General features: G+C 41.8%; 1 protein-coding gene, 1 long non-coding RNA gene and 1 pseudogene across 2 annotated transcripts in view; 2 read left to right on the plus strand and 1 right to left on the minus strand.

Moving 5' to 3' along the window:
* Positions 1–5,900: 5,900 nt before the first annotated feature.
* Positions 5,901–29,296, minus strand: LOC133021297 (interferon alpha/beta receptor 2-like; annotated as a pseudogene).
* LOC133022253 (uncharacterized) lies at positions 11,750–14,208 on the plus strand. The gene is made up of 4 exons (XR_009683010.1): positions 11,750–12,006; positions 12,428–12,610; positions 13,672–13,830; positions 14,029–14,208. It is a non-coding gene; the product is annotated as an uncharacterized LOC133022253 (long non-coding RNA).
* Positions 29,297–57,069: 27,773 nt separating the features above from the next.
* The window catches only part of pgap1 (post-GPI attachment to proteins inositol deacylase 1), a 17,969-nt gene continuing 2,949 nt past the window's right edge, over positions 57,070–72,089 (plus strand). Inside the window, exons 1-26 of the mRNA XM_061089135.1 lie at positions 57,070–57,341; positions 59,394–59,547; positions 60,925–61,100; positions 61,411–61,582; positions 61,964–62,124; positions 62,377–62,429; positions 62,536–62,602; positions 62,750–62,855; positions 64,020–64,078; positions 64,239–64,322; positions 65,120–65,166; positions 65,477–65,528; positions 65,608–65,685; positions 66,798–66,873; positions 67,055–67,128; positions 67,209–67,260; positions 67,331–67,397; positions 67,487–67,592; positions 67,708–67,746; positions 67,918–68,102; positions 68,292–68,522; positions 68,674–68,809; positions 69,027–69,077; positions 69,298–69,509; positions 70,022–70,126; positions 70,217–72,089. The exon at positions 70,217–72,089 is cut by the window's right edge and continues 2,949 nt beyond it. Of these exons, the coding sequence (XP_060945118.1) occupies positions 57,210–57,341; positions 59,394–59,547; positions 60,925–61,100; positions 61,411–61,582; positions 61,964–62,124; positions 62,377–62,429; positions 62,536–62,602; positions 62,750–62,855; positions 64,020–64,078; positions 64,239–64,322; positions 65,120–65,166; positions 65,477–65,528; positions 65,608–65,685; positions 66,798–66,873; positions 67,055–67,128; positions 67,209–67,260; positions 67,331–67,397; positions 67,487–67,592; positions 67,708–67,746; positions 67,918–68,102; positions 68,292–68,522; positions 68,674–68,809; positions 69,027–69,077; positions 69,298–69,509; positions 70,022–70,126; positions 70,217–70,355 (2,814 nt within the window). The 5' untranslated portion in view covers positions 57,070–57,209 and the 3' untranslated portion in view covers positions 70,356–72,089. The remainder of the gene's footprint in view (positions 57,342–59,393; positions 59,548–60,924; positions 61,101–61,410; positions 61,583–61,963; positions 62,125–62,376; positions 62,430–62,535; positions 62,603–62,749; positions 62,856–64,019; positions 64,079–64,238; positions 64,323–65,119; positions 65,167–65,476; positions 65,529–65,607; positions 65,686–66,797; positions 66,874–67,054; positions 67,129–67,208; positions 67,261–67,330; positions 67,398–67,486; positions 67,593–67,707; positions 67,747–67,917; positions 68,103–68,291; positions 68,523–68,673; positions 68,810–69,026; positions 69,078–69,297; positions 69,510–70,021; positions 70,127–70,216) is intronic.

Raw genomic sequence — 72,089 nt, forward strand, 5'->3', positions numbered from 1 at the left:
GATCAACAATAATGGTGGAGCTACTCATTTCTGAGTCAATTTTTGACACTTTAATTTCTGTTTTAGGAGGTTTTTGTTTTTTTTGAGCTGTGGTCAACAGTGCAAAATGCAAATTCATGCAATTTTTTAACTGGTCTTAAGATTTTGATCAGGAGTGTACTTGTCTTTTTGCTGAGTTGTGCACACCCCCCCCCCCCACCCACTTCTCCTTCTACTCTGGTTAAAGCCTGTTGTGCTGTTCTCTGAAGGGAAGGGAGTAGTTCACACCGTTGTAGGACATTTTCAGTTTCTTTGCAATTTCTCGCATGAAATAGCCATCATTTCTAAGAAGAAGAATAGACTGGCGAGTTTCACATGAAAGTTCTCTTTTTCTGGACATTTTGAGAGTATAATCAAACCCACAAATGTGAAGCTCCAGATACTCAACTAGCTCAAAGGAAGTTCAGTTTTATAGCTTCTCTCAACAGCTAAACAGTTTTCAGCTGTGCTAACATAATTGCACAAGGGTTTTCAAGGATTTTCTAATCATCCATTAATTTTCTAAGGTGATAAGCAAACACAATGTACCATTAGAACACTGGAGTGATAGTTGATGGAAATGGTCCTCTATACATCTATGTAGATATATCATTAAAAATCAGACGTTTCCACGGAGAATAATCATTTACCACATTAACAATGTATAGAGTGTATTTCTGATTAATTTTAATGTTATCTTCATTGAAACATTGCATCACATATAAGGCCTATGTATACTATAAAAGCAAAATATAGAATTAAAACCAGTTTTACACAGGTAAAGAGCCTAAATAAATGACTGTACATCAAGTTCTGCACAGAAAAATGAAAACAAATAAAAGGTAAAAAGCAAATCAATACAAAAGTGAACAGGTAGCCTACTTACTTCTCTTTTACTGTACCTTGGCCGGTGGCATGGTAGGCCACATAGTTCCTTATTAAAATGTTAAGTGTCTCATACAGGTTCACACTGACATCCTAATGACATAATAATCCTTCCATTTTGGTTCTTGAGACCCAACCACTGAGTAGCCAGTTTAGTTGCCTTTAAGAACAACTCCCTTTTTAAATATTTCTGTTGGTAACCGCCTCCTGTGCGGATGGAATATTATTCCTGCAAACGAGAACAGTCTCTCAACCGGAGCTGAAGAGGGGAGGGTTGTGTTAAATCAAACAAAAAGGAGCTTGATAAGTGGTTACTGCTGAAGAGAAAGCAGGTCTTTTCTGGTGTCCTCCAGAAAACAAAGGGTCTCTAACTCAGCTCTGCTGTGGCTTGTGATCTCCTGTCTTTCCTGGACTTGAGTTTCTTCAGCTGAGAAAACAAAGGAGTCATCTTCCTCATCATCTTGGAGGCTGGAGGAAGCCGTTTCACTCTCTGCCACCAGGCCAAGATCTTCAGCTGAATGGAGCATAAACTGGTGGATTTGCCTCCTTTCTCCTGACAATCGTGGTGGTAGCCAGCGCATTTTGAAGAATGGGTGAACTCGTGAATTGTTTTTGGATTCGTGGAGAAAGTATCTTGAGTATTTCAAATACAAAATTACTTCACTCTAAAGTATTTTGTTACAAATTACGTTAGATTTTTTATCGGCCCTATCAATTACAAATGACAAAATACTCAAAGTAATTGAAATACGTATTTCAAATACAAGTAATAGAAATACTGCCCATCTCTGCGCGTGGACCATCTTTATTTACATAATGTTTCACATCAGCACTTCCTGTTTTCAGCCCTAAACTTAAAGAGGCCTCATGGAAACTTCCTGATGATCTGGTGACAACTGCTGGTTGAAGGAAACAGAGTTTGAGACGCAGCAGAACAAATGATTTTAGTTTGAATGAAGAAGCTGTCATTTGGTTTTATGTTGTGGGGGGTGGGGGTCATCACACATAGATATTGAACACTGTCATCACTGGGTTCGGTGAAAGTAACAGACCAGTACATGTTGTGATGTATAATATTATCATAATAATTAAAATAATAATTTTAATCTCTGCAGAATCACTGACGCCAACATTAACCCGGGGACCAGAGCCGCCTCAGCCGCTGCACTCGCCGCAGCCACTGCCGTCGACGCTGCCGCAACCGCCGCTGCCACCGCCGCCAAGGCCGCCGCACTCGCTGCAGCCACCGCCGCCGACGTCTCCGCCGCAGCCATAGCAGCCATCGAAGCCGCCGCCGCAGCCTCCGCTGCCGCCGCAGCCAAAGCAGCCGAGGACGAAGCCACCGCCGCTGCTGTCGCCGCCGCCGCCGCCGCCGTCACCGCCGCCATGGCAAAACAGGCAAGCATCAACGACAAAGCCGAAGCTGCTGCAGCCACAGCCGCCACCACCGCCTCCGCCGTCGCCGCCGCCACCACCGCCAAAGCCCAAACCGCAGCCAAAGCAACCATCAAAGACACCGCCGCTGCCGTCGCAGCCACAGCCGCCACCGCCATCGCAAAAGCAGCAGTCATCAATGAAAATTCAGCTCCTCGAGCAAGCTGGCAGCGTCTCCCTCACCGGTGACCACTGCACGTCAGTCAGCACTTTCACCGGAGCTGGCTGAACTGGAGAAGTTGGAGAAGCTACTTGAACCATGCAGGCAACTCCACTCTTTCCGCCCTCTCATGTGCACTTTTTTTTATCTTCCTCGAACTGTGTGTGCGTGTGTCAGACAGTGACTCTAATCTGAACACTTTTTTCAGTAACGAGTAATCTAACGCGTTACTATTTCCAAACCAGTAATCAGATTAAAGTTACTTGTCCAAGTCACTGTGCGTTACTATTTTGTCATTAATTGTAAAATATATATTTGATTGAGAGATCTCCTCTCGTCTCCTCTTGGACCGAGGGGTTGTGTCCGTCGCCGGTGCGATAGGCGGGGACCGGGTACGGCGGTCGGCGGTGACGACTCTGGCCGCGTGCCGGGCGGCTCGGGCCCTTCTCGCGGATCACCTCAGCTACGGCGCCCGCTGGGGGAACCCTCCCTTCGCGCGGGCCCCCCCCCCCCCCGGCGGTGCGCCTCGGCTGGCGCCTAGCAGCTGACTGAGAACTGGTGCGGACCACTCGCCCCACTCCACTGTTTCACTCATTACATGCGATAACAACATAAGATTAGGCCAAAGTTACACATGTAGACATGATATCAGCCTACATGTGGTGTTATACTCTTGTTTTGTTTTGTAAAACCACTCCTTGCTTCTCTAATGCTGTGAACAACAGGTACAATGTTCATAAAACATGTTGAAAAGAATTTAATAGTTACATTTGTAAACAATGTAGATCATAAATAGTAAGTTTTGCCATTACAGTGTTAACAGTTAAATATGTCAGGTCAAGAAAGACTGTCTTTATTTTATTTTAGAAAAACAAGTATTTATGTTAAGTGAAGTCAAGAAAGACTGTATTTATTTTATTTTTATAAAAAAATGTATTTTTTCAGGAAATAGTTTTTAAGTTCAACTTAAAATGTCAGGAGATACATTGTACATTGTTGTTGTGTAAATTACTGTTAAAAATGCACTTCTAATTTTGGGTATCTATACTTAACTGGAGTATTTATTTTTCAGACGACTTTTTACTTCTACTCATTACATTTTCACGCAAATATCTGTACTTTCAACTCCTTACATTTTAAAAATAGCCTCGTTACTCCGATTTAGTTTTGTCACAACCGCACCGGAGGGTTCCGAAAAAGGAGGAGAGCAAAGCCAGAGCTGCGTGCGCGGCCCCCCCCCCCCATGCCTCCGCTGACGCGCCTCGCTGTCGGGTCCGTCGGCCAACGGGGCAGGCCGGCAAAGGCGCACGGAGGTGGGGTTCAGAAGAGAAGGAGGCACCGCACGGTCATGGACAGGGCTCAGAAGAGATGGAGGAGACAGACATGCTCGACCAGAGTCGAATCAGGCTGTACCGGTAATGATCCTTCCGCAGGTTCACCTACGGAAACCTTGTTACGACCTTTACTTCCTCTCGATCAGGGGTGTCCAAACCACGGCCCGCGGGCCAACTGCGGCCCTCATCAATTTTGAATTGGCCCGCATCAAAAAAATAAATAAATGAAAAAAAATATGACCCGCGCTTACTGGGAATTCCTCGTTCATGGGAAATAATTGCAATCCCCAATCCCTATCACGAGTGGGGTTCAGCGGGTTACCCACGCCTCTCGGCGAAGGGTAGACACACGCTGATCCAGTCAGTGTGGCGCGCGTGCAGCCCCGGACATCTAAGGGCATCACAGACCTGTTATTGCTCAATCTCGTGTGGCTAAAAATTGGCTGAGAATCACGTCATTGAGGACTCCCAATCATCTGAGGAAGAGGAGTTCCTTTCCTCCTTGAAACGACCCAGCAGTTGGATGCGTACCTGGGGTGCCCAGGAGACACAGTAGATGTACTGAAGTCCTTCCAAGCTGTGTGCCAGCTATCACTTAAGTTTAATACTGCACTCCCTGCCTCAGCAGCCTGTGAAAGACTGTTTAGTGTTGCAGGACTCATCTTCAGGCCAGGGAGAGCATGCATAGGCTCAAATAACTTTGAGAACCTGCTGCTTTTGCAGCTGAACAAAGCCTATTCGTAGTGTTATTGTAAATACAGGATTGAGTCCAAAGGTCTCAAGGTCTCTTCCAATAAAGGTTATTGATAACATTCCACTGAAGTTTGACTTTTTGAACTATTACAATACTTATTGGCAACTAGTTATCATAACGGGTAGCCCAGTGCATCCCACATTTTTCAACATAACATTTTAATATAACATTATAGTGTCCTTAATGGAAAAAAAATTCCCCTTACATTACTTTTACTTGTATACTTTAAGTAGTTTTGATACTTCAACTTCTACAAAAGTATTTTTAAACCCTATTATCTATACTTCTACTTGAGCAAGCTAGCCCCCGGAGCTAACAGGCTGCCAACCGGAGCTATGGGCAGTGGGCAGTGGGCCTGCGCTGGGGCTCTAGCAGCCAGGCTTCGGCCCACCTGACTCTGGTTCAAAACGATATGGTTGCAATATTGTATCTTCGTCTCCAGCACTCAAAACAGGTCAATCTGAGGAGGGCTGTTTTAGACAGGGTAACAAGGTGCTGTTTTAAATTATCCTTGTGGTATTTTGACCAAAATATGTCTCAGACATTTCATTAAGACCCCAAGGAACCATATCAACTGTGGTAAAATGGGCATAAGGTGGGATCTTTGAAGTAGCAGAGATCTTCCTGTTTTCATTTTCATGTTTGTTTGCACATTAAGTTTTTGCACTTTAACATGACAGATTTGAATGTCAGTTCAGTTTACCAAGGCCACTTGTTATGCTGTTGTGTGTGTTGTTCAATGTTAAAGATGACAGTACCAGTGGTCTCTCAAATACACTTTTTTTTACCTTTTACTAATCTGGATGTTTCAATGAAGAAAGAAGCAGTGTTATTGTTTCCAAGGACATTGGGAATATTTTCAGCTGGTTTTAAAAAAAAAAATGTGTACACAATTGATCATACATGATATTTAACGACCTGGCTGCCACTTTATAGGTAGGTGTTATAGGCCTGAGCCTCCTTGAAAAATACAGGCTGTCTGAAGTGATTACTCGTTAATTTATAAGATTTAGTCTTTAGAAGAAAAACAAACTTTTAATCGCGATTAATCTAGATTTATGAATTTCAAAATGTGAGATTAATTAGTTAATTTTTTGTAATCTATTGACAGCCCTACTTTTATTACATTTAGAGTCAGAACAAAATTGAAATACTGACATAAAGACAGTATTATAACAATTTGCCAAAACTTTTCACTTTGATACTTAACCAGAGATTTTTCTCTCAGAGCTTCGGCCAGCTCTAAAACTAGCTGCCCCAATCTAGCTCCTCTGATCTTTAGGGATAGTGCCAGTTCATAGGCTTCCTCTCCCTCTCACAGCTGCTCCTCAGGTCCCTTCATGATGTACTTGTGTATGACTGGAGATAAAAGAGACAATGACAGAGACAGTCACACTTAAATCAACTAATTTACAGAAATCCTTACTGGAGCATTCTGTTCCCGTCCCTGTCCTAGTTTTAACATTGTGAATAGACTTTGGTAGGTTGCTTTTTCGTATATTCTGAAAATATAATAAAAGAATGGCTACATCTTTTATATAATGATGGTGATCTGGATGGAGATCCTGAGAAATTGCATGACTTTTGATTGACCTTTACTCATTCACCTGCTACATTTAATAGTTCAAGCTTCACCTTGTTTCAAATAAGTATCTGTGTTCCAGCACAGTTGCATTACTTACCAGACATTTGGATAGGTGTTGCCTTAGTATTGTGAAGCTCCGCTGACCACCATTAACAACCAATCAAGTTATGAGGAAGCCCAGTATACAAAAAAAAGACAGCAGGCCGATAACCAACTACACTGTTAGAAAAGAGGAGAATATGTCAGATGATGCAACTCTGCTTTTTGGAACATACATTTTTAGTTAAATCAGAAGTGGTATTACATGTGGAAACACTGAAAATTCAGTTAGATTTCAGTTTTCACTGGTAATTGGTTAAATGCACTTACTGTGGTCATGCTTCAATGATAAACTAATAACTTGGTATATTCAAACTTATATAGTGACATAAAGATGTTAAACATTTAGATACTCAAAAAATCCTACTTTACCGATCTCTGCCTGTTTAACGACCTACGTCTCTGCCTTCTCCCTGTCGGATACCTTGCTTCGTGATCGACTGCCTGCCCGTGTACCGACCTTGGACTGTTATCTTTACCAACTCTGCCGCTGCCTGCTCCCTGTTGGATTTACCCGTGTACCGACCTTGGACTGTTATCTTTACCAACTCTGCCGCTGCCTGCTCCCTGTTGGATTCACAGTAAAGATTGTTAACAGCACTTACCTGTGTCTCCGAGTCGTGCGTTTGAATCCACACACCATCCTGGATCCCTTACACCAGTGTATGAAAGATGTGTGATTAAGTGCTTTGTATAGATGCACTGTAACGTACTTTGATTGGTGGATGTGACGGAGCGCACGGCGCCCGTCACGGCAGTGATGGCACTGCCCCGTTTACGTGTGTGTCGGTGTGCAGCGACTGTCACCGCAACAATAAACTGTCCTGTGGACACGTGTTATCTGTATAAATGTTGTCTGTGTGTGTTAGGTGTCTGTGGTCTTGGTCTGTATACAATCTGTTGTATTATTAGTAGGCTATGCCTTCATGGAACAGTTGTGTGTAAATATGTTGCCGGTTATGTTACCAGCCATATGGAGTTTGTGTTTAAGCTGTTAAAGCTATGGAGCTGGCCTTACCTGGGACACCCAAGTGTATAATGGTATATTGGAATGTTCCAATTGTAAGGGGCGTGGTTAGTCCCATTTAAGCCGGGCTGTTCATTGAGTCTAGGAGGCCGGACATGGGAAGACGTGAGTCTGGGAGAGCTGCTGTTATAGGGACGTAAGTCTGAGAGCTCTCCATTTTAAGTGTTTGCTTAAACAGTATATTGTTATTGTAATTATTAATTTTGGCCACTGGGCCTTTTTATTTTCTTATTTCGAAGTGTTTGTTTTTCGCTCTTTTGTTTTATTTTATATTTACTTTCATAATTCTGCCTTGTCGGCCTTACTTTGTGGGAATAATAAAATCCCCTCTTCTACCTGAATCTCCAAGTACTCCTGCGAGTTATTTACACCGAGCTCAGCCGCTCTTATACATACCTACCTTTAACAGTGGATAAGACTGGAAAAGGGCTTTATAAGTACTGTCCATTTACCATGTAAAACTGTCATCATATTTGTTATCACAAGATTCATGTTCTTATCTAAATGTCCTTATTGAACAAAGCAGGAGAGAAAAGGTGAAGAGATATATATGTCTTGATGGTTTATTGCACCAGTCAACGTTTAAAAGTTGATGGCACAAAAGAAGAAAAAGGATCACACATTTTTGCATTAGTTTTGGCTATTTCATTTGGGTAAACAAGAGTGACATACATGAGCTTCTGGATGGAGGATGGCTGGTGAATGCACAGTGAGGTTTACTGGCGACATGGTTGGATTTGAGGAGTGCTGTCACAGAGATGCTCACACAGTACTCTACACCTGGCTGCAGGTACATGATCACTGTCTCTTCACTGTACAGCAGATCCAGTCTGAACTGAAACATACAAACCAGGAGATTAGGGGGAAAAAATTAAAAGCAAATCGTGAGGAATAAATTATTTGTTATTTACCAAGTCTGAATATTTGGTATTGCTCCATCCTTAATATAAACACTGATGTCATGACAGTCAAAAGCCGTATTACGAGATTTTAATGTATGCATGTTAAGTATGTTGGGTTTTGCCTTTTTCACTTACACTACAGTTCCTTCTTGTATATTGAAACATACTGTTAGGAAGGATCCACTTGATCATTATCGCCTGCTTAGTAGAGCAGAAGTCCTCTGTGTGTTGGCACCTTTTCATTGGGGTCGCACATTTTTTACACCCCCTTACAAAACAGTTAAAACTGATCTCATACAAAAACTGTTGGTATTAACTATGTCAAACACAAAGGAACACATTCTCAGCTGGTCGAAATGACTTGTATAAGAATAAATGTCTACTGCAACTGTGTGAATTTTGATTGCACAGATCTTGAATCAGAAATCAGTCTCTATTCACCTGTACAGGGTGCCACCTGTGTTGCTGTTTAAAAAACATAGACGAGCTACTGTAATTCAACAGAGCATCTTAAAAGCCCTGTACACACCAGGTACTAACATCCTTCGTGAAAGATCCGATCACAAGTGGCCAGCACTGAGTACGTGTGTTCATGTCTGGCATTAAAGCGTATCCTGAATGTGTCTCCCGTGACCACTTAGATCAGATCTCACTTCCCCGCTCTAGATGCAAATGAACATGTATGTCATTGGTGTAAGTTAAAACCAAATAATGTTGTTTTTACCCAGTCTGAGTTTACAGATGTGTCCGATGTCATTGTTTGTGTGTGTCTGTCTGTCAGGATGAGAAAGAGAGGAGTGGGGGTGTCGGTCAACTATCAGGAAGTGCTGAATTAACCTTGTGCAATGCAGTGAAGGATGCATTCACGTTCACACTGCACATGTGGTCCAGACCACCTCTGAATGTGGTCTGGCATGATTTGATCGCTATCCAGTCTAAATGCATTCACCTGTACTTAGAGCTGTCCCCTTGTGATGGGATCACAAAAAACCCATATGAATACCTGGTGTGTATGGGGCTAAAAGTGTGAAAAGTGAGGCAGAGTTTAATCGCTAGTAAAATCATCTTGGGAGAAAAGAATACATGTCATGCTGTGATATGCTTTCTGGCCTTTTTGGCAAATGAAAGAAAGACTAAAATAGCTAATTAAAAAAACACCAGCCATAATTTTTCAATACGTAAAATTTGAATCCTTTGCAATCACATTGTTGTGTAAAATTAACAATACATTTGTGACAGTTTTAAGATGAAACATGAGCTTGAGCTTTTCCACTTGAAACAGCATTTAAAACATAAGCTTTGGACTTGGAAGACATTTCTGGAGTTTGGTTACTAATGTATTAATAAGCACGTTAATGCTTGAGTATGTTATGGTGCAACAAATTGTCTGACTGTGTATGTGAAATCTGTACGGAAACTATCACCTATAGCTGGTAAATAAATGTAGTGGAGTAAAGTAATATTAGGGAAAGTAATTTTTTCCTAAAAGTTTAATATCCTCCTTTGAATTGTGGTGGAGTAGGAGAATAAAGTAGTGCAGAATGGGAATCATTAAAGAACTTCAGAAGTGTACTTCTTACCAGCAAACGTGTACAGTTTCATTATTTCTGTTATTATTATTGAAGTGGTGCACCTTTCTTTCTTCGTTCACCTTTCACCCATTTCTAAAGTGTTAACAGAAACTGTTGTCGTGATGAAAATCATTTCCTGCGTCAAAGTACTGCATTTTTTCTCAAGAAAGAGTTGAACGCATACTGATGTTCAGAACAAGAAAAAGAAACAACAACATATCCACTAAAGTGCAAAATGCATCAGTTAGTCTGTTAATAATAATAATAATACATTTTATTTATAAGGCGCCTTTCAGGACACTCAAGGTCGCCGCACAACAGTCAACAACACAGTCAAAACAAATCTCTAAAACCTCTTAAATGCACAAAGCAGAGCAGCAGCAGAACAACAATTTTGGCAGACAGGAACATTAAGATTTATACGCCTGCCTAAACAGGTGGGTTTTGATGTGGGATTTAAAGAGAGCGATTGAATTTGGCTCAATGTTCCTGATGTCAGGGGGGAGGGAGTTCCAGAGGTGAGGGGCAGAGCGGCTGAAGGCTCTAGATCCCATGGTGGACAGATGGGCTCGGGGGACGGTCAGGCTGATGGAGGAGGCAGACCTGAGAGACCGGGTAGGGACATTGATATGGAGGAGGTCGGAGAGGTATGGAGGAGCGAGGTTATGGATGGTCTTAAATGTATGGAGGATGATTTTATAATCAATGCGGTGTTTAATAGGAAGCCACTGGATAATCTAATCTTTTATTTTTTTTTTACCATCGAGGTTGGTAAAGATAAGAAAATAGAACCCACATCCCCTGGATGTTTAACCTATATCTGCTTAAAGAATCAAAGAACCATTTGTTTTCTGCTTTTTAACCCTAATTTGGGGCAGGAAGTGTGATCTGACCATCACTCACAAAATGGTTTAGCCCTCCACTTACATCTTATCAAATTCGTACATTCTAGCTGGCACGAATGCAGGCCAAAAGATTGAATATACAGATATGAAAATGAAGTCCTTTTTGTTCTCCTCGGGCTGAACAAAAGTCTTTGATTAGTCTGTATTGTCCCTGCTCTGGTGCCATGTATGGAACTTCCAAAGACAGTGATTCTTCTGATGATTTTTCTAGTTTTCTAGGGATTTTCTAGTGATTAACTAATAAATAATGAAATAATTGTTCATAGTTACACATTAGCTCGTTAGTGCTGCAAACACTGTTTGTGAAACTGAAGGTTAGGAAAAACAAAAACAACAATCCTACAGTAGAGTCAAAATAGGAATATAAAAAATACTGAGAAGTGCAACTGTGTAACAAATACCTGTGCCCCATCCCTGGTCCTTTGCACATGCAGGATCACTCCTCTGTATAGGTTCTCCAGCTGCAGGCTGCACTGGAGGCCCTTTGTTGCAGGAGGTTTGAGCTGCAGGATCAAACAGTTCCCACAGCCAGAGACAGACACATCAGGAGGTCCCAGCACAGCTATGGGGAGAAACATTTAATTAATTTCATCAACTAAGACGAGAGTAACGGTAATGGTATCTCACTGTCTGACATGTCTGATTCAACCCAGTCTCATCAGGAAACGTTCAGTGGGAACGTTGGTCCACTTGGACCAACGTTTCCATCTCACAATCTGGCCTATCAGATTGTGAGATGGAAACGTTTGGTCCGCCCATTGTTTTGCATTGACGTGTTTTCACGTCACGTGACTCCCGAGTTCCCGTCTCCGGAAAGGAAAACATGGCGGACAGTCCTTGTTTTTTCAGATAAAAACATGATTTTGTAACTTAGTCTGGGCATAAAAATACATTCTGACACCATTTCTAGCGAGAAATGTGGTCTTTGCTTCCACAGTCTTCAGCCAGTTTGTGCTTATGATATATATTTTAATAGTTATCACGAATGTTTTTATCGTTGCTATGGTGGTTGCTATGACGCTGCCATGCACACAACTTCGTAGCGTGCTGTTTAAATCACCGTCCCTGCGTGGTGTCGTTCAGTGATTGTGTATGTTATTCATGTTAAATAATATTAATATTTGAGGCTAGATTACACCTCTAATGCGAAGGATCTTGCGAGTCTGTTCAGAGGCGGACATGAGTGTGACACCGGACCGAGATCGCGAACGGACCGGAACTGACGTGTGGCTGGCGTAAAAAAAGGTTTTGTAAACATTCTGTCCATTTAACTTAGCGCTGTCATAAACACGGACCATTTGGAAGACAACGATGTCATCTTCCTTCTGTCAGGTAAGTAGTTTATTGTTTTTAAAGATCTATTACGATCTAGGTTCACAGTCCGAGTGCTGAGACAGCGGATGCGGAGTCCGTCGATAAACACAATGGATGCATTTCTTCAGCTAATATGCCATTGTTAGCCACATGCTTCAGCCCACGGTAGCATGTGATTACCTGGGAGGTGAAAACATGGTTTTTGAAACCAGTTCAAGACGCTTAGCTCATCATTAAGGGACGCTACAATATAAATATAAACATGAATTTTATTTATGAATGCTTTAGATTAATAAGGAGTGTATTTCTCGACCATTACTCCTCAATAACAGATCAATTTGGTTTAATGTATAGTATGCAATATGACAATAATGTTTTCATGTTATGGAGTTGCGATTCATTTTATAAAACAATTGCTATGTTCTGTTTTTTAATCAAGGAGGATCCAAGTGAAGCTACAGGAGTTTCATTAACGTCAATAACTTGGACCGAACAGTTTGTTTTGCTTGATGAAGAGGAGGAAGGGCAGCCTGGAGAGAAAGAGAAGCCGGGTTGAGCCCACTTCCATCATCCACGTACCACAAGGAAGATGAGGGGGAGAAATTATCCTACCATTAAAGAGGTACTTTTAAGTTACATACCAGAAACACCATTTTATATAATGTGCCAAATATAAATTTGTATTAAATCCCCAAAGTACGCTGGCTGAAATACAAGTTAATATCACACTGAAAGAGTTTTGATCAATCATGCTTCCCTGCTGTGGTTGTTCAACTGGGAAAACAACTTTTTCCAAAGGAAGGCAAGTAAATTTAAGGAATGCATCTGCAAAGTTTTCCTCTGTTATGTATAATGATGACCCCCATCAAACATTATGTTATTAATAATATTTACACCTTTTCATTTATACTGTTTATTTCTGTCTACATGTTTGAATTTGCCTTCATTAGTTTCAGAAAAGAGCGATGATGTATCGGTCAGTGGGGCGGCAGCACGAGACTCCGCAAACTAGTCTCTAAGCAAAGTAGACGAAGGCATTGAGGTTGCGGCCTGCCATCATTATTATTTTGCTTAAGGGACTGAATACGTTTCATGCAGAAATATTAGCATTTCCCTTATATCTACCAAAACAGCTTGTTTCACAGACTGCAGTTTTGTTTTGATCCGATGTGGTGTGCAAATACTAACCGTATATCTGCAATGGGTTGTTGTGCATTAACATTTGTAACTCTAATTTTGTTTCGACAGACTGTGCAAAGAATGTTGAGAACATCACTAACCAGTGCAGTGTCCGTCTACATATTTCTACATATTTTCTCTCATATAAATGTCACTGTAACCTCTTGACAACTGAAACCATAACATGAGGTCAGTGTGGCCTTGACCTTTTGACTTTAAGACAAATACACAGTTAGACAACCCGAAAACATGCAGTAATGCCTCCGGCGACTCGCTATTGCAGAGGCATTAAAATGTTAGTGTAGTAGACTGGATTTTATTGGTGTTACATTGGACATCTTGTATTGGTATACAAAAAATATATTTGGTTTCACATTTTAGATGGCATAAGCAGAGACATCAACTCAGGAAATGGATTTCTGCAGAAAAGAAAGCCTTGTATGTGTGTATATATACATACAAACGCACTTTTAAAACGTTTTGTTTTTTATCATATATTCTCAGGTAGTACTGACGCATTTATGGAGATGGGACATGAGGGCCTTGTCTGCGTGCTCAAGAGAAGATTCCACAGAGTTCAAGCTGAGCAGGCTGCAGCAGGTTTGGAGGAATCCTCCTCTGAAGAGGAAACATGGCGAAGTACTTCTCCACTGATGAAGAAATGTGAGCGCTGTGATTAAATAAAATCTGCTGCCATGCTACTGTTGCTACTGGTGGGCCCTGCTATTAGCTTGGTGTTTGGTAGCTGTTAGCTTTAGCATATTTATTTTTTAGGGACCTGTCTGACGTTTATGTTTTTTAAAAAAAATCAGAGGGAACCATCTTCATAATTTAACACTATGTTTTGTTTGTGTTCTTCAGTTATTCTCAAGAGAAGCTGCCTCAGCTCCACGGTCCCTCCTGCAGCTTCCACTCCTGATGCTAACCCCCTGTTTACATCACACCATCCGGGCAGACCTGGAGTCACAGAACTTTGTCCAGAGCTGCCGTCTGAGAATTGTTGATCATATCATTTCCAGCAGATGCCTTAATGTAATGTTTGTGCACAATAAATGACATTGATCATAACATATTGGTATTTCCTTGCACTTTTACACCATGATATTGGCAGATAAGATGTTGAATACATTAAAGCAGTGAATGCTCTGCTTTAAGCAACATAAACACACAATGATCCAATGGATTTGAAGTAGAATGGGCACGTTACATTCTGTAGAGAGTACCTCAGTAACGGAAGTCAGAAAATTACTTTCTTTATCTGAGGTTCACACAGGTCTTGTTGTCTAAGTGGCAACCATATCATATTGTTTAAGATGTGTAACATCAAGCTTGTGTATCAGTGCTAAATACATCCAGTCATAAGTAAGTTCACCCTCTTGTTAACACTAAAAGTAGGTGACCCAGATGTTTCACAATGCAATCTGATAAGGTCGTATGAGAAACATTCTTAACATTAAAGAAATGAACACAGAGGATAGCAATAGATGTTTCACTTTAAATCAGTAGCTGGTAATCGGCAGACTGACTTATTCAAACACATTAATACTACAATGAATGAGGCAGGGGTTTGCTATCAGAAATCATTTCTGGGACATTAATTTAAAAGATCTCCAGTATAAGCAAATGTGTTCTAAAATTGGTTTACATCCAAGTGAGAGGCTGTCCCATCTCAGGGATTTAAGATATATATATTGCTTGTATTAGCTGTCCCTCAGTGAAGTACTTGCACTTCTTGAAAAGCTCTATATAAATAAGATGTATTATTGTTTATACATTGCCCTCTAGTATATGTTTTCCTAAGTGACTGTAGATACAGAAACAACAGTATGGTTCAGGTGACAGTAAGTGGAAGGTGAAGGTCATTTCCATGAGCTCAAGAGAAACCTAATGTGACGATATAGTTGATTTCTGATAGGAAGCACCTGCCTCATTCATTATAGTATTAATGTGTTTGAATAAGTCAGTCTGCCGATTACCAGCTACTGATTTAAAGTGAAACATCTATTGCTATCCTCTGTGTTCATTTCTTTAATGTTAAGAATGTTTCTCATACGACCTTATCAGATTGCATTGTGAAACATCTGGGTCACCTACTTTTAGTGTTAACAAGAGGGTGAACTTACTTATGACTGGATGTATTTAGCACTGATACACAAGCTTGATGTTACACATCTTAAACAATATGATATGGTTGCCACTTAGACAACAAGACCTGTGTGAACCTCAGATAAAGAAAGTAATTTTCTGACTTCCGTTACTGAGGTACTCTCTACAGAATGTAACGTGCCCATTCTACTTCAAATCCATTGGATCATTGTGTGTTTATGTTGCTTAAAGCAGAGCATTCACTGCTTTAATGTATTCAACATCTTATCTGCCAATATCATGGTGTAAAAGTGCAAGGAAATACCAATATGTTATGATCAATGTCATTTATTGTGCAAAAACATTACATTAAGGCATCTGCTGGAAATGATATGATCAACAATTCTCAGACGGCAGCTCTGGACAAAGTTCTGTGACTCCAGGTCTGCCCGGATGGTGTGATGTAAACAGGGGGTTAGCATCAGGAGTGGAAGCTGCAGGAGGGACCGTGGAGCTGAGGCAGCTTCTCTTGAGAATAACTGAAGAACACAAACAAAACATAGTGTTAAATTATGAAGATGGTTCCCTCTGATTTTTTTTAAAAAACATAAACGTCAGACAGGTCCCTAAAAAATAAATATGCTAAAGCTAACAGCTACCAAACACCAAGCTAATAGCAGGGCCCACCAGTAGCAACAGTAGCATGGCAGCAGATTTTATTTAATCACAGCGCTCACATTTCTTCATCAGTGGAGAAGTACTTCGCCATGTTTCCTCTTCAGAGGAGGATTCCTCCAAACCTGCTGCAGCCTGCTCAGCTTGAACTCTGTGGAATCTTCTCTTGAGCACGCAGACAAGGCCCTCATGTCCCATCTCCATAAATGCGTCAGTACTACCTGAGAATATATGATAAAAAACAAAACGTTTTAAAAGTGCGTTTGTATGTATATATACACACATACAAGGCTTTCTTTTCTGCAGAAATCCATTTCCTGAGTTGATGTCTCTGCTTATGCCATCTAAAATGTGAAACCAAATATATTTTTTGTATACCAATACAAGATGTCCAATGTAACACCAATAAAATCCAGTCTACTACACTAACATTTTAATGCCTCTGCAATAGCGAGTCGCCGGAGGCATTACTGCATGTTTTCGGGTTGTCTAACTGTGTATTTGTCTTAAAGTCAAAAGGTCAAGGCCACACTGACCTCATGTTATGGTTTCAGTTGTCAAGAGGTTACAGTGACATTTATATGAGAGAAAATATGTAGAAATATGTAGACGGACACTGCACTGGTTAGTGATGTTCTCAACATTCTTTGCACAGTCTGTCGAAACAAAATTAGAGTTACAAATGTTAATGCACAACAACCCATTGCAGATATACGGTTAGTATTTGCACACCACATCGGATCAAAACAAAACTGCAGTCTGTGAAACAAGCTGTTTTGGTAGATATAAGGGAAATGCTAATATTTCTGCATGAAACGTATTCAGTCCCTTAAGCAAAATAATAATGATGGCAGGCCGCAACCTCAATGCCTTCGTCTACTTTGCTTAGAGACTAGTTTGCGGAGTCTCGTGCTGCCGCCCCACTGACCGATACATCATCGCTCTTTTCTGAAACTAATGAAGGCAAATTCAAACATGTAGACAGAAATAAACAGTATAAATGAAAAGGTGTAAATATTATTAATAACATAATGTTTGATGGGGGTCATCATTATACATAACAGAGGAAAACTTTGCAGATGCATTCCTTAAATTTACTTGCCTTCCTTTGGAAAAAGTTGTTTTCCCAGTTGAACAACCACAGCAGGGAAGCATGATTGATCAAAACTCTTTCAGTGTGATATTAACTTGTATTTCAGCCAGCGTACTTTGGGGATTTAATACAAATTTATATTTGGCACATTATATAAAATGGTGTTTCTGGTATGTAACTTAAAAGTACCTCTTTAATGGTAGGATAATTTCTCCCCCTCATCTTCCTTGTGGTACGTGGATGATGGAAGTGGGCTCAACCCGGCTTCTCTTTCTCTCCAGGCTGCCCTTCCTCCTCTTCATCAAGCAAAACAAACTGTTCGGTCCAAGTTATTGACGTTAATGAAACTCCTGTAGCTTCACTTGGATCCTCCTTGATTAAAAAACAGAACATAGCAATTGTTTTATAAAATGAATCGCAACTCCATAACATGAAAACATTATTGTCATATTGCATACTATACATTAAACCAAATTGATCTGTTATTGAGGAGTAATGGTCGAGAAATACACTCCTTATTAATCTAAAGCATTCATAAATAAAATTCATGTTTATATTTATATTGTAGCGTCCCTTAATGATGAGCTAAGCGTCTTGAACTGGTTTCAAAAACCATGTTTTCACCTCCCAGGTAATCACATGCTACCGTGGGCTGAAGCATGTGGCTAACAATGGCATATTAGCTGAAGAAAAGCATCCATTGTGTTTATCGACGGACTCCGCATCCGCTGTCTCAGCACTCGGACTGTGAACCTAGATCGTAATAGATCTTTAAAAACAATAAACTACTTACCTGACAGAAGGAAGATGACATCGTTGTCTTCCAAATGGTCCGTGTTTATGACAGCGCTAAGTTAAATGGACAGAATGTTTACAAAACCTTTTTTTACGCCAGCCACACGTCAGTTCCGGTCCGTTCGCGATCTCGGTCCGGTGTCACACTCATGTCCGCCTCTGAACAGACTCGCAAGATCCTTCGCATTAGAGGTGTAATCTAGCCTCAAATATTAATATTATTTAACATGAATAACATACACAATCACTGAACGACACCACGCAGGGACGGTGATTTAAACAGCACGCTACGACGTTGTGTGCATGGCAGCGTCATAGCAACCACCATAGCAACGATAAAAACATTCGTGATAACTATTAAAATATATATCATAAGCACAAACTGGCTGAAGACTGTGGAAGCAAAGACCACATTTCTCGCTAGAAATGGTGTCAGAATGTATTTTTATGCCCAGACTAAGTTACAAAATCATGTTTTTATCTGAAAAAACAAGGACTGTCCGCCATGTTTTCCTTTCCGGAGACGGGAACTCGGGAGTCACGTGACGTGAAAACACGTCAATGCAAAACAATGGGCGGACCAAACGTTTCCATCTCACAATCTGATAGGCCAGATTGTGAGATGGAAACGTTTGTCCAAGTGGACCAACGTTCCCACTGAACGTTTCCTGATGAGACTGGGTTGTCTGATTTGGTCCAGCTGGATGTCTGGGTGGTTGTGAAGGCTTGGACTCTGGCTTTGTAGTGAGTGTATGGGTCAGTGAACACTCTGGTTAGGTTTCACATCTGTCCAGCTGTCAGCTCCAAACAACCAACCACTGGTCTCCACAAGTTCTTCCTTCAAAGTGAAAGAAGATACAGAAACGGAAAGAGAAAGTCTGATCATAACCCGAGAGCATTGTTGATTGACATATCATCACCACAGCAAGTGAAACATAGTGCTGACATCACTGATGTTGTTTACAGCTTCATAAAAACTGGACTGTTAAAGGAATTAGAAAAGCTTCAGAAATAACAATTAAACATGACACACTATACAGAACGAGGCGGAAGCTAAACAAACTAATAAGTGAACAAATGAGTGAAAGGAGGGGTATTTATTTGTATTGCTTTTATTCCATCATGTACTTTGTGTTACTTTTTTTTAAATTAACTTTATACAAATATTAAAACTGTTACATTTAACACCTCTTATAAGAGGCCTATTCATACAGTCGATGGGATGACATCCAGCTGACAGTTGATTTGTGAGCAATGTGATAATGAAGAAGATGTCATTATATAATTAGGGTTTTGTTATTTGTAGTTTGTCGAGAAATCATCAGAAAATCTGTGCATCAGTGATAGATGTTAAGATGTAGGACATTGGTAGTTCAGCAAGTGCAATCAAGGGGTCATACATATTGGTACTTAGTCTGCCTCAATGTGTTATGTCCTCTCTCTACCTGTCTCTTGATTGAATACCTGTTGTTGATGATTTGGACGGTGAAGTGTGTGTCGGAGAGGGTCCCAGGACCTGGCAGGAAGTTGAGTGTATGCTCCATGTTGAAGGACGAGATGAAAACATCGGAAGGTGGTGTGAAAGAAACACCAAACACTATAAAGGGAGAGAATAAGAACATAAATTTAAAAGAGAGTGAGTAATTATTTCAATTTTAAATGACTCAGTCCTGTCTTCATCATTATTTTAACTTTGCATTACAGACAGTTACATTCTGCCAAAATGTAAGAAAGTTAATTCTGAATGATTAAAATGAATTGCCAAGATTTAGATACACACATCAACACGCACACCTATATACAGCTTACACTGTAAGTATATGAACAAAAGTGTAAAAATACAGATAAGCAGCTGATTAAATATATAAATCAACAGAAAACAAAAAGCATTACCAAGGTGTAACTGCAGAAGAAGTGTCCAAAACCCATTGTCTGTCCATAGACTGTGTTATGACCAACAGTCTTGTGCAAAGTTATTATGACTCCTTTTGCGTTCAAGCACACAACATATAGAAAGGGATGGGAGGGAGCTGGGGGTACGAGTGGGTTTGTTTTCTTCATGTAGCGTTCTGAGTTTCTATTTCCCCAGAAGTCCCTCCCTCTGTACACTGCGGGAAGGAGGACATCAGTGGTCTTCCCACAGAGGAACCTGAGGTGGGACTCTTTGTCTGTGCACTTGTACATGTCTGTCTGTCTGTCTTTCTTTTTTTGTATGTGTGTTTTGAATTCATTAGGGCCCAAGCACCAAACGGTGGGAGGCCCTGTTGAAATTCGAAGGATTTGTATGTCCCTTTTGGGCTTTTTCAGTGCCTAGACATGCTCAAATTCCCTTTCCTATCGCCCAGGTCATTAACCCTGCTGCAGTCCGTCTCCGCCTTCCCCGGTCCATGAGGGTTCATCCAACATTTCATGTCTCCAAACTCAAACCTGTCAAAGAAAGCCTGGCTGTGATTACACTTTCTACTCATGCCCCCATGAAATGTACTCAAAGATAGACAATTTTTTTGTGTTGAAGAGAGATCGCCAGAGAATGTTTAGCTGTGATATTGGGAGTATAAATGTATCTGATCATGCACCTCTGTCCTGCACTGTACTTATAAGCCACAAAGTTGGAAAAACATTGCGGAGGTATAATACAAGTACTCTAAACAACCCACAATTTAAGAGCCAAATGAGTAAGGAAATTAAAACGTTATCTTGAAGAAAATGATAACAGGGAGGTTGATTCAGCTATAGTATGGGATGCCTGAAAAGCAGTCATCAGGGGGAGAATTGTATCTTACTTTGCCCTTGAAAAGAAACAAAAAGAATTAAAAGATGTTGAGAACAGCATAAGAGAGAGCAGAAAACTAATGTGCTGATAAAAAATAAAGAAAGTAAGAAACTAAATAAATATTACACTCACAGGAAATTGAAAAAAAAAATGATATTTACAAATCAGAAATATTGTGAGTCAGGCCCAAAATCAGCAAAACTTCTGGCGAGAACTGCAAAAACAGCAAGCGGACAAAACTATATACAAAATAAGGGACCCAGTTTCTAAATCTATACACTATAAACAAGGGGAAATACAAAGAGCGTTTAAAAAGTACTATAAATCTCTGTATACGCAACCACATCTAGAGAGCGAGCACCAAAACCAAAATCAGATATTGACCGCAGCAGTATCTGAGAAAGAACTGAACAGCGATATCTCTAAGCTTAAAGCTAATAAGTCACCCAGTCTGGATGGCCTTCCTTCAGAGTGGTAAAAGACATTTCGATTTGAGTTAGTGCCAAGCCTTCTTAGGGCCTGCAACACAGCCTTAGCAGACGCCAAAATGCCTCCATTTTGGAGCGAGGCAGTGATCTCCGTTATCCACAAAGAAGGAAAGGACACACCGGAATGTGGATCTTACAGACCAATCTTGGTGTTGAACATTGACTACAAATTATACACAACCATACTTGCTTAAAAAACTGGAAAGCATCCTTCCTCAACTTGTACATAATGACCAAACTGGATTGATCTCACAAAGACCAACCGTTGATAACATGAGGCAATCATTGCACATACACCGCGTTCCACATTATTATGCAGATTACACTTTGCTCAGATTTTCCTAAATAGTAATGCACAGCCAGTCAGTATATTTTTCAAGTCATCAACTGTTAGAGTATAATTCAAATTTTATTGAACAAACCTCCCAATGATAACAGTATTTTTTCAAAAATAAAAAACTCAAAATGCAGTGTTCCAAATTATTATGCAGAGTCTCTCAGTTTCTGAGTTTCAAGATATTTTATAGGTTGTAAAGAACTAAAAATTGTCATTTGTTGAATTTGCAGCATTAAGAGGTCATATTTACTGAAATCAAAAAAAGGTTTTAATCAAAAACATCTTAACAGGTCAAGTTACATGTCAACATAGGACCCCTTCTTTGATATCACCTTCACAATTCTTGAATCCATTGAACTTGTGAGTTCTTTGATAGTTTCTGCTTTAATGTCTTTGCAGGATGCCATAATAGCCTCCCAGAGCACCTGCTTGGATGTGAACTGCCTTCCACCCACATAGATATTTTGCTTGATGATGCTCCAAAGGTTCTCAATAGGGTTAAGGTCAGGGGAAGATGGGGGCCACACCATGAGTTTCTCTCCTTTTATGCCCATAGCAGCCAATGCCCCAGAGGTATTCTTTGCAGCATGAGATGGTGCATTGTCATGCATGAATATGATTTTGCTTCGGAAGGCACGGTTCTTCTTTTTGTACCACGGAAGAAAGTGGTCAGTCAGAAACTCTACGTACTTTGCCGAGGTCATTTTCCCACCGTCAGGGACCCTGAAGGGGCCTACCAGCTCTCTCCCCATTGATTCCAGCCCAAAACATGACTCTGCCACCTCCTTGTTGACGTCTCAGCCTTGTTGGGACATGTGGGCCATTCACCAACCATCCTCTACTCCATCCATCAGGACCATCAAGGGTTGCACGGCACTCATCCGTAAACAAAACAGTTTGGAACTTAGTCTTTAAGTAGTCCTGAGCCCACTGCAACCTTTTTTGCTTGTGAGCTTGGTTTAGAGGAACGAATAACAGGTTTAAGGACACTTGCAAACCTCTTGAGCATCCTTCATCTTGAAGTTTGCAAGACTCCAGAGGCACCAGCGGCTTCAAACACCTGTTTGCTGCTATTCAATGGCATTTTAGTGGCTGCCCTCCTAACCCTACGCATTTGTTTGGCAGAAATCTTCCTTATTTTGCCTTTGTCTGAACGAACCCGCTTGTGCTGTGAATCAGTGACAAATTTCTTCACCGTCCGATGATCACGCGCAATTCTTTTGGAAATATCCAATGTTGTGATACCTTGACCAAGGAATTGCACTATTTGCTGCTTTTCAGCAGCACAGAGATCCTTTTTCTTCCCTATTTTGGCTGAAACATGTAGCTTGCTTAATAATGTGGAACATCCTTCTTAAGTAGTTTTCCTTTGATTGGGCTCACCTGGCAAACTAATTATCACATAGGTCTGAGATTGATTTCAATCATCCAAATAGCCCTGAGACACAATACCATCCATGAGTTTAATTTAAAAACTAAAAAATGAATGTTTTTGACCCTTATATCCAATTTGCATAATAATGTGGAACGCGGTGTATTAAATCATATCCAACAGAACAATCTTGAAGCCTACCTAATCAGTTTGGATGCTAAGAAGGCCTTTGACTCTTTGGCATGGATAACAGTTTTATCAAGGGCATTCGTACGCTATATAGGGTTGGGTACCGAGAACCGGAACCGGTTCCAATACAACCGGTACCTACCCGGACCGAAATGCAACGGAGATTTCGGTGCCTCATTTCGGTGCCTGAGCCAATTGAAGACTGAGGTCTCCGCTCGTCACACTTCCGCTCCTTCCTTCACGGGAAGCGGCGGCTCCCGCCGGGCCCCCGCGGCTGCCGGTGGACAGACTCTTGTCCCCGCGCCCCGCGTGCGTCAGGGCTCCCGTGCTGGTGGGTGGGGGGGGGAGGATCTCCTCGGGAGACCTCTCCCCGGCGCTGGCTGCCCCCCGCCGGGCGCATTTCCTCCGTGGCGGTGCGCCGCGACCGGCTCCGGGTTGGCTTGGAAAGGCTCGGGGCGGGAGGAGTGAAGACCACGCCGAGAAATGTTTCATAAAAGCGTCAGTATTTTAGGGGGACGAAGGCGGGCCGAAGCCTGCCTGCGACAGCCCCAGCCGCGGAGACACGGGGGTCTCCGAGTGATGGGAAAGCGACCCTCAGTCTTCATTTGGCTCAGGCACCGAAGTCAGAGTCATGAGTCAGAGTGTGTGTGTTTTGTATTTATTTTTATTTATTTAAGTAAAGTGTAAACTTTTGTTAACAGTTCGTATGTTATTCATAGTTTAAAGTTTAAAAGGGTTTTGTATTTATTTATATTTATAATCTACTTTAAACAGTTATTATATTTGGCAATAAAAAAAGCCTTTCTTAGTCAAGCATCGTTTTGTGCACTTTTTTGAAAAAAGTATCGGTTCAGGCACCGTTTAGGCACCGGTGTCGTTTTAAAAGTATCGGTTAGGAACCGGTATCGGATAAAAACCAAACGATACCCATCCCTAAAGCTATATGCTAATCCATCGGCCTGGATAAAAATAAACAGGTATCTCTCAGATACCATTATATTAGAGCGCGGAACAAGACAAATTTAATTTTAACTGGGACCAGACGTCATTAAAATATTTAGGAATACACTTACCGAAAAATACATCAACACTGGCAGTGATAAATTATGCCCACCTCCTAGGTCAAATTGAAGATGACATACACAGATGGAACTCAGACCTCAGTCTCAGCCATAGAATTGACATTCTCCCACGACATCTCTTCCTATTTCAAGCACTTCCAGCAGAAATTCTCTCAATACAATTTTCCCAACTGAATAAAAGGATTTCAAGATTTATCTGGCAAGTGAAAAAACCCAGGGTTAAATTCAAAACTCTACAACTCCCAAAGGAGCAAGGAGGAATGGGTCTACCTAATTTTAAGAATTATTTCTATGCTGCCCAGACTAAACCCCTGATTAGCTTGTATCCCACATTTTTGTTCCAGATGGAAAAACATTAAACTCTCCATCATGAGAGATTCCCCAATACATGCAGTATTGGCACATACAAATTTGGGAAAACTCAGACAATGGGCAAAATCCACGGATGAAATTCCAATAAAAAATCTGGAATACAATTAAAGGAGAATATAAGCTAGATCATAAAGTACAAATAATTCAGTGGTGCGCTTATGATCCTGGTTTCAAGCCAAATTAAATTGACTATAGATTCGAATTTTGGATTCGAAAAGATATAACGACATTCTAGGAAAAAATATTGTCTTGAAAAATATTAGAGGTACCTCCAGATACGCAGTTATTTTGAGCATAACATTAGAAACAGACCTTGCTGATCCAATATTGAGAATATTTCTTGGTGCCTACCAAAATGATTAAAATAAAGGAGTTCTCTAGATTCTACAAAGGCCTCACGACTAAAAAATCCCCCACTGCTGAATATGTTGGAGAAAAATGGGAAACAGAAGGTAGCCTCTCAATGTCAAATGAGGACTGGTTGGATGTACACTGCTCAAAAAAATTAAAGGAACACTTTGAAAAAACAGCAGATCTCATTGTAAAAACAAATTATGTTGGATATTTAAACTCATATGGACAGTTCAATGTCTTAGGAACAAAAGGATGCCACATCTTTGATGGAAATAAAAGTTTTCAGCCTACAAAGGGCTCAACTTTATAGACACCCCGAAAATCATAGTGAAATAGTGATGTGGCAGGCTTGTCCATTTTGCCAAAATTCAATTTCTGCAACTCAAAATGCTTCTCAATATCTTGTGTGGTCCCCACGTGCTGGTATGCATGCTTGACAACGTCGCGGCATGCTCCTAATGAGACAACGGATGGTGTCTCATTAGGATGGTGGGATGTCCTCCCAGATCTGTCTAAGGGCATCAGTGAGCTCCTGTAAGGTCTGAGGAGCAACCTGGCGGCGTCTGATGGACCGAAACATAATGTCCCAGAGGAGTTCTATCGGGTTTAGGTCAGGTGATCGTGAGGGCCATTCAATTGCATCAATTTCTTCATCCTCCATCCTTGCCACATGAGGCCGGGCATTATCGTGCATCAGGAGGAACCCAGGACCTACTGCACCAGAGTAGGGTCTGACCATGGGTTCAAGGATTTCATCCCGATACCTAATGGCAGTAAGACTGCCGTTCTCTAGCCTGTAGAGGTCTGTGCGTCCCTCCATGGATATGCCTCCCCAGACCATCACTGACCCACCACCAAACCGGTCATGCTGAACGATGTTGCAGGCAGCATGGCGTTCTCCTTGGTTTCTCCAGACCCTTTCACGTCTATCACAGGTGCTCAGGGTGAACCTGCTCTCATCTGTGAAAAGCACAGGGCGCCATTGGCGGACATGCCATTTCTGGTGTTCTATAGCAAATGCCAATCGAGCTCCACGGTGCTGGGTAGTGAGCACAGGGCACACTACAGGACGTCGCGCCCTGAGGCCACCCTCATGAAGTCTGTTTCTGACTGTTTGGGCAGAGACATTCACACCAGTGGCCTGCTGGAGGTCATTCTGTAGGGCTCAGGCAGTGCTCAACCTGTTCCTCCTTGCACAAAGCAGCAGATATCGGTCCTGCTGATTGGTTGAGGACCTTCTACAGCCCTGTCCAGCTCTCCTAGAGTAACTGCCTGTCTCCTGGAATCTCCTCCATGTTCTGGAAAATATGCTGGGAGACACATCAAATCTCATTGCAACGGCACGCATGGATGTGCCATCCTGGAGGAGTTGGACAATCTGTGCAACTTCTGTAGGGTTAAGAAATCGCCTCATGCTCCCAGTAGAGATAATGACTCAAGCTAAAGCCAACACTAATGGAAAACCAGCCGAAGTGATCAAGAGGGAGAAACTTGAAATGGCCTCCACATGCAAAACCACTCCTATTTTGGGGGTCGTCTCATTGTTGCCCCTCTAGTGCACCGGTTGTTAATTCCATCAACACCAATGCAGCTGAAACTGATTAACAACCCCCTCTGCTACTTAACTGACCAGATAATTATCCAAAAAGTTCAATTGAATTCATGCCATACCCTGATAAAAAAGTGTTCCTTAAATTTTTTTGAGCAGTGTATGTAAATTTCAGTTGGAATGCACCAACTCTAACGTGTGTTTCTTTATTACACGGAAGCAGAAAGCACACTTTGCTGGAGGGGAGCCCATAGTTGGAGACAATGTGGGTCTCGGGGAAGCAAATCACTGGCATATACAGTGGGGCAAAAAAGTATTTAGTCAGCCACCAATTGTGCAAGTTCTCCCACTTAAAAATATGAGAGAGCCCTGTAATTTTCATCATAGGTATACCCAGGCACTTGCACAGATAGACCCCTAGTGGTGCTCAAGCACCTGCCCTTTTGCCCTGGAGGAGAAAAGTGCCCCTTCTTACTGACGTTTGTCATGTTCAATGAAGAAAGAGAAGGAGAGAGATACAGGCAGGCAGGCAGGCAGATAATTTAAAGGCAGTTTTACTGTTCTACAAATTACACAAGCAATTATTGAAATGAAAGGTAGGTCTTAAGTTGAGCTATATACATATTAGTGTAATGCTGCTTATACTTCAACTCTGTCAGAAAAAAGTAAACAAAATGTGTTTGTACTGTGTTGTCAGCTTTATAGAGATTATGTAAGTCACTCTTGAATATGCACAACATTGATTTATCTCATTTACAAAATTTGCAGCATAATGCCAAGAAAAGAGAGACTCCAAAAGCAGAAGGACAGGGAACTGCAGCAAGCAGCTCAGGGTATCAGCTCTCTTTTATATTGGATCAGGCCATCAACTAGTAAAACAAATGAGGGAGAATCAGTACGTTTTTATTTATTTATTATTATTATTTTTAATTTCATAAATCATTTTGGCAATGAGTGCCCTTTTTTTGGGTTTGAGCACCTGCCCCCCAAAATGTCTGTGGACGTGCCTGGGTATACCTCAACTATGAAAGACAAAATGAGAAAAGATCCAGAAAATCACTCTCTGATTTTTAAAGAATTTATTTGCAAATTATGGTGGAAAATAAGTATTTGGTCAATAACAAAAGTTAATCTCAATACTTTGTTATATACCCTTTGTTGTCAATGACAGAGGTCAAACGTTTTCTGTAAGTCTTCACAAGCTTTTCACATACTGTTGCTGGTATTTTGGCCCATTCCTCTATGCAGATCTCCTCTAGAGCAGTGATGTTTTGGGGCTGTCGCTGGGCAACATGGACTTTCAACTCCCTCCACAGATTTTCTATGGGTTTGAGATCTGGAGACTGGCTAGGCCACTCCACGGGTCTCATTTATAAAAGAGTGCGTAGGATTCATACTAAAAGTGTACGTACATACAAAAGGCGGAAATGGCGTACGCCAAAGATAATTCCGATTTATAAAACCGTTCGCACGCACACCTGAACGCAATGTTCCCTTTATAAATCAGTCCACCTGGGAACGTTCGTAAGTGGATCTGCCTCCAAATCCGCCCTCCACACGCCCACTTTCAACCATGAATGGTCAATGCAAAGCACGGCAGGAATGTGGAAGCATATAAATTAACCTGCTGATCAATTGATTTGTATGGAGAATCATGGAGGGTCTGAAGAAAACGAAGAAACGAAATTACACTGACTCTGAAATAGAGGTGCTTGTGAGCGAGGTGGAGATGAGGAAGGATATTTTGTTTGGAAGCCACAGCACCGGGGTAACAGAGTGGCACAGTGTTACTTCAGCTATAAATGAAGCAAGTTCCACGGAGAGGACGGTGGCAGAAGTAAAAAAAAAGTGGTCTGATTTTAAAGTGGAGTCAAAGCGGAGAATAACTTCACACCGCCTGAGCGTGACTGCTACTGGTGGGGGCCAGGGGACCCCCGAGCTTACCCCGGTGGAGCTGAGGATGGCAGCAATTATCGGGGAAACAAGTGTCGGTGGCATGGTGGCATTGTGAGAAGGAGGGTGACACCGACATGGCCGAAATATCGGACAACACAGGTAACGCACAATTAGATTTCTTTATTCAATTAGGAATTACACTATTGTTTAAGTACGATTATTATGTTTGTTCCTCCAGAGTCGATGGGGGCAGTAGATGGAGAGGAATCGCTCGGCTCGGAAGCCCCCAGGGAGGAGGCAGCTGCAGAGCGGCAGCCAGTCCCCGGCCCCAGTGCGTCCCGTGCGCACGGCACCTCTGGGCGAGTTCTTACAGATGCTGTGCTGCAGACACAGAGAGAAACAATTACTGCAATAAGCTGTGTAGCAGAGGAGCTGAAGGAGATAAACATGGTGTTGTCTGGAATTGCAATCTCATTAAAAGAACTTGTAAAAAAGTGAACCTTTGCATTTGTTTGTATCTTCACAAACGCCGCATCACATCCTCTCACAGCCACGCTCCCATGTGGAAGGCTTCTTGTCGGGGAGGGGGCAGTGGGACAGGGTCATCATTTCGTAGGGGGGGGGGGGGGGGTTGAGGTCAGGATTAAGGGGAGGACCAACTCTTTGGGACATATTGTGCAGAACTGCACATGCACTGATAATTTTGCACACTTTGGGGGGGGGTGTACAGAAGTCTGCCACCTGAGGCATCAAGGCACCGCCATCTGCACTTCAGGAGTCCGATGGCACGCGGTCGCGTGTGTGCCTCATTATAGTGCTCTTCCTCTGCGCTCTGAGGATTTGAAAATGGAGTGAGGAGCCAGCTCTTGAGGGGATAGCCACTGTCACCTGCAGCCAATAGTGGAGAATCATTATACAACAGGGTTAAAAGGTAACATTTTATACAATGTTCTTAACTTACCAAGAAGCCAGCCATCACGCACTGCACCTGCCTGCAATCTTCTCCCCACACTGCTATGTGCCAGGATGAACGAATCATGTGTATGGCCAGGCCATCGTGCCACCACATTCGTTAGGACCAAATTTGAGTCGCATATAATTTGAATGTTTATAGTGAGCACGTGTTTTCTATTTATGTACGCGTACTCGTTTTCTGATGAAGCCCGTATAGCAATATGAGTGCAGTCAATTGCGCCGATTATATTTGGGAAACCGGATAGTGCTGCAAATTGCCTTTTAATGTTGACCTGTTCTTCCACAGTGTAAGGGAACTGGATGTATCGAGCAGTTAATTTAATAATGCCATCCAAAACTGCAAACATCACACAACTCAGGGGTGACTGTGATATCCCCGACTTATAGAATATAACAGTTATATAATTCTCAAAAGGGGCTTTGGCGGAAAGGAAAATATTATTATTAATATTAATATTATATTAAAAGATGGCGCCGTACTAACAGCAGCCTGTTGTAGCAGCTCCTGGTTCTACCGTCGGTTTATTGTGTTTTTATTAGGTTTGCTGTTTGTTTTTTATATTTATTTTTGCACTGCTCTAAGCATCGTCGTACCGCACAAGGACGAGGTGCTTTTACTACTGATTTTTACACTTTTTACAACTTTTAACTGCACTTCGGTCTCTTCGGATCACTGGGAGCATGCCGGCTACACACGCCGGCTTTGTTTACACCCGCGACCAGCTGATGGCCCTGAGGCACACAGCCCTCTTGGCCGGAGAGAGACCCACCATCCCGGAGGAGTTAAAGAGGAGATGGCGAGGCTGCAGAGCGGGACTTAAACTGAGGATGGAGAAGAGAAAGTTTAAGCCCTTCATCCCTGCAGTCATCACTGGTAACGTGAGATCCCTGGCGAATAAGGTGGACGAGCTGGAAGCGCTCATCAGGACGCAGCGGGAGTACAGGGAGTCCAGTGTTGTGTGTCTCACGGAAACGTGGCTGCACGAACAGATACCGGACTCCAACGTCACCATCCCCGGCTTCCAGACGGTCCGAGCCGACAGAGACACCACCGCGAGCGGCAAGAAGAAAGGAGGGGGCCTCGCCGTGCTCGTAAACAACCGGTGGTGTCACCCCGGGCACGTCACGGTTAAACAGCGTGTCTGCAGCCCGGACATCGAGCTCGTCGCCGTCGGACTTCGTCCGTATTATCTGCCGAGGGAGTTTACCAGTGTTTTCGCCATCACTGTTTACATTCCTCCATCCGGGAACGCGGAAGCAGCGTGTGACGTCATCCACACTGTGACTGCGGGATTACAGACACAACACCCCGGGGCCTTCATCTTCATCACAGGTGACTTCAACCATGCCTCCCTCTCATCCACACTCCCTACCTTCTTCCAGTTTGTGAAATGTGCAACACGTGATAATAAGACTTTGGACCTGCTGTATGCAAATGTGAAGGATGCATACAGCTGCACTGCCCTGCCACCACTGGGCAGGTCAGACCACAACCTTGTCCTGCTCTCACCATCTTACAAGCCTGTGGTTCAGCAGCACCCAGTCACAGTGAGGACTGTGAGGAAATGGTCTCCTGAGGCCATGGAAACACTGCGTGGAGCCCTGGAGGCCACAGACTGGGCTGCTCTGTATGAGCCACATGGTGAGGACATTGATGGCATGACTGACTGTGTCTCTGAGTACATTGGGTTCTGCATTGACAACACCATTCCCACTAAAGAGGTTCGCTGTTACCCAAATAACAAGCCGTGGGTAACCAGCGACCTGAAGGCCCTTCTGAACGAGAAGAAGAGGGCCTTTAGATCACGGGACAGTGCAGAGCTCAAACGTGTACAAAGGGAGCTCAAACGCAGCATCAGGGAGAGCAAGGACAACTTCAGGAGAAAACTGGAGCACAAACTGGAAGACAATAACACCAGGGACGTCTGGAGTGGGATGAAGGAGATCACCGGCTTCCAGAGGAGAGGGGGGGGAGCAGCGGGGGATGAGGGACGTGCGAACGAGCTGAACACATTCTTCAACAGGTTCAACTCCAACCCCCCCACCCCCAGCGGACCCTTCACTGCCTCCTCTAATTCTCCGAACAACAACCCCCCACCTCCCCCCATCACCCCCTACCCCCCGTCACCACCTCCCCCCATCCCCCCGCTGGCCTTCACCACAGACCTTCCCACACCTCCCACCCCCAGGACATCCTCACATCACCCACAGCCCCCCACCCCCGAGTCTGGACTCCACTTCACAGCCAGCCAGGTGAGGAGAGAGCTGGACAGGCTCAAACAGAGGAAAGCTGCAGGACCTGACCGCATCAGCCCTCGTGTGCTGAAGGGATGCTCCAGCCAGCTCTGTGGAGTTCTCCAGCACCTCTTCAACCTGAGCCTACAACTTCAGAGAGTGCCAGTGCTCTGGAAAACATCCTGCCTGGTCCCAGTGCCCAAAAAAGGACATCCTGCTGCACTGGAGGACTACAGGCCGGTGGCACTGACCTCTCACATCATGAAGGTCATGGAGAGACTGGTCCTGGCACACCTCAGGCCGCTGGTGTTCCCATCACAAGACCCCCTGCAGTTTGCATATCAGCCCCATGTTGGGGTTGATGATGCTATCATCTACCTGCTGCAGAAGGCTTATTCCTCCCTGGACAGACCCAACACCTCAGTCCGGATCATGTTCTTCGACTTCTCCAGCGCCTTCAACACCATCCAGCCCAGACTGCTGAAGGCCAAACTGGAGGGCACGCAGGTGAGTGCTCCCCTCATCACTTGGGTCGATGACTATCTGACGGGCAGACCGCAGTTTGTGAGATTACAGAACTGTGTGTCTGGTCGTCTGATCAGCAACATCGGGGCCCCCCAGGGAACTGTACTGTCCCCCTTCCTCTTCACCACATACACTGCTGACTTTCAGCACTGCACTGAGTCGTGTCATCTACAGAAGTTCTCTGATGACACGGCCATTGTGGGGTGTGTTGAGGGCGGGGGGGAGGCTGAGTACAGGGACCTGGTTGACCGCTTTGTGAAGTGGTGTGGGGAGAACTGCATGCAGCTCAACGTGGCGAAGACGAGGGAGATGGTGGTGGACTTCAGGAGGAACAAGCCCCTGCCCTCTCCTGTCTGCATCGGTGTGACGGATGTGGAGGTGGTGTCTGCATACAAGTACCTGGGTGTCACTCTGGACAATAAACTGGACTGGTCCACCAACACACAGGCCGTCTACAAGAAGGGCCTGAGCCGGCTTTACTTCCTGAGGAGGCTCAGGTCCTTCCACGTCTGCAACAAGATGCTGCAGATGTTCTATCAGTCTGTTGTGGCGAGCACCATCTTCTTTGCTGTGGTGTCCTGGGGTGCGGGCATCAAGGCAAAGGACGCCAACAGACTGAGAAAACTCATCAGGAAGGCAGAGTCTGTGGTTGGCTCTAAGCTGGTCACCCTGGAGGAGGTGGTGGAGGACAGGATGCTGGCAAAACTGCTGGCAATCATGGACAATCCCTCTCACCCCCTCTACAAAACACTGGACAAGCTAAGGAGCAGCTTCAGCCACAGACTCATTCAACCCCGCTGCTCTAAGGAACGATACAGGAAATCATTCCTCCCAACTGCAATAAGACTGTTCAACTCATCTACCTCTGTCAGAGCCACCATCACAGAACTGCACTAAACATGTCTCCTGCACTGTGTACCTGTACAACCGCTCCTTATACACTTACTTCACATCATATGTGATATGTGTGCATATAAACCATATTGATATTATATATCATTTTATACAATAATATTGTCTTTTGCACACTCTGTATACATATTCTTAGATTCATAGTATATTATATTACCTATTGTATAGTCAAATACTTATATTCATATTCATACTTCTACTATGTATCATATCATACTCTCTGTATATTCTTGTTTACATAAGTCTATATACACATATTTATTTATGTGTACATGTTATAATTACTATTATTATATCACCATTACTATTATTATTATATATACTGTTGCTGCCATTATTACCATATACTGCTTTTATATTGGTATAATTACTATCATATATAAATATATATTATGTTATATTATATACTATATATACTGTCTAACAATACCATTACCATCATATCATCAGTACTTTTACCATCATCTTGCCAATGCACCTTATCTACCTATTTTATTGTATTTTTATCTTGTGCTTCTGTTTTTTTATTCTTTCTACCTTTTAATTTTATTCTATTGTATTGTATTGTATTTAATTGTATTCAAATATACCGGCTGCTATGACAACTTAATTTCCCTTCGGGGATGAATAAAGTACTCTATCTATCTATCTATCTATCTTATATATTTTCGATCATATCAAACACATACCTGTCGGCTAATTCCCGCTGATATGAGCCGGTTGCCAGAAACCCCAGAGTTGTTAGTAATTGCGTTGGCACCGGGATGGCACGGTTACGCCAAGTCGGTCTCTGTAATGCTGGACCCAGTTCAGCACATAGATCCAAGAGCACAGCTCTCGGGAATCTAAATCGGCTGATTAGCCAGTCATCATCATGGGCCAGGAGATCTGTGTGGTCCCGAAACACACGTTCCATCCTAATTCGCAGAGTCTTCCAATAGAGCCAGTGCATCCATCATCCATCATCACGCACGACGGGGGCTGCAATATTTATTTAAGTGACATACGCACGTTTCAGGCCCGTTTTGTGCGTACGCAACGGTTAGAAATGAGACCCAAGGACCTTGAAATGCTTCTTACGAAGCCACTCCTTCGTTGCCCGGGCGGTGTGTTTTGGATCATTGTCATGTTGAAAGACCCACGTTTCATCTTCAATGCCCTTGCTGATGGAAGGAGGTTTTCACTGAAAATCTCACGATACATGGCCCCATTAATTCTTTCCTTTACACAGATCAGTCGTCCTGGTCCCCTTGCAGAAAAACAGCCCCAAAGCATGATGTTTCCACCCCCATGCTTCACAGAAGGTGAAGCAGTATGGTGTTCTTTGGATGCAACTCGGAATTCTTTACCAAAAAGTTCTATTTTGGTTTCATCTGACATTCTCCCAATCTTCTTCTGGATCATCCAAATGCTCTCTAGCAAACTTCAGACAGCCTGGACATGTACTGGCTTAAGCAGGGGGACACGTCTGGCACTGCAGGATTTGAGTCCCTGGCGGCGTAGTGTGTTACTGATGGTAGCCTTTGTTACTTTGGTCCCAGCTCTCTGCAGGTCATTCACTAGGTCCCCCCGTGTGGTTGTGGGATATATTCACCGTTCTTGTGATCATTTTGACCCCACGGGGTGAGATCTTGCATGGAGCCCCAGATCGACAGAGATTATCAGTGGTCTTGTATGTCTTCCATTTTCTAATAATTGCTCCCACAGTTGATTTCTTCACACCAAGCTGCTTACCTATTGCAGATTCAGTCTTCCCAGGTTTGGTGCAGGTCTACAATTTTGTTTCTGGTATCCTTTGACAGCTCTTTGGTCTTGGCCATAGTGGAGTTTGGAGTGTGACTGTTTGAGGTTGTGGACAGGTGTCTTTAATACTGATAACGAGTTCAAACAGGTGCCATTAATACAGGTAACAAGTGGAGGACAGAGGAGTCTCTTGAAGAAGTTACAGCTCTGTGAGAGCCAGAAATCTTGCTTGTTTGTAGGTGACCTACAATGTGATTTCCTGGATTCTTTCCCCCCAATCTGTCTCTCGTAGTTGAAGTGTACCTTTGATGAAAATTACAGGCATCTCTCATCTTTTTAAGTGGGAGAACTTGCACAATTGGTGGCTGACTAAATACTTTTTTGCCCCACTGTATTCTGGGATTGTCCAGTGTTAAAACCTTTCTGGGCAGAGTTTCATAAAGCAATCTTAATACTGACCTGCCCATGCAATTTACAACATTATTTGTAGGAAATGTTAATTTCCAAACAAGGCACCCAGATGAATATATGATTGGCATACTAATAACCGCTTGTAAAAAAGCGCTCACAAGCCGCTGGCTGCTTCCTGAGCCCCCCACAATACAGGAGTGGATATATACAGTATATTACATTTATGTTATGGAAAGGATTACTTTTTCCCTTCGTCTTCGGAAAACTGTGTTCATTCAATTATGGAACAAATGGGTGAGATATGTAAAACCCTTAAGGCCAGACTTTGTGGAGGTATTGAATGAATGACCCTGTAATGTTGCCTTGATTTAGCAGGCCTCATCGACCTCTCTTCCAAGTCACCCCCTAACATGTTTTTTTTTTCGGGTAGTTTTTATTCTTTTTTTTTTTTTTTTCATTATTGATCTGTGCTTATTGTCTACATGTACACACTGTACCTCTACCAAAATGTATAAATTTACCCAATTTTGAAAAACGTTGACAGCAGAAGAAAGAAAACTGCCCTTGGGCTGATGTATGTTTTTTAAAACAAATGCCAAAAATAAAGAATATAAAAAACAAAAATAAAATCTGAATACGTCTGTCTGTGAGCGGCTTCACCAGCAAGGGCCCATCTGCAGATACAAATTAAACTTACAGGAAGACAATTGTATGACTGTCCTTGACATTTCCACGACACGATCAACCGTCAGCGTCAGAGACAAAAATAAACGTTGTGAAATCAGGAAGATTCTTCTGAGACGGATTTGATAGAGACAACTAAAAGCACACAGGGAAAAACACTGGAGGCAAACAAAGAGAAGCAGAGGACTGGAGCTCAGGAGACGAAGAACAGCAGATCACAACATTTAGACAACAAACCATCAAAGTCAAAGGGAAGCACAGAGACTAATATATACACACAAGGAAGGAAGGGGCAATTGGACACAGGTGGAACACATGAGGACTGGTGCAGACAATCAGACAGGAAGTGAAGAAAGAAAACACACTAGGAACAGAGACTACAAAATAAAGCAGGAAACAGAATAATGGGTCACCGAAACAACTCAGACAAACAAACACAAGGAAGTCAAGAAACACAAGGTAATAATTAAACAGAAAACACTCTAAATAAAGAGGCGTAAAAAAACACAGAAAAATACCAAACCATGACACCTTTAGCAATTCAACAATACATAAACGTTAATCTTGTTCCCTTCTACGGCAACATAAAGGCTTTAATTGATACTCTTTTCATTTGTAAATGTACATAATGGTCATTTGTAATACGTGCGTATTCATGTTTTAGTTGACAGGCTGGAGGAAACGCCTTCCAGGGTGGAAGATGCCTATAAGTAAACTGAAGGTGAAATTGAGAAATAGGTTTTCAGTTTATCATCTGATCGAAGTTTGGCTGAATGTCTCCAGAATAGGCTTTTGAGAGCCACTGAAAAATTTTACTAAATTATAAAGTTTAGGGCAAAGCCAAAAAAGGTGAGCCAGTGAACCCTCAGCAATGCCACACTTATTACATTGAGAAGAGACTGATGGGTAAATGCGGTTCAGCTTTGTTTTTGAACAGTGCAGTCTATGCAGCATCTTGTACTGGATTAATCTGTAACGCAAATTTATAGAACAATTAATCCAAGTCATTGCCACTTCCCAGAGCTCAGCTGATATATCTGGGTTCAAGTCCCTAGCCCAGGCCTCCCGAATGAGGTCAGAAGATACCTGATCAGCCAGACATTCTACAATTTTGATACTAGATGCTTGTAGTCAGGAGGGAGCAAGAAAATCTCAAGGAGAGAGTGAGTGGTGGTGGGTGACTTAAAGTCCTGACACTCTTCTTGAACGTAGTGTCTGGCTTGAAGATATCTAAAAAGATGTGAGTTTGGAAGATTAAACTTAGTTCTTAGTTGACTAATTGAGACGAATTGGCCATCAATATACAAATCTAGAAAAGTTCTGATTCCCCTCTCTCTCCAAACTGCAAAATCCCCATCCAGTTGTCCAGGCTTGAATGTGTGGTTTTTGCAAATTGGTTCATGTATAGAGACAGTAGGGGCCCTGCGAGCCATTTTTATCTGGTTTAGTATTCGCAAAGAATTCTTTAGGGTAAAGTTCTGTCGGATTGACTTGTCTATGAGGGTAGGGCTGGAAAACAAAAGTGCAGGAAGTAAGGATTTTTTAACAGCAGAGGCCTCAAGTTTGCAAGTAAGTAAGAGCTCTGGGGTTAGCTGCCCAGTAGTAGTGTTTCAGAATTGGCAAACCGAGACCAGCCTTTTTAGTGGGCTTCTGTAGGTAAGACTTGGATATCCTGTGGGATTTGTAACCCCATATGAAAGGGACAATGACAGAATCGAGCTTCTTAAAAAAGGATGCATTTAAATATATGGGCAGGTTCCGAAAAAGATATAGAAGCCTAGGTAAGCTTACCATTTTGACTGCGGTTGGCGGTTCAATCCCCTCTCTTCCCCATCTGCATGCCGAAGTGTCCTTGGCAAGATACTGAACCCCTTAAAATGGCCCCTCATAGATGTTGAGTGAACTGATTGTAAGTCGCTTTGGACAAAAGCGTCTGCCAAATGACATGCAATGTAATGTAATGTGAATTTATATACCAAAGGCATAAATTCGCTCTTTTTCCAATTCATAGTGTAACCAGAAATAGTCCCGAAGGAGTTTATATATTCAAGAAGGATGGGAAGGGAAGATGCTGGGTCGCCAAGACAGACGAGAAGGTCATCAGCATACAGTGTCACACGGGTCTCAATACCTCCCAGTTTAATACCTTTAATGTCTTGATGTCCTCTAATTCCAATCGCCAGGGGCTCCAGCGCTATGTTAAATAGCAAGGCGAACACCACATTGTAAAGCAAACGGTTTGGATCTGTCCCAATTTGTAAGGATGAAGGATTTTGGATCATTATTTAATATTTTGTAAGGCTGTCAAAATACACGCGTTAATCTATGAGATTATTGTGGCCGAGATTAATGCAATAAAATATTTTAACGAAGTTAACGCAGTTTTGTTTACTTCCGGTGTGCGTAACTTACGGACACAGGAAACCGCCGCGCGCCTGCAGTCAGTAAACAAGGAGATACCGAGTTGAAGATGGAGAGAGCTGAGGGATTGTTGGGCGGAAAGTTTCGACGGAACACTCATCAAAACAAAAGTTGTATGTAGCATTTGTCAAGCTGAATTAAGCTATCACAGAAGCAGCTCATCTTTAACTTATCACCTTAATGCAAAGCACCCGACAGAAAGCAGGTCCAGGTTAGATGGTCGCCAATCCACACTCCACGACTTCTCCAAAAAAATAACTCGACCAGTCCGTGAAAAGGTAACCAACGCCTTAGCAGTTTGGGTTGCTCGTGACTGTCGGCCCATTAACATAGTTGAGGACGGTGGGCTAACTGAGGTTATTCGAATTGCTTCGGGGGACAATTCTTACGATTTACCGTCGAGAGGCACCATCGTGTCTCGCATACATTCCTTGTATGACGGCGAGAGAGAACGAAAAATGCAGCTCCTCGAGCAAGCTGCCAGCGTCGCCCTCACTGGTGACCACTGGACGTCAGTCAGCAATGACAGTTACCTGGGTGTCACAGCTCATTTTATTGACATTGAATGGAAATTGAGATCGTTTGCATTGGAAGTTAAAAATGTGTTACGGGCACTGATAGTGCCCATAACAGGTTTGGCAGCTGTTAGGCTACTTCCATTCCAACATCTACCCTGCGCGGCACACAGTCTGCAAAGGACCATCACTGTTGCCCTGAAAGACAGTGGTTTTGAAAACGTCCTGGCTAAATGTCGGAAGATTGTTGGGCACAACAGACACAGCCAAATGATCGAGAGTTGAGAGCACAGCAAACTGCACAAGGACAGCAGGAGGAGTCGCTGGTTATAGATGTTGCCACCCGGTGGAATTCTGCCTTGGAAATGATCAAACGGACCTAGCGAAACTCTATGTTGACTGCACCGGAGCTGGCTAAACTGGAGAAGTTGGAGCAGCTACTTGAACCATGCAGGCAAGTTCACTCTTTCTGTCCTTTTTTTCTGCCCCGAACTTAGTGTGTGTGTGTTTGTGCGCGCGTGCATGTTCGTGCGAGTTGGCCGACTTACTCTCTTTCTCTGTTAGTATTTTCTGCGTGTGGCTTAGCTAGTCCTCTCCCGTCTTCTCTCATTCTATCTCTGTCTCTACTCTCCTTTTCTTTTCGACAGGGCCTATATTCTCTCTCTCTCTCTTTCTCATGTCATCTCTCTGTTTTGTTTGCATGTGTGCACGTTCATATGTGTAGGCCTACTCTGCCTTTGCTAATGTTTTCTGAGTGTGGACTACTCTGTCCTTTAGTTTGTAGGCTATGTGTCTGTGCTCTCCCTCTGACAGTCTTTTTTTTACTTTGAGTGAGACCTATATTCTACTCTATGCTCCCTCTCTCTCTCTCTCCGCTTATGCTTCAACTCTGCTAGTATTTTCTTTTTTCTGTTTCACCGTCCTGTGTGTGTGTGCATGTGTGTGAGAGTGATTGTTTTAAGGCCCTTGTTAAAACATACCTGTACCTTTTATTGCAGACATGTGACTGAACTACTGGGAGGTGTTGAGATATCTATGTTTTGTTCTCTATCTTATGAATATATTTTACTATATTTTACCTACATTATATCCTTTGAATCAATATTAGCTGTGTAATCTATAGAATTAACAATATTACAACTGTTTATTTTATCCTGGAGTGATATATAATTTCTGGACTCAGGTACAGGGTCAAACACAGAGTGCAACCATCTGAGGGTCAATCTGACCGCAAAGTGCAGCTTGGGGATGCGTGAGAAGGAAATCCATCTTGAGATAACCATTTTCCAAATTATTATGAGAAGAAGATATTAAATCCTCCTCTAAAGTCTCTTCTACTGGGTCTCTCCACTGTGAAAAACTCCCTTTTTTAATAAGGGCATAATGGTGGGAGACCCCTGGTGGAGTAAACCTTCTCTCACAATGATGTGCTTGCAAAAAACTGCACTTTGAGAGACAGTACACATCTTGCCAATTGCTGAGTGCGCTCAACAAAAGACCCGCCTCTGTGTTGCACGCTGTGTCTCTTACAAATACTGTGGACTTGGGAAAGTGGGGGCTTCTTCTCGACATGATCCAGTGACCTGGTGACGTGTCCTGGAGAACTCCAGAGACTCTCTGTAAGTATTGTTCTTATACAATAAACGTATTACTGTGAAACTTTTGAACACTGAACTTGTCTAAATTATTAACCTTTCCCACTTGAACCTCGAATCAACGAACACGCTGTCTGGTCCAGAAGGGACCGGGCTCAACAGAGGAGAGCAGTACGTTTCCTGTTAAGTGGTCTTACCAGCCTTGTGCCACCTGTCCAGGGTTATGGAGTCATCTGATGCTGATCCCATCTACGTGGTGAAATTCAAAGACACCTTTACTGCAGACCTTGCCAATCGCAAAGAGAATACCAATCTGGAGATGCTGAAGATTGCGACACTGTGTGACCCCAGGTTCAAGGACTTGAAGTGCCTCCCGAAAGAGGAAAGAGGTGAGGTGTGGGCTTTACTGCGCAACCTGATGCTAGAGGACAAGGGTGGGATGAGTTCCGCACCTGTGAGAAGAGAGACAGAGGATCCAAAAAAGCCGAGGAAGTCTCCCTTCTTGTTGGCCTCCTCTGATACAGATTCAGAGGAAGAAGAGGAGGAGTCCATTAGCAAAGCTCTTGACCGTTACAGAGCGGAGCCAAAAATGCAGATGGAGGACTGTCCACTAAATTGGTGGTCAGGAAGGCAGCACACACATGAGAAGCTTGCAGGAATAGCAAAGAAACACCTGTCAACCCCAGCTACCACAGTGCCCTGTGAGCCACTGTTCTCCCTCTCTGGTCATATTGTCCAGAAGAGGAGAGCAGCATTGGCTCCAGATAATGTCAATATGCTTGTCTGTCTCAGCAATTGGCTGAAAATCAAAGATGATTAGTCACATGTCAGTTAAAGTAGCAGAGATCTTCCTGTTTTCATTTGCATGCCTGTTTTCATTTGCATGTCTGTTTTCATTTGCACCATAAGTTTTTGCACTTTCACAGATTTGAATGTCAGTTCAGTTTACCAAGGCTGCTTGTTATGCTGCTGTGTGTGTTGTTTAATGTTAAAGATGACAGTACCAATGGTGGCTCAAATACACCTTTTTTTTTTACTAATCTGGATGTTTCACTGAAGAAAGAAGCAGTGTTTTTGTTTACACAATTTATCATACATGATATTTAAATACCTGGCTGCCACTTTATAGGTAGGAGTTAAAGGCCTGAGCCTCCTTGAAAATATAGCTCTGTGTGTAGTTTTGTGTTTAAAAAATATTACAATTAAACAACTGTCTAAACTGTCTACACGATGTCTGGAGTGATTACTCGTTAATTTATAACTTATAAGATTTAGTTTTTAGGAGAAAAACAAACTTTTAATCGCGATTAATCTAGATTAGTGAATTTCAAAATGTGAGATTAATTAGTTAATTTTTTTTAATCTATTGACAGCCCTAATATTTTGACATGCCATGTATCCCAAAATCCAAACTTCCTGAGAGTCTCAATCAAATAGGGCCACTCTATCATGTCAAACGCCTTGTGCGCATCTAAAGATAGTATGGCAGGGTTATCATCTTTGTCATGAACAGCGTACATAACATTCAAAATTTTGCGGACATTACAAAAGGAGTACCTGTCCGGAACAAAACCTGTTTGGTCTGGGTGGATAATGCTTGCTATATGGTTGCCCAGCCTTTTTGCTATTACTTTTGTTATTATTTTCAATAATGCTTGTTCTCCCTTTAATTGTCTTGCCAATAACTTTTGTGGTTTGTCGCCAAACTCAAAGTGTTTGAGAAGCTTGAGAAGTGTTTTACCAATCTGCTCACCCAGGATGGAATTGTATTAATATTTCAATTTAAGAAAATTATTATTATCTGATTGGAGCAAAGAGCTTTTATAAACCTGTTTAGCAACCAGCAATTCTCCAACAATCTCCTCCAATCTTTTTCTCCTAGCCCTTTTCAAAGTAGCTTCATAAGAAATAATGTGGCCTCTTATATAAGCTTTAAGTGTTTCCCACAATGTTGAGTAACTCACCTCCCAGTTGTCATTGATCTCAAGAAACTGAGAGATATTCGTTGTTATGTATTTTTTAAATGCTTGGTCTTGGAGTAAGAGGGGATTGAAAGGCCAGCTATAGGCTTGTCTGGGGAGGGACATTCAGAGGTTCAACTCAACCAGACTATGGTGTGATACTATTATATTGTGATATGTGAAATTTTCAGTATTTCAGTATTGGTCTAGCGTCGACTAGAAAATAGTCGATCCGTGTATAGGACTTGTGTACATTAGAATAAAAAGAATAATCACGATCAGATGGATGTTTCAGTTGCCAAATATCCACCACCTTCTTTGACATCATCAAATTATTGAAAGTTTTAACAGCCACATGCTGCTCCTCCTACTCCTTGTTGGTTTTCCTGGCTGAGTGGGCTCTAAACCCTAATCTGCTGCTGCGTCTGTGCATGAGTTTACATTCTCAGATACAGGGGGGCAGATGTCCTGCGAACTGTGGGTTGAGTCCGGTCGCTGGACTATTAGAAAATACTGATCAATGCAAGATCCCTGCTCTCTTTCGATCAAGCACTACTTCTTTCCTTGGTGTATTCTTAAGCCCTTTGTCGATGTTATTTACCTCCAGCCACAGTGACACACCTGGAGGCTCTTGTCAGATTCTGTTGTGTTAGCTTCTTGAATTGTGCTTGCTTGGGCTCTATGTCATTTCCATTCCAGGGTCATTAGCTGTGTGGTCCATTAATGATACGTGGTCCTTCCCAACTCTTGCAGACTTTGGGGGTAATTTTAATTTAGTTGCATTCATAGCCATTAGTGGGTGTCTCTTAATACCAATTCATATTGGATCCTGCCAGTATGGGTGGCTAACCAATGGAGGGGTCTAATCCCTCCAGTCAGCTGTCTTTCCCTTGTTGTCATCTATCCTGTTCATAGCGGTCACTGGATGCATCCAGCTACATTCATTTACAATATAGGAGAAGATGTTGAATATCCCTTGTACTGTTGTACTGAAGCTAATGAAATAGTAATTTGTGCACTTGTTTTTTCCCCCTTAATTGATACAGGCTGGCGCAACCATTTCTTTAAACACCAACCCCTTTGTGCCCTGCGCCGGCGTCGTTTAATAATTAATCTGGGGGAAAAAAGAGTGAGTTTTACACAGCCATCATTGAGTCCATCCTCACCTCATCAATCACCGTCTGGTTCGCTGCCTCCACTGCCAAGGACAAGGGCAGAGTGCAGCGGATCATACGGTCAGCTGAGAAGGTCATCGGCTGCGACCTGCCGGCTCTCCTAGACCTGTTCCACTCCAGGACCAGCAAGAGAGCAGGCAAGATCACTGCTGATCCTTCACATCCCGGTCACCACCTGTTCCAGAGACTTCCCTCCGGAAAAAGGTTCCGGGCCATCAGGACCAAGACCTCTCGCCATCTGACAGTGGGGCTCACAAACAAGCCCCCTGCATCACACTGACTCTGCATCACACTGACTCTACCCCACCACACCCCACCCCCTGCACATCATTTATAATTTATAACTTATATATTACTGGCACTATCACCAATCTCTGCACCTTCGCACAGCACGTGCCCATAACTCTGCTACTCTGTTACTGTATATATGTATATACTTTATTTTATTTTATTCTATTTTATTTTATTCTATTTCTTATATATTGTTGTTTTTTATATTGTTGTTTTATGTACAAAAGTAGTGCACCAATGACACCAAGGCAATTTCCTGTATGTGAAAACATACCTGGCAAATTAAAGAATTCTGATTCTGAATTCTGATTCTGATATTTCTACAGAGGTAAAGGATAGCTAAAAATCTGGGCGCTTGTATCTCGTGGAGGAGGGGTGAGGGGGTTGGGGGCGGGGGGCACTCAGAATAGGTCAATCTGAGGAGGGCTGCTTTAGACAGGGTAAAAAGGGTGCTGTTTTAAATTATCCTTGTGGTATTTTGACCAAAATATGTTTCAGACATTTCATTAAGACCCCAATGAACCATATCAACTGCGGTAAAATGGGCATAATATGTCTCCTTTGAGGCAGCAAAAACTACAATTTAAATTTGTCTGTTTCACGTCTTGCCTCAAAAGTCTCCACCAATTTTACAGATAATAAATCTCAACACATCTTAACAACTGAACAGTTTTAGAATCACTCTCTTCCTTATATCCCACTCCCCCACTTTTCTTGTCTGTTTCTCACCCTTTCTCCGTCTCACTCCTGTTTCTCCACTTTCTCCGTCTCACTCCTTTGTTTCTCGCCCTTTCTCTGTCTCACTCCTTTGTTTCTCGCCCTTTCTCTGTCTCATTCCTTTGTTTCTAGCCCTTTCTCTGTCTCACTCCTCTGTTTCTCTCATTTTCTCCGTCTCATTACTCTGTTTCTCTCCCTTTCTCCGGCTCATTCGTCTGTATCTCTCCCTTGTTTTTCTCTACCTGTATCGCTATCTTTCTTTTTATTTCTACCGGCTTTATATGTGTAACTTTCCGACTACTCTCTCATCTGTCTGCACTGTAGAGTCGATGGCTTAACTCGCATGCAATTGGTCTGTGCGTTTCCTCATCCGCTAAACCACTACCGTAAAGAATACAAAAGCTGCGCCGATGACAAGTAGAAGCGCCCCGTCAGGTTTTAAATCATAACCTTCTGTTTTGGCTGTAGGTCCGAGTCCGTACGGGACGGCTTCTGGATCCCCACGCAGACCGCGGCCCGTCTGTTAGTGACCCCGCCTATTCCATCTCCCTGTTCAAAATATAAATTTAAATGTAAAGAAATGGTCTTATATTTAAGTAATAGTTCACCCAAAGTTGAAAATTCACGTATGTACTCACTTACCACTATGCAGATTGAGGGGCGGGTTAAGTGTTTGAGTCCACAAAACGCTTTTGGAATTTCAGGGGAAAACACCGTAAGCAAAATACATGGTGTAAATGATGATGATGTTTCGAATCATGTTTGAATGTCGGGGCTTGGCTGACACCACACAAATAGTATGAGGGCATGTGTTACACCCTTGAAAAGGGGGCTAAAGAATCACGAGAGTGATGTAATGTTGTTTCCTCAGTAAGAACTTTATTGTAATGAGGAAAAGGCTGTGGTTGTCATATTCATCCCCACTGTCTTCATCAGACTCTTGAGGCTGTTAGGCGAGCTGGTTTCTCTTTTTCTGTCTGATTTCATAATTTTTAGTCACTTCTGGTTATGTCTCAAAAGGTAGCTGAACACATGACATGATGGGATGTTCTTTCCTCATCAATGGCCCTATCTACCAAAGGTTTTGCAAGTTGCGCTTGTCTCCAGAGCAATTATCTCCTCCAGTGCGCTCTCCTCCCTCTCCATTCCCTAGCTGCTTCGTTTGTGAGAGTGCTTGTATTGAGGGACCTCACCTCTGCCTATACACCATCTTCGATCCCTCTTGCTTGGGCACTAATGGCCATCGTCAGACCAGATACAGTGCTGACCAGCTGCCTGGTGTGCGCTACAATGGCCCGAGTGTCGCGCCTGAGTGCTCGTGCCTCAGAAAGTCAACTGCACTTGCTGCTCCAAACTAAGAGGCATCTCAAATCAGGGGCATCTCTTCCACAAGATCCCCACCTGTTTTATTTGCCAAGGTTTTATTATGAGCTATTACTTTCTTTTGTACACAGTAAATTTCGCAGTGTTAAATGTGCAGTGTCAAAGTTCATTGACTCTTTCAGAGTTATTACAACAACAGATTGAGTAGAATGCCCCCTAGTGTTGGTGTTAATTTGCAGAGTTACGAGGCGCCGTGTCGATTTCACTCTGTAAAGCCCCGCCCACCTCGTCATCCTTCAAACCGATGAGATCAACCGTCAAGATTTTTCCAACCGCCATGTTCTCCCCGTCGAGCGGCCGCGGTAAGTTTCTTATTTTCATATATTAACCCACTTTTTATGTTGACATTTCAACAGAAATTGTGTTTATGAAGAACATTGTGTTGCTCGCCCTCGTATTTGATCGGGTTTTGTATCTTAACACCGAACTAAAAACGGCTAACGGGACCGAGTGAATACCTAGCTTAAAATGCGCTCGTGTCCAACTTGACCATGTCCGCAAAAGGTAATTAACACAGGGTTCCCGCGGGGTCTTAAAAAGTCTTAAATTTAATAATCGAAATTGTAGGCCTTAAAAAGTCTTAAAAAGGTCTTAAATTTGATTCGGCCAGGTCTTAAAAATGTATGGATTCTCAAACTGTGTCGCGCGCCGGGCGCAACCGGGAGGGGAAATGTGAGGCGGAACTTGTGTTTTGACGTTGGCATCTCTTTAACGGTGGAAATCGCTCTTTCGCCGTAGCCTGGGGTCGCAGTACAGTCTATAGTCGCAACCCGCGGCTCTGCAGCAGCTACCCGTACAGTGTTGTGCGGGCGAATGCGTGTGTGTGCTCCCAGACAGCACACACACACACACACACACAGGCCCCGGGGCTCCGCACCCACTCATTCGCTCAGAGAGACGCACAGTGAGACTGTGTGTCTTTGGGAAAAGGAGTTAAAATGTGTGAACAACATAAAGTGAATGACCACTGACAGCGTGGTGGGAGTGATGCTGCTGCTGTACAGCGAGAAAATAAAGTGGAGCCGTTAAGAGGGAAAGAAACGTCTCATCCTCCTTTTTCACGTAGTGGTCCGGATGGCTCGTTATCTACCAGTCAGCGAGCCAAATAACCAGTGAGCTGCCAACTACGGTCCGGAGCCGCGATGCTGGCCTCGGGGAGGTTAAGGTAACACTTGTTCTCCAGTAAATGTGTTTTGGGGAAAGTTCCGCGCTGCAAAATGTCCCCCACCCAACAACTCGTAAAGAAATAAATCGGCATGGAACCAATAATCACTTACTTTGCAGCCCCCGGTGAGAACTTATCGGGGACCACCCAGTGCCTAGAGACTCAACAGGTGCGCAGCGATCAAGCGAAAAGAGGGACGATTTACTCGTGTGTCGACGACTTTTGTAAATAAGTTTGTTGTTGGCTTTTCACCCAAGTGGACTAGGTGAGCTTCACGCTCTGTCCCGTGCGGCTGGGTTAGCACAGGTACACAGTGGCTAACAACGTTACTCCCACGAGCCAACAACGATGAAGAGTTTTTTTCAACCTGTTCGCGTTGAGAACACAAAACGAACGAAATACACGACACAGACAACAACGTAAATGAAGCGAACGAGGACCCACCAACACCGACCGAAAAAGCGCCAACGACAAAAATGTAAACGTATAGATACAGCTACAACGCTGAGTGGGAGCAGTCTGTCTGTCTGTCTCTGTCTGCGTGTGTGTCTCCCTCTTTGTGTATGTGTGTATGTGTCTGTCTGTCTGTGTCTATGTCTCTGTCTGTGTCTGTCTCTGCATGTGTGTCTGTCTGTTATCCATTCATACAAAGATGTAACATTCATTCATTTTTAGGGTGTGCTACGACTCTCTGGTCCTGTGCTAAAAAACTGTCAGCCTCTTTAGCACCAGTGCTATGTGCTGAAAAAGTTAACGTACAGCCCTGGACTCGGGTGTTTTATTATGAAGTAAAAATGGAAGTGGTGCTTGTCAATTCTGTAAATAGCTGATCCTTTATCTGCTGTTTGATGGCCTGAAACAAGCTACACATTTTATTTTCAAATTGAACAATAAAAGTTAACGTTAATCTTACTGCAGGGCTCTGTTGAAAACCACGCACTTGCTGTTAAATTTGTGTTTTTGTTATCATGATAAGCATATAAGATTCTGACACTAAGGAATTGTGTGCTGCAGGAACCATGTTGATTAAAGCCAGGCCAAAAATTTGTTAGAATAACAGAGCCAGATCTCAAAGAGTTCTTGATTGCAGGTAAGAAATTGACATTAGACTCAAACATTGCACTGGAAGCTTTATGGTGCTAAATGTGATAGTAACTTTCTGTACAAATGTTACCATCTCTATTGACATTGAGAAACTTTGAATTCTTTGCTAAAAAAAAAGTTATAATACTACAAATACTTTTATTATACACATTAATTTATTGTTAAAAAAAAGTAGACTAATGTTCCAGATTCATTGGACGTGAATGTTTGACCATCATGAACACATACAAGTATTTGTCTTTTCCTGTAGCATTTGGAAAGTTTGGTGTGCCAGCTGTGACAGAAGGTGTGAAAGTTTTTGACAGTTCTGGGACTGAGTTGGATGACGACGTATTTGAGGACGTAGTTAAGGATCCCTCAGTTGGAGTGCTAACCATCACATATGAAACTGGTATGTCTCAGTTAAATATGTAATTTATTTTTCAGTTTTCAATGTACATGCTAGTTCCTTGTGGTTAATATTTTCCTTCCTTCTGCTTCTCTTGTGTCAAGAAACTGTCTCCATGGTACCATCTCCTGAGCTGTCTACATCCCTTGAATCGTCTGATTCTCACGACACAATCATCCTCTCAAAAAGTCCTAAACGGCAGAGGCTGGACACAGAAGCCAAGAACGTAAGAATTAACACACAAACAGAGCAGAACAGGGATTATATTAAGGCCGCCAAGGCCATAAAAAAAATAACCACTTGTTTTTAAGACATGTGGAATTGTTTTTCTCTTTGTTTGAAGTTGGTGGAATCCACTCTTACCAAGAAACCTGGTGGGGAACGCATAATGAATGAGTATAATCGAAGCAAGTCCCTGACAGATGAAACCAGGAGGAAAATGGTGAACATACTGGCAGCTGACATGACGGAGAAGAATGGGTAATTTGTAAATAGTTTTATGTTACTTGGTGAAGCTTTTAGATCAAGTTCAAGTCTTTGTTCAATGTGCATTTAACAAATCTGTACTTTTTTAAATCTTGCAGTATATCACCACCGAGACAGGTGAAAGAAATGTATGCCAGGGGCATTGTGAACTTATTCCCCTACCTCAGTGATCCATTCTCCAGGACCGGTTATGTAAGTCACATATAATCTCTGTGATAATGTTAAAAGATTAAATATTTTGATTGCTACCAGAGCACACTTTCAAAGGTACTTTTTGATTAGAAAAAATTGATTTAATTGCTCTGCATACATGAGGCTTTTCCAGTTGCAGTTGTGGAACTATGGCTTTCTTACCCCCAGTCCCCAATCCCCAATTGTGAGAGGCAGGAATGGAGGATTCATGTCCAAAATGACACTTTTTTTGTTGCGTACAAAATTGGAAGCACCTTAACTTAAAAAAAAATCTCATTAATTGAGTGTCTGTTTTTGTTATCCTTTCACCCTTCAAGGACCATTATTATGATGGCGAGAGTGGATCAGGGTACTCGGCCTGGAGGATCAAAACTATTCAGAGATCCACTGCTAGAGACAGGCGATCATCATATGGAGGTAACGCTCTAACAATAATAATAATAAAAGTAGAAGAAGATTTGAAACATTGTTTTTGTTCTTGTTTGTTTTTCTTGCCTGTACGTTTATATGGTTGTCAAAGTATGGTGTTTTTTTCCATGTTGTGTAGCATCATCTGAAGGAACATCTTGGGAAGATGGGCCTGGAGGACCAGCTGCCAGACGAGAGCCCCAGTGTGTTCCAGAGACTGTCCTGAGTGAAGATGGGTGTAAGGAAGCAATCGCACTGATGAGACATTCAGCTGATGAGGACACAATCAAGAAGAAGATGAAGCTGACGTTTGACTTCCGCCGCAACATGGTTCTCGAGCCACAGCAGTCAAGCGATGTACTGTCTGTCTTTCCATGTTTCAAAGACGTCAAAGGCTTTTTTCATTGTTTTGACAATTTCACAATTATGTTTTAAAAAGAAAGTATGTGTGCATTTTAGTGACAGTAACAATTCATCTGGCTGTGAAATCTTTAAGTTCTTAATTTTCCTTCCCCTAGGTGGAACAAGATTTTGTTATGATGTTTGGAGAGGATGTCTCTGGCAAGTTTCTTGAGAAATGGACGACCACGTTCAAGAAAAAGGTCATCCAGCAATGCAGAAAGCTTCCATCCACCAGTGAGCTTGAAGATCTTCTCCTGGCAGCTGATACTTGTGAGGATGGGTCTGAAGTGGATTACGACAGTGGTCAGTATGACTTTTGCCTCATTTCATTGGCTGCATTTGTTATGTCTGCTTCACTGTAACCCATGTCAGTGTTAAGGTTTTACTGGTGTGTTATGCTGTATACACTCAGTATGCCAAGTAGCAATAATTAGCAGTGTAATAATGTCCTGTGAACATACAGTGATGAGGAACATTTAATAACCTCACAGCCACATAAAGGTATTGGTGCCCTTAAGGCAGAGAATAACATAACAAAATAGTGACAACTTACCGAGCTAAACAACCACTAAACTCATCAATACACATTTCAAAATTATCAATCACATAATTGCTAATTCACTCACTCACTACCTCATACAACTTCAACTGATGGTCCACTTAACATCAAATTTGTCTTGTTACAGGTTGGGACAGTGACCTCTCATCAATTTTGCTGCTGTTACACCTGATTCCCCCCACTACCCAGGGTCGTAAAAGACCTGGAAAGGTGTCTGCTTCCCAAGCAGAGAAGCATCTTGTGGTCTTCAAGAAGGTTTTTATATTCTCCTAATTTTATAATATGTTTTATTCAATTATGTTTGACTGAGGGAGCTTCAGTTTTGCAGGTCATAATCACTTATACACATTTAAAAACTGTACAAACACATGGAAGCTGTTTTGTGTGTGTCTGTGTAATATCACAACCATGGAATTGTAATAGTCTCGCCTTGTGTTTTGTGTTTTTGTTTTCTCAGACAGGAACCAACATCCAGGAACATCTCGATTCCATCACAACAAGCACACAACCGTACCTCCTGGCTGTAGGACGAAGGAAGAAACAAGTCCACCAGTTCTTCATCATACTTGACAAAACTGCCATCAGTTGCAGGTCAGCCTCCTCACTTGGCGCTTTCGACGAAATGTTTAAGGCGCATTATGTTTTTGCCACCACATACAATCCCATGCTGTACAACAGGGGTCTCAAACTCAAATTACCTGGGGGCCGCTGGAGGCAGTATCTGGGTGAGGCTGGGCCGCATCAGGTATTCCACAAAAAAAAAGACTTTGCTAAGAAAATCCAAACTTCTCTAATGTCATTACTAACAGTTATTTAACTTCAATGGGTTCTTCTGAACATGAATAGAATATTGAAGAACACGAACAGTTCTTGTAAACAAGGCTTCTCTTGCCTACTTCTTGCTGCCAGAGACCTGGCAGCGCTTCCTCTCACATAGCTGAGCCACATTTGGCTTGAGGGAGGAAGCAGTTGAGACCCTCAGTATGGCTTGAAGATGATCATCAGTAAGCCTGGATCTGTACCTGGACTTATTGAAGTTCAAGGTGGAGAAGAGCTTTTCACACAAATATGTGCTCCAAAAAAGGCACATGGTCCGCTTAAACATTCGGGAAAGCTCAAGGAAGCTGGGGTTCAATTCTCACAAAAATTGCCCCAGCTTGTCTTCCTTTCCACTCACCTCCCTGAACTTGGCTTTGAGGTCAGAGTTGCACTGCAGGCCAATGAGCTCCATTTGAAGCACAGGAGGGGCATCTTGCACATCAAAGGAGAAGGGATCCGCAAAATTTTTGTAAAAGTCGCTCTGTGCGTCTTGAAGTCTGCAAATCTATGATCAAATTCCTCCTGTAGCCTCACATTTTTCTATACATTTTTGTGCTTACTTTGTGCCGGCGTGTTGGCTTGCCTGCGTTCTGGGACTTATTTGAGCCGATCCGGTACCTCTCGTATCGAAAAAAATATTTTTTTTTAAGAAATGATTAAAATAAAATATAACAATATAATGTAATCACTAGAAAATTACGGAGCCCCTGTTGACATCGGTGGATGAATTACTAATTTGTGGCAACGCAATAACAAGATAATCCAATAAATTATATATAAAGCTTTCTTAACAACAGCATCACAATTTCATAAAATAATAACAAATGCAGACTTCTAAGATGAACCAAAATAACTAGCACATCGTCATGTACAGTCCGTGGCTCGGTGCGTAAATGTCACCACCAGAGGATGAGGGAATTTAAATCATTAAAATTCATCCACACATATCAGGTGTAAATAATAATGTAAAACAGCCCAGACTGTAAAATGTAGATATTAGCTCAATGACGTGTTATAAACTGCTGCGGTTTAGAATAATCTGTCTGCGTAAAGAAGCTCCCAAAACCTCACAGCGCAGCGTGTGCGTAAAGGAGCCGTGGTGTCCCTTGAATTTGCCTTCAATTTAACAAATTGTGTGTGTGTGTGTGTGTGTGTATGTGTGTGTGTTCCGTTCCGCTGGACACAGAAGTCGCCTTTGCTCAAGACGCCACTTTATTAATCACTGACATAAAGACTGATACCGTCACTGCAGTATAGCCTAAATAAGTCCCACTGCATTGTAAGTGGCACGTGTGTGCTGTTTTAAGCGGCGTTTTATGTGCGTTCCGGGACCTGTGCTCGTCGTACCTGCGCTGTGATATGTACTTAGCGTTCCGGCACCTTGTGATTTATAAATGAAGCACTGGATACATCATGACCTGCGCGAAAGAGGGCAGAAAACTATGAATTTCACCCTCCTGCACCGCACATCCAAAGCCACTCTTTTCTCTCCCGGCTCTCTCTCTCACTCACTCTCACACGTACACACACACACACGACCCCGCCCCCCATGTCACTCACTTGCATGCTGCGTTCACTGGTCAGGCACACAGTAGGAAACCAGAACATCATGACATTGTCCCACACAGCAGCTAACAGCGGAGCTGCTACAATGTTTGTGCGGGCCGCACTAACATTAAACTTTCATATTAAGGTGGGGGCCACAAAATATCGTCCCGCGGGCCGCAATTGGCCCGCGGGCCGCGAGTTTGAGACCCCTGCTGTACAACATGTTCACTTTCATCCAGACCACTGTGTACAACATAGATGTTGGTAAAGTGAAGGAGAGTCCCCGCGTCGCAGAAGTTCGGGCTAGAATGCTTCATTAGTACTTGAACAGTATTGATCTGTTTGTCATGAAGTGCTTTGTTTGTCAGACTGAGTTAACTTGCACAAATACCCTTGTTAGGCATTTACGAGTTGTTCATGGTTACTTGGATGGAAAATATCTTCGCCTTAAATATGCTCAGTCTGGATGTGGCCGTGTGCTTGGAACTTTTTCTGGGTTTAGGAAACACTGAAGAGTATTTTACAAAAAAAAGAATCTGCAGACTTGTTCAACCCCAGGTATATTCCCAAGGAAGGTGTGTATGCAGACTTGAGAGATGCCACCTATTTTAACCAAAGTCCCCTATTTTCTATAGAAAAAGATGCCTTGCAGATCCAGCTCTTTTACGACGACTTCGAAACTGCAAATGTCTTGGGACCAAAAAGGGGTTTACATAAATTAGGTGCTATATATTTTACTTTAAGAAATTACCCCCCAATCTTTAATTCGTCTTTGATTAATATTCATTTGTGTGCTCTATTTCATGCACAGGACATAAAGCGATACAGTTTTAATTTGATACTGGAACCACTTATTAATGATTTGAAAGTGCTTGAGACAGAGGGACTTCAAATTCCAACTTTTGAACATGTTATTCATGGTACTGTAGTTCAGGTCACTGGGGACAATCTTGGTTTGCATGGTCTCTTTGGCTTTGTAGAGTCATTTTGGGCGCGATATTGCTGTCGTTTCTGTCTCCTTGAGAAACACTCTTTCCAAACTGTAGTCTATGAAGATGACCCGGAAGTTGTCTTAAGAACTGTTGATTCACATGCACAGCACTGTCAAACTGTACAAACAGATCCAAGGTTGCCACATGTATATGGTGTCAAACGTGTTTGTCTGTTGAATTCACTTCAGTATTTCAACACAGCCAACAATTTTGCAGTTGATATCATGCACGATATTTTAGAGGGAGTTGGGCAGTTCGAGGTGAAACTGATTCTGAAATACATCCAAGGCAACTGCCTAAGTGCTGAACAAGTGGCTGGTAGAATACATGCGTATGACTATGGTTTCAGTCAGCAGCGAAACCGTCCACCTCTGCCAACAGATAAAATGATGGATGAAAGTAATGATTTGGGGTTGAATGCCATACAGGCTTGGTGTTTGTTGAACAATATGCCTTTGCTTTTTGGTGATTTGATCGAGACAGTTGATAAACACTGGCATCTCCTACTTTTGCTTCTTCAGATTGTTAACATTGTATTCTCACCAGTCTTGTCAGAAGGCATGACCATATACCTCAAACATTTAATCACTGATCATCATCGGCTGTTCAAGCAATTATTTCCTGAAAGAAATCTCTTGCCAAAGCATCATTTTATGATACATTATCCTAGCTTCATTCCAAGCTGGTCCAATTTTACACACATGGTGTATGCGTTACGAAGCCAAACATAATTTCTTCAAACAGCAATTAAAAAGCTTTAAAAACATAACAACAACATTAGCCAAAAAGCACCAAAGATATATGGCAATGTATCATGAATCTTTTAGCAAAGAAAGATTAATTGTAGGTCCAGGAAAAATTGTGACACTTTATGAGTCAAAACATGGAGCACCAATAGCGGAAAAATTTGGAACTATTTTGTCAACCAGTGTGTTTTCTGCAAAATGGATAAAGTATCATGGTACGGAATACCGTTGTGACTTCATTGTATGCACTGAGGTAGCATGTGAGATGCCTGTATTTTGTAAGATTGACATGATTGCTGTAAAAGATGATTGTGTTTTGCTCTGTGGAAAATTGATGGAAACCATCTGTTTTGATAACCATTACCATGCTTTTAAGGACAAGCTGCATCCAGACAAAGTTCCTAAAGTGTTGCACATAAACAATCTTTTTTACTTCAAACCATTTGATGTTCAAATGAAGTATGGTACAACTGATACTGCCTTATATATTGTTCCATATTGCCATTTTATGCAGACCTAGGTAGTCTAGTAGGAAGGAGGGGTCCCAATGTCCCCGAGACAAACGTTGTGGCATTGTAAGACTGATCAAAAGTTAACTTGTTTTTTAAGTAATGTTTTTATGCAGACTTGATCAGTTGCTTGGCATGACTGCAACCATCTAGCTCAGATGATGTAAAGTTCACTTTGAGCCCTGTAATGGCATGGCAAGTACACTGTTAACTGTTATTGTTTTGGGGTGCTTGGCACGGCAGGCACACACACCCATTGCACTGTTAACAAAATCTTACTGTTATGTTACATGTGAACAAGTTATTGTTTTGGGGTGCTTGGCACGGCAGGCACACACACCCATTGCACAACTATTCACTTTGTATTTATTTTGTACAACTATAAAGGTTGATTCCAAATGTTAAATGCATTTTTAGAAGGTACTTTGTGCAATAAAAAATGAGAAGTTTAATGCATTTTGGTGGTCACTTGTTTTTATTAAATGGTATTTCTAAAAGTATATTTTAGATAGAGGCAATTTGACACTACAAAGGTGTAAAAGTAACAACATATTGATCTGTGCAGTGTTAAGATTTGACTCTTTCTGAGTAGTTTTTTCACAGCACAGAGTAAATCATCAACACTGTACTGTGTAAAATTAACAGTAATCAGAGTTATATGAGCCTCCAGTGTTAACCTTCAAGAACTCCATTCAGTGTTAAAAAGTATATGAATCAGAGTTGATTTGTCACCACAGTAGAGTAACTTATCAACACTGCTCAGAGTTATATTTACTCTCTCCAGAGTTATTTAACCTGTAGTGTTAAGTTCCATTAACACTGTACAGTGTTAGCCAGTGTTAATTTTTTACTCAATTTTGAGTTAATTTAACTCTGAAATTTTAACACTATGGAAAGAGTTAATTTAACACCAATTCTGATAAGGACCAAATACACTCGGACACAGTGTTAAATTTAACTCTTTAAGTGTTGATTTAACACTGCAAAATTTACTGTGTACTTCTTCTTATGTTGCGCCATCTTCTCTTAATTTCATTGATTGTTCTTTTTTTTACCCACAGCATTTACTTTCTCGCAGATACTCTCCCATATCACGTTTCCTCGAGTTATATTAATATTTCTTTGCTGTAGCTGAGCAACATGTTTGTTTGCCTCTTCCACTAACACCACCAATTGCATGGCATTAAATTTTGCTTTGCGCTTGCAATCACTCTGCTCTCCATAATGCTCCATGACAGAAACCAGTAACACACGCAAAACCCCTCATTTAAAATCTACTGCCTCTACCATGTTTTCACCTGTTATCATTTACGCAATTACGTGCAATCTGTCGTAATACACATGCAATTTTACTACTCTTTATTTGGGATCTTAATAGATCAGGCCCTAAGAAAATGTACAGTAATGAGGAAAAGACCGCGGTTTTCCCTAAGTAGGTGGGTGGAGGCCAAAGCAATCGATTTCAGACTCAAGAACATGAACATAATGTAGATCACAGATTAACACTGTTATAGCTGAGAGAACACAGTAAACAGAATTGTTGAACAGAATTTTTTTATTCTGTTTTTTTTCTACATTTGAAGACGATTACTTCAAATGTATTGAATTTGGCTGCAAAACTGTTAAACCCTGAGACTCTAGAAGTGTTTTGTGGACTAAAACACTTCACCCACCCCTCAATCAGCATAGTGGGGAGTGGATGATGAGTGGATTTTCATTTTTGGGTGACCTATCCCTTAAACAAAACTCTTTTTCAGTTTGTGTCTGTTTAGAAAAGAGAAACAAAGAAGATCATGAATTAAACAAATTAAAAGCGCTTACATTTATCAATTCCTTTGAACATGTTGCGTCACTCACTGTTCGCTCTCCTATTGGTCAATTTTCTCAGTTTTCTCCTCCCATTGGCCGGGCCATCCGCCAATCACTAAGTATTGTTCAGCGAGTAGTTCCTGTTTGGGGTTGAGCCGGTGAGAGTGACAGACAGAGCATCAGTCAGTTAGACAGACACACAGACAGTCAGTCAGTTAGTCAGGCAGACAGACAGACAATCAGACCGATGTGTTCGCCTGCTGGGAGCATGAAGACTGACTGAAATGTGAAAGCCGGAGGAAGGAGGGAACCATGAAAGTCGCCTCTGTGGTCTTCTACGGTGTCGCTCTGGGGCTCCTGGCTGTCGGCCTGCGAGAGCTGCTGACTGGCTTCGAGGAGAACAGATGCAGTATGACCTACATGTTTGAATACCCAGAGTACAGGGTGAGTACACAGGCTCAGGTTTGTACCCCACATACTGTGAAAACAGGCCAGATATGAGCTCGTGTGGAACAAAGATTGCTAAATGGCTCCGTTTTTTTTTATTTCCACTCTGAACAGACGATATGAATGATCACATTGAGATATGTTAAAAGCTACTTCCTGAATCGAAACCTGCTAACGTTACCTGACGGACAGGTTTCTGTTTACACCTGCACCTGTTTACACGCTGAGTAGATTAGAAGAAACTAGCCAAGTTAAAAAAAAACAAAGATCACATCCCGTTCTTCCAATCCTCTCAGCAGGTTGTTTATTTAGATCAGTAATGCCATGTAGGTATGGACATCAATCTGACTTCACACAGGAGATGATGCGGGAGAGAAACGTTTCTGAAAATGTTCTCTGTCCTTGTTTATGTGGTTGATAGACATGGTCTGTGCAGTCAGTGTTATTGTCTGTGATGACTGCAGGACAGAGAGAAAATTATGAAGCAATATTTAAAGTCTGAAGAATTTAAGTGAAAAAATGTCCCAATTCTGAGAGACAGAGAGAGAGAGACGTCACCTTTGCAAGACATAAAGATTCCTTTGATATTTGACCACTGATACTGTCACTGCAGGAGTGGAGTTGTTCGTTTACGGCTCAGCATCAAAGGATTCTTGGTCTGTGTATGTCCGAGATACAGAACATCGTGTTTTAATAGCGTGTAATCAAACTTTGACATCACGCCACTGTCACACCGTGTGACGAAAAATCGATCTTTGTGTTAGTTTGTATCTCCATCTTGTTGTGATGACACTCATCTCAATTTGAAGTCGATCTGATGTAAGCCCTGGTACAAGTACCTCAAAGTAAAAATGTGGAATATGCCCAAAATGGCCACTAAATGCAAAATAGCAGGCTTCTTGTAGCGTTTTTCAAATTGCACCTAAGACTTTTATGTTTGTCTGGTCATGATACACCTTTGTATCGATTTTTGTGAAGATCGGTCAATGTAAACACGTTCCGGGAGTCTCGGGTGGCACCGTGGAGCCATTTTGCGAAGCCCATTGAAAATTCCTCCAGAATACATACATTTTCACCACTTTCAAATATTCTGCAAATTTTGGTAAGAATTTGAGCATGTTAACACCCTCAAAAAGCAAATTAATTTGCCTGAATAATATATAATAATAATCCTTACAATTTCAATAGGGCCTCACTGTCTGTCAGTGCCTGTCAGTGCTCGGGCCCTTAATAAATATTAAAGGAAATATAAGGTATGTGTATGGGAGCAGTGCCTAATAGCAACAACATTAGAAATTAAAATAATAAAACATAAAATAAGTACGTAACCTGAGACAGTTAACCAATGCCAAAGTGGAAGGAAGTAATAATGATAACTTTATAGATGTAAGTGATATGAAATATTGCACATGAGGGTTAATTAACTTAATATGATGACAAAAAAGTATTTCCCAAATCAAAATTTGTCTCGTAGGGTTAAACAAGGTGCAACATCCTCTGCCCCCAACCCTCGACTAGAGTGAGGAAAAAGTACTAAAATAACTACATTTTTACAGGGAGAAAAAAAGACAATAACCTACAAACAGGTATCAAGTATTTGAATCAAGGTGGGGGAAACACTGCAGAGGTGTTAACCAAATTTGATAGAACTTACATACAGTAATTAGCGCTGTCATTCAAAATACTTTGAACAGGGTTTATTTATTGTCTGCTTTACAGGGGAATAAAAGTGTTTAAGGTGAATGGACCAATATCAAATTTGTCATTTTTCCAACTTAAAGGTGTCAACAAATCTCATATGGAATTTTCGGTTAAACAAATGTCAGAATTTTCTTGTTTATATCTGTGCAGATGTACAATTACACAGTATATTTCTTGGTACAGATGAAGAATCAACTATAACAGATCAGATGTGATCTGACCTCACAGGAGGTTGTCGCCATCATATAACTTGCCATTAATCTTAAATTAGCTCTATGGAGTAATTAACTAAGGTTAATGAAATGTATGTGTTTTAATGTAAGTGTGGAACTTCTAATCCTTTCACAGCGTGTGGCCCTTCCTCGGCGTGTGGCCCGACTGTACCCAGCGTATGGACTCTACCTTTATGGAGAGGGTCTGTACGCCCAGGAGACCCGAGCGCTTAAACTCACGGGCGCCCCTGTGCTCTTCTTGCCTGGAAATGCTGGCAGTTACAAACAAGGTTAGTCCACAAAGTCAGTTGCATCTACAGTATATTGAAGATTGTCTCGAGTCAGTTTTCAGTATTTACATTAAAACTGCGAAAACTAAAACCCGAATCACGGTGACTTTCTTTGTCAATGAATTGACATGCTGAGGTTGTTTGAGGACATTAGAGTTTCTTGTTGATTGGTCTCTACCTGACTGGTGACCTAATTCGATTTTAAATGAAAGATTTCAGCCTCCAAGACAGTAGATGTAGATGCTCTACATACCACACAGTCAAGTTTCTACAGTCTGGATGTGTTTGTATGTGGGACTTGAGAACTTTTACATAAACATTAGATCATCTATCAATCAGGGAAAACTGGCTTTTTCAATCATTTTACAGTTGTTTTTTTTAAATATTGTGTAAGTCTCATTTGTAAGTACACTCTGATGTGCTCAAATTGGATTTGGCTATATTTTTTAAAGCTTTTAAGGATTTTTAAAAACTTCACCACTGATTTTCACACATCTATTCAAATCCTTTCCGTGTGAAAACTTGAATTTCTCATGCTGGCTTATATTATAGGTTTACAAAGAATGATACATTACAACTACAAACTTTGGAGTTATTGGTGAGCTTAACTTGCATTTCATGCTCTAATCGTTTAGAGTCTGATTTGAGGTGATATTATCCACAGTCAGTCAATCAATCAATCATCATAATTTATTGATATAGCCCATATCCAGGAATCACAAATTGTGTAATAAGGCCTAACATGGTGCGACATCCTCTGTTCTGTTCTCAACTAGAATAAGGAAAAACTACCAGAAGTCCTTATTTACAGGGTAAAAAAACATAGAAACCTCAGTGAGAGACACATGTGAGGGATCCCTCTCCCAGGACGAACAGAAGTGCAGTAGCTGCATTGGTAACTGAGAACATCAGCAAAATAGGAGTATTTACAATATTAATTAGAATTACAGTGTATATAAATTGTTCAAAATAATTAAGGGAACACTTTAATCACACACCAGATCTTGATGAATTAATTATTCAAGTTGAAAATCTTTACTGAATGTATAATTTGTTGAGAACAAATTGATGTCACAATGGTCAATGGAAACCAAAATCATCAACCCATCGAGGGCTGGATTCAAAATAAAAGTCTACCATTTTAATCACACGCTGATCCAACTTGCATAAATGGGATCACGGCAACTCATAATGTGACTCAGCACTGTGTATGGCCTCCGTGATTGATATCCCTGAATCTTAACTGACTTTGTGTTATACTGTGTTGATAAAGTTTCCCCAAATTTTTTGAGCATTGTGTATTTATATATATATATTATTATTATTATTATTGTTAATAGTCAACACCAACAGACATCTTTTTCTCTGTTGCTGTAGCTCGCTCCCTGGGCTCGGTGGCCCTCAGGAAGGCTGAAAACTTGGAGGGAGGTCTCCACTTCAATGTGTTCACCGTGGACTTCAATGAGGAGCTGGTTGCGCTTTACGGTGGCAGTTTGCTCCAGCAGACACACTTCCTGCATGAGAGCATCAAAGCCATCTTAAGACTGTACAAGGTCAGGCCTCAAATATCATTTAGTTGTCAGAGAGGGTTACTTGTTGCTGGTGTGTTATATTTGACTGCCAGGGATACATATCATTTTCCATCACCCTCTAAATTTACATGTGTTGGCATTTGGTTAAACTTTTCAAACTGCACGATGTGCTGCCATCAAAATACTGTGCAGTTATAAAAAAAAGTCTACAAATTGCTAAGATGCAAGCACTAAAGTGTGTAATCAAAATGTAGTTAACACTATGTAATGTATTAAAGTAATCTACTTTGGTGATGGTTTTAACTGTCTTCTTTCTTTCTGGACTTGCCAGAATCTGAAGACTCCTCCCCAGAGTGTGGTGCTTGTGGGCCACTCCATGGGAGGAGTGGTGGCCCGGGCGCTGTTCACTTTGCCCCGCTTCAACACTAATCTGGTCAGCCTGATCATTACTCAGGCCTCTCCGCACCTGGCTCCAGTACTGGCCCTGGACCCATACCTGCTGGGTAAGAATAACTCTGATGCTGAGTCACTGGTACATTGACACTGTTGGCTCTGAGTTATGTCCTCATTTGAAGCAGAGACAGCAGTTGTTTCAATCCTATTTAGTGAGGAGACATTCATCAGTAAAATGTGTTGCTCTGTCATTCAGTTAATCATCAAATGTCATCAAATGGCACTTGACCTATCGTAAGATAAAAAAAACCCGAAAATGCTGTAACCGATTTATGAACAGTTCCCGCTTAGAATAACTTAAGTATAGATTTAAATGTGGTCCGTTTTTTTCATAAATGTGGTGACTCGAGAGTTTAATGTGATTTGAATACAAAAACTATTTGGTGGATGCTAGTGTAATTTTTCCTTATCTTTACTCCTGTTTTTTGCAGATTTCTACTCTGCAGTGAGACAGAAGTGGCTGAACCAGGCAAACAAACTCAGGAACATCACAGTCCTGTCCGTTGGGGGCGGTTACCGTGACTCCCAGGTCCGGTCTGGTCTAACATCACTGCCGTGTCCTTCAGGAGACCCCAATAAGTTATCACTGGTGGTAAGATTTGTTTGTGGATCGGTACGATTACTGAGACTCTTTCCACCACAGGAACTTTTTTTTGGAACCCATGGACATTTTTAAGAACGCAGCAACTGAAGGCAGCAGGTTAAAAATGTAGTTCCTTTTGTAGAGGACAGTTAAAAAATCCCTAGTCATACAGAATGCCAGATGACTAAATGCTCCTTTGATGCCAAAGAATGACCCTGCACTACTCTATTTATGTTTCAATGTCATATTATTTTTATCAAGGCAACAGCAGTTCCCAGGACATGGGTATCAACCGACCACCTCTCCATTGTTTGGTAAAAGAGATGACATTACATTTTGGCAGACTATATATTATCCTGAATTTTTTTTTAAATATAATTCTTGTCATTCATATGCAATATGTATTTCTTTGGGTTCCAGGTGTAAAGAGCTTGTTCTTGCCACTGTCAGGGCATTCTTCGACCTCATTGATCCCGAAACCAGACAGGTCAGAGCAAACACTCACTAATCAACATTTTATTTTGCTCAGAATTGTTGGAGTCATACACTTACCTTATAATCAAAGCCAATGAAATGTCACATCTCTCATCTCTCACTTCATCTGTTGTGAAACTAATCAGTTTGTTCTTATTAGTTCACAGATAACCAGGAGAAGAAAATAGCCGTACTTAACCATCACTTCATCAGACATCCTGTCAGGATGGTGGGAGAAGATCACGATGTTTCCATCTCAACCTTAGGTCAGAGACAAACACTTGCTTCAAGAGGCTGGTATAAACCCATGCATTCATTTATTTAATCAGATCACCATCTTGTTCATGTTCTTTTAGACCAGGGGTGCACAAACTTTCTGGGTTAAGGGCCACAATAAATTATAGACGGGCCGCTAATACTAGTTTATGAGGAAGCACATTAACTAACACAGTAAATTATATGAATGTGAAAACAGTTTCTCCAAAAGTAATGAAAGTAAACTCATCCTGTGTGCTTGCTTTAATGAGAACAGTGCTGCTGGTCACCACGTGATCCAGCTGTACAGAGCTTCCTGGTGGATAATACAGTGTACGAAAACCTTTACCTTGTTCTGGATGCTTTTCAGTAGCGATCCATCTGTGGTGACATTCACCAGTTTACACCACAGTAGCTTCACTTTCTCAATGCAGCCAGACAAACTGTCGAATAAGTCTGATAAGTCTCTCTTTGTGCCTTTCATAGACTCCATGGACAAAAACTGTTATTTAACTCGCACGCCAAGTCTTTGTCAATTTGCTCAATACGGCCAGTCACTGTTCTGCGTAATAAGCCTCAGTATTCAAATTTGGTGTTGCTATCTGGACACAAGAATTTCTGTCTCTACCATGCATTCCTTTAAATGCTTGCTTTCGCTAATTTATGACAATAGATGACTTGCCTTTGTGCTGGACTCCTGTATTGTAGAAAGTCGGGTAAAAATATTTAGCTGAGCTTGTAAATTGGCTGCTAAACTTGAAGCTTTGCTCACCCTTTTTTTGGATGACAAGCTGCTACGACAGCTAGCATGCCTGGTGGGAAAATGTGGGCTTATATTGTATTCTTTGAATACCATCACGCCTTCTGGACATATCAGACATATTGCCTTTGAACGTTCTCTCCTGAAACCTGGCACTTTTCTCTTCTTTGGCCAGCTCATTTTGGTGATTGCTGCTCAGTTTAAGATGCAGGTCAAGTGAAGAGATGAGTGACTCTTGTTCTCTACATTAGAAAAGGCTGGTTGTATTTGCAGTGTGCCCTCTAGGTGAACCAACCTTAACGTTCTCAACATTCCCAACATGCCGGTTTGAACTATGTTAAATTATGTGGCTCGGGTGCTGTAAATGCCCACTCCCATATTGTCCTGTTCTATAATTTTGTCTAAATTTTTCTAGATTTTCCTGAAGAATGGAGTGAAGTTAACACACTACGATTGGCTTACAGCACACTGAAGGTACCAGATAAAGTACTATCTTCTGCAATTTACAGAATGTATTTTCTCATTCAATACAAAAAATGCAGTCATGCTGTTTTTTTTCATTTATAATCTAAGAAATAAAACCCTGATAAAGACAGAACAGCAGGTTTCCACCAGTGTTGCTCTTTGTCTACAGGAAGGACAGGAGAAATATTTTATGTTTGCCCTATCGAGTCGCAGGAAAGCCTACAGCCATTTCTACTGCCGGAGCAGCAACCTGGTGAGTTTTCACCACTGTTGTGTTGTCATCCCTTTGGTTTTGAGCTACAGCCGTTGCAATGCTTTATTTCTCTAAGCTGATTTCAGTATTCTGAATAATCACTCACATATCAGAGACGTCAGTGACTCATTTAAATGCATACAGTGGCTTCATGAAGTCCTCTGATCTTTTCACTTTTTGCATGTTTGAAGATTTGATTTAAATTAATAAAATTACTCATCAGTCTCAGTCACTCATAATGACAAATTTAAAACATTATTTTAAAGATTTCTACCCATTAAAAAAACAACAACAAATTTCTGACCCTTTTCTTTGACACTTGTCCAGATGTGGAAAGCTTATAGAATTAAGACAAAGTACTAAACCATGGGTTTGGAGACTTCTTGAAACAAGAGATTTCAGTTTTATGGTTTTAATAAACATTTGAAAACATTTAAATTTTATTAAGGATTATTAAAAATATAAGTGTAGACTAATAGTCTAAAAATGTTCAGTTAAATCAATAACACAACAAAGTGTGCAAAAAGTAAAAAACTGAAGCCATTGTATGTACAGTGAAGTCCAAAAGCCACACATTCAGTGAAACTAAACTAATTGGTGTGTTATATGAAAATGCAGATAGAATATGACAGACAAGATCAGATTACAGTTGATGCACATACTGGTTGTTTAAGTTGAAAGTACAGTATGTTTGGTCCTGTATCACTGAAACATGTTAGTTCTCGTCTGTTAACAAATATGAAAACACAAGAGTAAAGAAAAACATGTAATTCTGATGTAGTTTTGTTGTCCAACAGGAGATGACTAGCTGGGTGTACGGCTGTGTGCACAAGAATGGTTCATGGTAAGAATAATGTTAAAAGTATCTCTTTTTGCCACTTCGGTTTTCAATCAAAATCTTTTCTCCATCCTTATTTTTCTGCATGTATTCAAGAGAAAATTAGATTTTGTTTATGTTGGAAGATATTTGAAGACAGTTTGTGTTTCTGTTGTGCTTCGTTTGTGTACTTTAAAATTTGCAGTCTATATCCGGTTGATCTATCTGTGGGAACTAAGCTGATTTCAGTATTCTGAATAATCACTCACATATCAGAGATGTCAGTGACTCATTTAAATACATACAGTGGCTTCATGAAGTCCTCTGATCCTTTCAGTCTATATCCGGTTGATCTATCTGTGGGAACTGAGCTGCTGCCACCATACAAGGTAATTATCCTTCTGAGATGCTGTCTTGTCTAGTCTGAGTTGCTATCGGTTGCTCCTAACTGTGTGTTGTTGTCCTCAGGTCCTGATTTTGAGTCTCAGTGATTTGTCTTCAGTTACTCATCTAGTTGTTTCAGCCTCCAACCTCAATGGCAAACAGGTACTACCATCTGGATGAATGATACAGTCCTACTTGCCCAGTCTTTTTGTTTCTCTCTCTCTCTCCTATCACAGCTGATGTGTTCTCTGCAGAGTTGAGTAGTGGCTTCATATAAGTTTAAAAATAGTTTGTGAAATACATTGCTGAAGAGTTGACAAACAATGAACCCATCATATTCCCCTTTTCTCACACGTTTGTTGTGTAAGTGATGTATCCAGCCAGCTATAGTTAGTCAGTAAGGTAGCAGGTAGACAGTTAAAGCAGCAGAGCATCTCTTATTATTTGTTCTGCAGCTCAGCACACAGGGTCTGGTGATGTGGTTGGTAAGATGAAATACTGCAACGTGAATAATCAACCACATGTTTTACTTTCCTGTCACAACTGTCATGTTCCTCACGCTTATCACAGTTATCACACACGTTTATTACATTAGGCAGCTGGCTAGCCACGTAGCTACTTTGATAGCTTGTCAGTTGAGTGGAAGATAATGTTAATGAAGATAGTGTAGAGTGTAACGTTGCATGTGTTTACACCAACTGAACACCTTCATCCACTGCATTTACAGAGGTTAAAATTTAAGTTTTCAACTGAGGTGCCGTTCCCCCCGTTGATTATGCAGTAATGAACCAAAAGTTACTGTTTGTGACTGATACACATTAACGGTGAAATATTGCTCAAAATGATGAACAAGAAAAATACAATATCTTGCTAGAGTTCCATCCATTGAAATGATTGTTCTAAACAGAGCTGTAGTATGCATTCCATAGCTAGATTGATAGAGTAAACAGAGGACATCGGAAGTTTTACTATTGACCTCACTCATGACGTATGATAAACCCACATATAAACACCACATACACATATATCAGAATTGGAAGTGTTAGTTGGGCTCTAATAAGACATAAAAGTCTACAGCCATGCTTGCAGCTCTACATAGTTGTATGTAGGCAGTGGTTCTTTGAGATGAATGCTAACATCAGCATGCTTTGAATCTAGATTCAAACAGCTAAATAAAGTTGCTCATAGAGTATATAAGGCTAAGTCAACACATCTAATGGTCCAGGAAGCAGAAACCGAAGATGTAACCCATACAAATTGGATCTTTTGTTCAGTTTACGGTGGAGTGTGAATGGCAAAGACAAGAATCTCTGACTCTGTCTGTCCCAGTACCACATGTCCTCTCCTTCGGTGAGTTATCTTACCTAAGTATAAACAGATTTTTATTGAGAACTTAGGGGACCGTATTGTGTAAAATAAATTTTCTGGGCTTTTACTATCTATAATTACTTACCATGTCCCCATAAACTGATGAGGCTGATTGCCAAAGCTCCATGTGGAAACACAAGCTCAATAAGTGTTGGTTCTGCAGGTTTGACTTTCAGCGACGTTACGGTCAACTCTTCTGGACTTCTACACACCATCAAGCTTCATCACTTTAACCAGGTAGCTTTTATTACTTAATGTAGACTCAGTATCCGTGTTTCTTCTGTGTCACCACTTGTTGAACACCTCTGTGTCTTTAGGTCTATCAGGCATTCAGAATAAATGTTGCAAGCCAATGCAAAGTACATAAAGGTAAGCCTGATTTAATACATTTTCACATGCACAAACTAAACGCGATCTAATTACAGTATTTTTTCTGTAGATAGATTGTCCAATGTGTACAGAATAATGGTACCATGGTTTCGAGAGGACTCTTTAACCACAGTCAGGTTAGTTGTGCTTGTGTCATTCTCCAGGCATCTTCTATTTGACACACTTTCTATTCCCGTTTTGACTTGATGTGTCATCTGTTCACCAGTGTGCCCTCAGTTACCGAGATCTCAGGGATGCTTCACACAAGCAGCCCAGACAACACATCAGATGTCCTCCTTCAGCTTCACACTGCCCCCAACTGCCAGTATAAGGTATTACTCTTAGCTGCAGTAAGACAACTGCAGCCTCTCTTTCACATATCCTGATGACTATTTATCATATTAAAAATGTTTGTTCATTAATAATCATTTATACCCTCTGATTCAGGTGTCAATAAGGACTTCATTACCCAGGGTGCTTGGACAGGTACTACATTGCACACTAACAATGTGTCTGTCCTGTTCTATTGGGTATCAGACCAGGCATCTCATGTTAAATCATGTTAAACCATCTTTAAACAAAAATGGCAACTTTGCATACAGTAGTTATTCTTCATGAATAAATAGTGATTCAGATCTGGTGTCTTTTATCTGACAGATATTGAGGTTCTGTGGTCCTATGGTACCAGTGTACACAGCTGTAACTCTCCTGCTGGCCTGTGGGGGGCAGCTGTCCTCCATCCTGAAGTCGAGGCGAGCTGCAGACATGAGCCAGGTGGTGGGCAAAGGCCTGCAGCCTCACAAAGTCAACCTGCCTGTTTATGTCCTGCACGTCTTACTTAGGTAGGCTTTGGAAGAGTGCGAAAGTTGATTCTTCACCTTGGAAACAGACGTTGACAGCTTTACCAGCTTTTTCCAGAGATTCCAATTGTATCCCACAACCCTCTTGTCTTTAAAATGGATTTTATGATAAAAGCTGAATGTTCTCATTTTTTCTTGCTAATCCTCCTCCTCTTCCCTCCCCTACCTCAGCTGTAGCCGCTTTCAAGAGTTCTGGTCCATTCTCTGCCTCCCCCCCATGGATGTTCTGCCTGCATCCTTTCCCGATGCAATGTTTCATAATGGCGTGGTACTAGTTGAAGAATGGCCCCACCTCCTGTCCCCTCTGCTGTACATTTTTGGGGCAGCTGTGGCATACTGGGGGAGCACACTGCTCCGTCTCATTATGCGACTGATCTCATTAATATTAGCTCCACTACACAGGTATGGCTGGACAGTACTGTAACTGTATTTGAATGGTCTTAAGGCTGAATAATATATTAGCATGTCTTTCTTTACATTGCATCCCTCCTTTTATGAATATATCTTTTTTAAACTATTGACTTTGAACTTGTTTTGTTCTCTTTGTCTGCAGACCGTCTGTCTCAAGAGACTGTGGCACCCTGCGGCTTCGGACCCAGATACTCATTGCTCTCTGTCTGACAGTTATCGGCGGAATTTCCTGTGGAGCATTTTCAGTCTTTGCTGCTTTTTTGCTGCACCTTTATAGGGTGAGTTTTAAGATGTGATGAAATAGGAGGAGAGCCCCTGACCTGTGTTTTCGCAAAGCAGCACCAATAGTTGCGTTGTTCGTCGGTTTTAATACCAGTGTTAGCAGTTTGATTCAAACTGGGACTGCTCATGCAAATATTGCTGTACATCAAAATGTTGCAAGCGGACAATATGTCCTGATTATGTTGCTTGTTGTTTTTTACTTTACATGCTCAGGTGCTAAGGCTACAAATGACGGAGAGGTCTTTGAGTCACATGCTGAATCTGGTAAGATTTTCAACTTGAACTGTTTGGTCTTATCACGCCACTTAATCAACCAGCATCAGTTATATGACCTACTGTGTGTTGGTACTGAGGACACTCTGTAAATGCAGAGCTAGGGTTCAAAACCTTGCAGAAGATTTTATTGAATACACATAGAATGCAATGTTATCCCTGTGGATTTAATTGGGACATTGTTTGATTCTCCCTCAATGTCACAATCCAGGCTCCCCGAAAGCACGAAGAAACTGAGAATGGCACAGTCAACGTTGAGTGCTTGAGCAGGTCTAAAGAATGTAACGGCACCCCCCTGCTGTCTGAATGTGCACTGGAGGAGGTGAGAGATGATCTACAGCTCCACCTCTGCCTATCAGCACTCTTCACGCTACCTGTCATGCTCAGTACACCATCACTTATCCACTGGATCCGCAACCTGAGGTACAGTATTAGCATGACATGAATGAAGTATACCACATATTTATTTATAAATGCTTATAATGCACAGTAATAGAGTAAAACCACCACAGGGGTTTCGAGTTAAAAATATTTCTTGGATTCGTTAGGACCCTGGACCAACATCAAGTAATCTGCAGTTTCCAGATAATCCCACATTTTATGTAGGCAGCCTTATGAATGTATTAACTATCACTGTATCAAATGTTACGCTGCAGCAGGGGTGCTAATGTGTTGCTAAACTTGACCTCTGATTAATTTGTGAAGCAGCTGAAAACCAAATGATCCCACCAATCAAAGCGGCTCTCACTGTTATAACAAATTCATTTCAAGTTGCAGTAGGCTCAGTTTCACAATATTAGAAAAATATGTTTCCAGAATGGTGCTAAAATGGCAAATGCATGTGATATAAGACACAAGTCAAGTGCCTGGGTTAGTGAGGTTGTATACAAGGTGAATGGCATCATCTGTTTAATCTACCTTGTGATTCTCCGCAGATATACCACCCAGTTGGATCCTGACCCTTGTTGGCCACACATTGTGCCTCTAGTTACTGTTTACATGCTGCTTATTAACTGCAACACTTTGAAACTCTACAACAGGTAGGATCACACCATCTCCAACACAAACATTCCTTATTATCTTTCTTATCCTGTAACAATTGAATATTAACTTTATCTTGATCTTTTCAGTAAACTACTGCCTCTGACTTCCTGCCTCCCTCTGCCCTTGGCCATCATCATGGTGACCTTCTCTCCACTTCACCTCTACAGAGTCACCTACTTCGTGTTACTGACACTCATCCCTCTGGCGTGTTGTTGCCTGCTCTGACGGTATCTGGCTGGTTTCAGTCTACGTCTCTACTATTACAAGCCTTCCTCTAAGTTACAGCCTGACTCACTGAAGCTGGTTGAGGCTGATGTGTCAGGCTGCCATGGAGCAGAACTATAGACATATATAGCTTGGGGAACTGCCTGCTCAATGTTAGTACTAAAAGCTCCATGGCATTTACCCTGTATTTTTAAAACGAGATGATGTAAAGGCCTTGGAACATTTGGTGCAAATATGGCTCCATTAGAATGACCTGAAACCAAGTTTGCCTTACTCTGTATATCTATAGCTTTGCCTTCAAGGAGCAAGAACTCCACAACCAGTGAAGCTACTTATACTGGAGACTCTCAAACAGGGTGTTAGTGTAAAATGCACTGTTTTGTTTTCCTTCTTTCTTGTGTCTAAATTGGCTTCTGCCACTGTGGTTGCCATGTTGTAAACTCTCACACTGCCTCCTGCTTAGCAAGGGCAGTTGTGTTAAGCTGGCACCTACTGACTGTCGCAGCACTGTCACAAAACAAGTGGCAGTGCCATAACTTTCATTCCATAAGGAAAGTCCAAAGAAATCTATGTTTACAATCCCCCTTAATAATTTTTGATACACCAGAACTACACTGTCAGAAAAATGTTCCAGTGTGGCTCCTAATATTCAGAAGAAATCCTGATCTGCTCAATTTTGCTTACAACTAGTGGTGTAGCTCAGGTGTGGTCTGGCTGAGAGCAGTCAATTGGGTCCGAACTTTTCCGGAATTTGCCTTTTACACAGGAACAACGCGACAGGAGATTTTCCACTCAGATGTGTTCACAACCACTCAGAAATCTCTTGAGTTGGGAGAAAGGTGGTGCAGAGGGGCAGGGCGTAAAGTATGAATTCCTCTGCAGAGATCACATGTTTTGTTTTCATTACATCAACACTGTTGTCGACCCTTATCACCGAAAGGCACTGCTTTTTTATTCTTATATATTTGTTTTGTTTTTTAAATTTTTTATATTTTTGTGTCGGTTGTGTTAGAAATGTCATCAACACAACCACTTGCTCGCAATGAATCCTGCAGAGGATCTGCTGTTTTCTCACATTGGCTCATTCAAACTTTTTTCACAGTTTTACGAGGGGCCGGCTCAGAGAAAGTCTGGAGGCTGTCCCTTGGACATTTGTGTTCTCACAAACAGCCCCTCCGAGATTCTCCAAGTTCAGTGCATGTCTGAAAGCACCTTTAGAGGTAGTTCGCTATCGTCACTCCCACCTTCATTCACTTAACTATAAGCCATAGTGACTGTTCAATTACTCATCTAAAAGAAGCACCTATAGTTTTTTTATAGACAAAATTAATACTGACATTTTCCTATCCAAAAGAAATAAGCCAAGAAAGACAAATGATCTGTATTCCTCACGTCTTCTCAATCTTTGTCTACACTTTTACAAGTCACACCTCGCCCACATCTTCCCCTCATGTTTAACTGTGGATAAATGCACAATCATTTTAACAGCACTAATTTCTTCAGTACACACACTCATGTCACACTCAAACTGAAATTGATTGTTTCAGTTTCGTTTTTTGAATGACAGTGGAAATCTGTGGCTCAGAGCAATAAGATCCTGTATATCAGGAACCATACCTCTTATAAAGCTCATTGATTGTCGGTGTTAGTCTTTTTGTGGGGATTGTTGGTAACAGAAAGAAAACGTAGACCACCAACCTTTTGAGATTTAAATGAAGTGAAATGGGAAATCCT

Source organism: Limanda limanda, chromosome 16, assembly GCF_963576545.1.
Source record: "Limanda limanda chromosome 16, fLimLim1.1, whole genome shotgun sequence".
In the NCBI taxonomy this organism is placed as follows: domain Eukaryota; kingdom Metazoa; phylum Chordata; class Actinopteri; order Pleuronectiformes; family Pleuronectidae; genus Limanda; species Limanda limanda.